The 71,060-nt window shown below is 39.1% G+C and overlaps 5 protein-coding genes, 1 long non-coding RNA gene and 1 pseudogene across 13 annotated transcripts; 4 read left to right on the top strand and 3 right to left on the bottom strand.

Annotated features, from left to right (window-relative positions):
* Window positions 1–13,668: 13,668 nt before the first annotated feature.
* LOC145653782 (shieldin complex subunit 3-like) lies at window positions 13,669–15,385 on the bottom strand. Its single transcript, XM_081707997.1, is given in 4 exon segments — window positions 13,669–14,671; window positions 14,673–14,895; window positions 14,997–15,115; window positions 15,375–15,385. Coding segments are annotated over 4 exon segments (576 nt in total). The 3' UTR covers window positions 13,669–14,448.
* Window positions 15,386–15,759: 374 nt separating this feature from the next.
* Window positions 15,760–19,575, top strand: LOC118240701 (uncharacterized). The gene is made up of 4 exons (XR_004775569.2): window positions 15,760–15,918; window positions 16,738–16,813; window positions 18,287–18,395; window positions 19,049–19,575. It is a non-coding gene; the product is annotated as an uncharacterized LOC118240701 (long non-coding RNA).
* A 4,580-nt stretch (window positions 19,576–24,155) lies between these two features.
* LOC118240689 (protein FAM240B) lies at window positions 24,156–30,979 on the bottom strand. 2 transcript variants are annotated; one of them, XM_081707590.1, is made up of 3 exons: window positions 30,213–30,979; window positions 25,126–25,250; window positions 24,156–24,688 (listed from the first exon to the last, which is right to left on the bottom strand). In XM_081707590.1, exons 2-3 carry the CDS (start codon window positions 25,245–25,247, stop codon window positions 24,583–24,585), a joined length of 228 nt encoding a protein of 75 aa, XP_081563716.1. In that variant the 5' UTR covers window positions 25,248–25,250; window positions 30,213–30,979; the 3' UTR covers window positions 24,156–24,582. The 2 variants fall into 2 exon arrangements, with proteins under 2 accessions (XP_081563716.1, XP_081563715.1); XM_081707589.1 differs by lacking the exon at window positions 30,213–30,979 and adding an exon at window positions 25,591–26,022.
* A 1,888-nt stretch (window positions 30,980–32,867) lies between these two features.
* LOC113571012 (small integral membrane protein 22) lies at window positions 32,868–36,858 on the top strand. Of its 3 annotated transcripts, none has more exons than XM_026999756.3 (10): window positions 32,868–32,994; window positions 33,247–33,391; window positions 33,679–33,806; window positions 34,184–34,239; window positions 34,332–34,488; window positions 34,652–34,788; window positions 34,881–35,026; window positions 35,149–35,301; window positions 35,471–35,595; window positions 36,218–36,858. In XM_026999756.3, exons 2-10 carry the CDS (start codon window positions 33,261–33,263, stop codon window positions 36,265–36,267), a joined length of 1,083 nt encoding a protein of 360 aa, XP_026855557.1. In that variant the 5' UTR covers window positions 32,868–32,994; window positions 33,247–33,260; the 3' UTR covers window positions 36,268–36,858. The 3 variants fall into 3 exon arrangements, with proteins under 3 accessions (XP_026855557.1, XP_026855558.1, XP_081563714.1); XM_026999757.3 differs by having other exon boundaries at window positions 32,890–32,994; window positions 33,253–33,391; XM_081707588.1 differs by lacking the exon at window positions 32,868–32,994 and having other exon boundaries at window positions 33,314–33,391; window positions 33,585–33,806.
* A 1-nt stretch (window position 36,859) lies between these two features.
* slc71a2b (solute carrier family 71 member 2b) lies at window positions 36,860–47,480 on the bottom strand. 3 transcript variants are annotated; one of them, XM_081707587.1, is made up of 12 exons: window positions 47,273–47,480; window positions 46,066–46,158; window positions 43,921–43,983; window positions 43,555–43,682; window positions 43,216–43,330; window positions 42,490–42,708; window positions 42,276–42,389; window positions 42,077–42,148; window positions 39,880–39,992; window positions 39,634–39,731; window positions 38,937–39,085; window positions 36,860–38,731 (listed from the first exon to the last, which is right to left on the bottom strand). In XM_081707587.1, exons 1-12 carry the CDS (start codon window positions 47,357–47,359, stop codon window positions 38,501–38,503), a joined length of 1,482 nt encoding a protein of 493 aa, XP_081563713.1. In that variant the 5' UTR covers window positions 47,360–47,480; the 3' UTR covers window positions 36,860–38,500. The 3 variants fall into 3 exon arrangements, with proteins under 3 accessions (XP_081563713.1, XP_026855554.1, XP_026855555.1); XM_026999753.3 differs by having other exon boundaries at window positions 36,860–38,716; XM_026999754.3 differs by having other exon boundaries at window positions 36,860–38,713.
* An 809-nt stretch (window positions 47,481–48,289) lies between these two features.
* On the top strand, window positions 48,290–56,066 carry LOC113571060 (chondroitin sulfate N-acetylgalactosaminyltransferase 1-like; annotated as a pseudogene). Its single transcript, XR_014119942.1, has 12 exons — window positions 48,290–48,568; window positions 49,010–49,105; window positions 49,309–49,363; window positions 49,509–49,768; window positions 50,402–50,635; window positions 53,135–53,788; window positions 53,899–54,115; window positions 54,277–54,378; window positions 54,504–54,682; window positions 54,911–55,002; window positions 55,138–55,219; window positions 55,558–56,066. The product of XR_014119942.1 is annotated as a chondroitin sulfate N-acetylgalactosaminyltransferase 1-like (transcript).
* Window positions 56,067–56,176: 110 nt separating this feature from the next.
* On the top strand, window positions 56,177–63,064 carry plpp1b (phospholipid phosphatase 1b). 2 transcript variants are annotated; one of them, XR_014119941.1, is made up of 7 exons: window positions 56,177–56,497; window positions 57,472–57,623; window positions 60,474–60,745; window positions 60,898–60,955; window positions 61,102–61,278; window positions 61,427–61,898; window positions 62,759–63,064. XR_014119941.1 is itself a non-coding variant. In XM_026999784.3 (6 exons), exons 1-6 carry the CDS (start codon window positions 56,434–56,436, stop codon window positions 61,541–61,543), a joined length of 840 nt encoding a protein of 279 aa, XP_026855585.2. In that variant the 5' UTR covers window positions 56,177–56,433; the 3' UTR covers window positions 61,544–62,727. The 2 variants fall into 2 exon arrangements, 1 of the variants encoding a protein (XP_026855585.2); XM_026999784.3 differs by lacking the exon at window positions 62,759–63,064 and having other exon boundaries at window positions 61,427–62,727.
* Window positions 63,065–71,060: the final 7,996 nt, after the last annotated feature.

The following is a 71,060-nucleotide window of genomic DNA, read 5'->3' as shown; positions in this document are numbered from 1 at the left end:
GTCACGCAATTTGAACCTTTAAGTAATAATACAACCATACTTCTAGGCCCAAGAGGTCACACAGTCATATCCAGCAAAGGTGCGCTGGGCCCTGGCACACTTCGAGCAGTTTGAATCTTTAAATAAAACAAGAAACACACTTCCTGGCCCAAGAGGTCACACGGCCATGTTCAACAAAGTAGCGCTGAGCCTTGGCACACTTCAAGCAGTTTGTTCCTTTAAATAATACTACAAACAGACTTCCAGGCCCAAGAGGTCACACAGCACTGACCAGCAAAGTAGCTCTGGGCCTGGGCACACTTCAGGCAATTTGACCCTTTAAATAATACTACAGCCAGACTTCCAGGCCCAAGAGATCACACAGTCACGCCCAGTAAAGTAGCGCTTTGCCTGGGCACACTTCACTCAATTTGACCCATTAAATTATACTACAACCAGACTTCTAGGCCCAAGAAGTCACACAGTCATGCCCAGTAAAGTAGCTCCGGGCCTTGGCACACTTCACGCAATTTGAATCCTTTAAATAATACTACAACCAGACTTCTAGGCCGAAGAAGTCACACAGTCCTGCACAGTAAAGTAGCGCTGGGACTGGGCACACTTGACGCAATTTCACCCTTTATTTAATAATACAACCAGACTTCTAGGCCCAAGAAGTCACACAGTCATGTCCAGCAAAGTAGCGCTGGGCCTTGGCACATTTCAAGCAGTTTGACTCTTTAAATAAAACAAGAAACAGACTTCCTGGCCCAAGAGGTCACACGGACATGTCCAGCAAAGTAGCGCTGGGCCTTGGCACACTTCAAGCAGTTTGTTCCTTTAAATAATACTACAAGCAGATTTCCAAGCCCAAAAGGTCACACAGTCATGCCCAGCAAAGTACCTCTGGGCCTGGGCACACATCATGCATTTGGTGCCTTTAAATAATACTACAACGAGATTCCCAAGCCCAAGAGGTCACACAGTCATGCCCAGTAAAGTAGCGCAGAGCCTGGGCACACTTCACTCAATTTGACCCTTTAATTAATAATACAACCAGACTTCTAAGCCCAAGAAGTCACACAGTCATGTCCAGCAAAGTAGCGCTGGGCCTTGGCACACTTCAAGCAGTTTGACTCTTTAAATAAAACAAGAAACAGACTTCCTGGCCCAAGAGGTCACACGGTCATGTCCAGCAAAGTAGCGCTGGGCCTTGGCACACTTCAAGCAGTTTGTTCCTTTAAATAATACTACAACCAGATTTCCAAGCCCAAGAGGTCACACAGTCATGCCCAGCAAAGTACCTCTATGCCTGGGCACACTTCACGCAATTTCACAATTTAAATAATACTACAACCAGATATACAGGCCCAAGAGGTCACACAGTCATGCCCAGTAAATTAGCGCTGGGCCTGGGCACAATTCATGCATTTGGTGCCTTTAAATAATACTATAACCACATTCCCAAGCCCAAGAGGTCACACAGTCATGTCCAGCAAAGTACCTCTGGGCCTGGGCACACTTCACACAATTTCACCATTTAAATAATACTACAACCAGACTTCCAGTCCCAAGAGGTCACACAGCACTGACCAGCAAAGTAGCTCTGGGCCTGGGCACACGTCACGCAATTTGAACCTTTAAGTAATAATACAACCATACTTCTAGGCCCAAGAGGTCACACAGTCATATCCAGCAAAGGTGCGCTGGGCCCTGGCACACTTCGAGCAGTTTGAATCTTTAAATAAAACAAGAAACACACTTCCTGGCCCAAGAGGTCACACGGCCATGTTCAGCAAAGTAGCGCTGAGCCTTGGCACACTTCAAGCAGTTTGTTCCTTTAAATAATACTACAAACAGACTTCCAGGCCCAAGAGGTCACACAGCACTGACCAGCAAAGTAGCTCTGGGCCTGGGCACACTTCAGGCAATTTGACCCTTTAAATAATACTACAGCCAGACTTCCAGGCCCAAGAGATCACACAGTCACGCCCAGTAAAGTACCTCTGGGCCTGGGCACACATCATGCATTTGGTGCCTTTAAATAATACTACAACGAGATTCCCAAGCCCAAGAGGTCACACAGTCATGCCCAGTAAAGTAGCGCAGAGCCTGGGCACACTTCACTCAATTTGACCCTTTAATTAATAATACAACCAGACTTCTAAGCCCAAGAAGTCACACAGTCATGTCCAGCAAAGTAGCGCTGGGCCTTGGCACACTTCAAGCAGTTTGTTCCTTTAAATAATACTACAAGCAGATTTCCAAGCCCAAGAGGTCACACAGTCATGCCCAGCAAAGTACCTCTGGGCCTGGGCACACTTCACGCAATTTCACCATTTAAATAATACTACAACCAGATATACAGGCCCAAGAGGTCACACAGTCATGCCCAGTAAATTAGCGCTGGGCCTGGGCACACTTCATGCATTTGGTGCCTTTAAATAATACTATAACCACATTCCCAAGCCCAAGAGGTCACACAGTCATGCCCAGTAAAGTAGCGCTGGGTTTGGGCACACTTCAAGCAGTTTGAATCTTTAAATAAAATAAGAAACAGACTTCCTGGCCCAAGAGGTCACACGGTCATGTTCAGCAAAGTAGCGCTGGGCCTTGGCACACTTCAAGCAGTTTGTTCCTTTAAATAATACTACAAGCAGATTTCCAAGCCCAAGAGGTCACACAGTCATGCCCAGCAAAGTACATCTGGGCCTGGGCACACTTCATGCAATTTCACCCTTTAAATAATACTACAGCGAGACTTCCAGGCCCAAGAGGTCACACAGTCATGCCCAGTAAAGTAGCTCCGGGCCTCGGCACACTTCACGCAATATGAATCCTTAAAATAATACTACAACCAGACTTCCAGGCCCAAGAGGTCACACAGTCATGCCAAGTAAAGTAGCTCTGGGCCTGGGCACACTTCACTCAATTTGACCCATTAAATAATACTACAACTAGATATACAGGCCCAAGAGGTCACACAGTCATGCCCAGTAAATTAGCGCTGGGCCTGGGCACACTTCATACATTTGGTGCCTTTAAATAATACTACAACCAGATTCCCAAGCCCAAGAGGTCACACAGTCATATCCAGCAAAGGTGCACTGGGCCCTGGCACACTTCGAGCAGTTTGAATCTTTAAATAAAACAAGAAACACACTTCCTGGCCCAAGAGGTCACACGGCCATGTTCAGCAAAGTAGCGCTGAGCTTTGGCACACTTCAAGCAGTTTGTTCCTTTAAATAATACTACAACTAGACTTCCAGGCCCAAGAGGTCACACAGCACTGACCAGCAAAGTAGCTCTGGGCCTGGGCACACTTCAGGCAATTTGACCCTTTAAATAATACTACAGCCAGACTTCCAGGCCCAAGAGGTCACACAGTCATGCCCAGTAAAGTAGCGCAGAGCCTGGGCACACTTCACTCAATTTGACCCTTTAATTAATAATACAACCAGACTTCTAAGCCCAAGAAGTCACACAGTCATGTCCAGCAAAGTAGCGCTGGGCCTTGGCACACTTCAAGCAGTTTGACTCTTTAAATAAAACAAGAAACAGACTTCCTGGCCCAAGAGGTCACACGGTCATGTCCAGCAAAGTAGCGCTGGGCCTTGGCACACTTCAAGCAGTTTGTTCCTTTAAATAATACTACAACCAGATTTCCAAGCCCAAGAAGTCACACAGTCATGCCCAGCAAAGTACCTCTATGCCTGGGCACACTTCACGCAATTTCACCATTTAAATAATACTACAACCAGATATACAGGCCCAAGAGGTCACACAGTCATGCCCAGTAAATTAGCGCTGGGCCTGGGCACAATTCATGCATTTGGTGCCTTTAAATAATACTATAACCACATTCCCAAGCCCAAGAGGTCACACAGTCATGTCCAGCAAAGTACCTCTGGGCCTGGGCACACTTCACACAATTTCACCATTTAAATAATACTACAACCAGACTTCCAGTCCCAAGAGGTCACACAGCACTGACCAGCAAAGTAGCTCTGGGCCTGGGCACACGTCACGCAATTTGAACCTTTAAGTAATAATACAACCATACTTCTAGGCCCAAGAGGTCACACAGTCATATCCAGCAAAGGTGCGCTGGGCCCTGGCACACTTCGAGCAGTTTGAATCTTTAAATAAAACAAGAAACACACTTCCTGGCCCAAGAGGTCACACGGCCATGTTCAGCAAAGTAGCGCTGAGCCTTGGCACACTTCAAGCAGTTTGTTCCTTTAAATAATACTACAAACAGACTTCCAGGCCCAAGAGGTCACACAGCACTGACCAGCAAAGTAGCTCTGGGCCTGGGCACACTTCAGGCAATTTGACCCTTTAAATAATACTACAGCCAGACTTCCAGGCCCAAGAGATCACACAGTCACGCCCAGTAAAGTACCTCTGGGCCTGGGCACACATCATGCATTTGGTGCCTTTAAATAATACTACAACGAGATTCCCAAGCCCAAGAGGTCACACAGTCATGCCCAGTAAAGTAGCGCAGAGCCTGGGCACACTTCACTCAATTTGACCCTTTAATTAATAATACAACCAGACTTCTAAGCCCAAGAAGTCACACAGTCATGTCCAGCAAAGTAGCGCTGGGCCTTGGCACACTTCAAGCAGTTTGACTCTTTAAATAAAACAAGAAACAGACTTCCTGGCCCAAGAGGTCACACGGTCATGTCCAGCAAAGTAGCGCTGGGCCTTGGCACACTTCACGCAATTTGACCCTTTAAGTAATAATACAACCAGACTTCTAGGCCCAAGAAGTCACACAGTCATGTCCAGCAAAGTAGCGCTGGGCCCTGGCACACTTCAAACAGTTTGAATCTTTAAATAAAACAAGAAACACACTTCCTGGCCCAAGAGGTCACACGGCCATGTTCAGCAAAGTAGCGCTGAGCCTTGGCACACTTCATGCAGTTTGTTCCTTTAAATAATACTACAACCAGACTTCCAGGCCCAAGAGGTCACACAGCACTGACCAGCAAAGTAGCTCTGGGCCTGGGCACACTTCAGGCAATTTGACCCTTTAATTAATAATACAACCAGACTTCTAGGCCCAAGAAGTCACACAGTCATGTCCAGCAAAGTAGCGCTGGGCCTTGGCACATTTCAAGCAGTTTGACTATTTAAATAAAACAAGAAACAGACTTCCTGGCCCAAGAGGTCACACGGTCATGTCCAGCAAAGTAGCGCTGGGCTTTGGCACACTTCAAGCAGTTTGTTCCTTTAAATAATACTACAACCAGATTCCCAAGCCCAAGAGGTCACACAGTCATGCCCAGCAAAGTACATCTGGGCCTGGGCACACTTCATGCAATTTCACCCTTTAAATAATACAACAACCAGACTTCCAGGCCCAAGACGTCACACAGTGATGCCCAGTAAAGTAGCGCTGGGCCTGGGCACACTTCAGGCAATTTGACCCTTTAAATAATACTACAACCAGACTTCTAAGCCGAAGAAGTCACACAGTCCTGCCCAGTAAAGTAGCGCTGGGACTGGGCACACTTCACGCAATTTGACCCTTTAATTAATAATACAACCAGACTTCTAGGCCCAAGAAGTCACACAGTCATGTCCAGCAAAGTAGCGCTGGGCCCTGGCACACTTCAAGCAGTTTGAATCTTTAAATAAAACAAGAAACACACTTCCTGGCCCAAGAGGTCACACGGCCATGTTCAGCAAAGTAGCGCTGAGCCTTGGCACACTTCATGCAGTTTGTTCCTTTAAATAATACTACAACCAGACTTCCAGGCCCAAGAGGTCACACAGCACTGACCAGCAAAGTAGCTCTGGGCCTGGGCACACTTCTGGCAATTTGACCCTTTAATTAATAATACAACCAGACTTCTAGGCCCAAGAAGTCACACAGTCATGTCCAGCAAAGTAGCGCTGGGCCTTGGCACATTTCAAGCAGTTTGACTCTTTAAATAAAACAAGAAACAGACTTCCTGGCCCAAGAGGTCACACGGTCATGTCCAGCAAAGTAGCGCTGGGCCTTGGCACACTTCAAGCAGTTTGTTCCTTTAAATAATACTACAAGCAGATTTCCAAGCCCAAGAGGTCACACAGTCATGCCCAGCAAAGTACCTCTGGGCCTGGGCACACATCATGCATTTGGTGCCTTTAAATAATACTACAACCAGATTCCCAAGCCCAAGAGGTCACACAGTCATGCCCAGCAAAGTACCTCTGGGCCTGGGCACACATCATGCATTTGGTGCCTTTAAATAATACTACAACCAGATTCCCAAGCCCAAGAGGTCACACAGTCATGCCCAGCAAAGTACATCTGGGCCTGGGCACACTTCATGCAATTTCAGCCTTTAAATAATACAACAACCAGACTTCCAGGCCCAAGACGTCACACAGTGATGCCCAGTAAAGTAGCGCTGGGCCTGGGCACACTTCAGGCAATTTGACCCTTTAAATAATACTACAGCCAGACTTCCAGGCCCAAGAGGTCACACAGTCATGCCCAGTAAAGTAGCTCTGGGCCTCGGCACACTTCACGCAATTTGAATCCTTTAAATAATACTAGAACCAGACTTCCAGGCCCAAGAGGTCACACAGTCATGCCCAGTAAATTAGCGCTGGGCCTGGGCACACTTCATGCATTTGGTGCCTTTAAATAATACTACAACCAGACTTCCATTCCCAAGAGGTCACACAGCACTGACCAGCAAAGTATCTCTGGGCCTGGGCACACTTCAGGCAATTTGACCCTTTAAAAAATACTACAGCCAGACTTCCAGGCCCTAGAGGTCACACAGTCATGCCCAGTAAAGTAGCGCTGGGCCTGGCCACACTTCAGGCAATTTGACCCTTTAAATAATACTACAGCCAGACTTCCAGGCCCAAGAGGTCACACAGTCATGCCCAGTAAAGTAGCTCTGTGCCTGGGCACACTTCACTCAATTTGACCCATTAAATAATACCACAACCAGATATACAGGCCCAAGAGGTCACACAGTCATGCCCAGTAAATTAGCGTTGGGCCTGGGCACACTTCACGCAATTTGACCCTTTAAGTAATAATACAACCAGACTTCTAGGCCCAAGAGGTCACACAGTCATGTCCAGCAAAGGTGCGCTGGGCCCTGGCACACTTCAAGCAGTTTGAATCTTTAAATAAAACAAGAAACACACTTCCTGGCCCAAGAGGTCACACGGCCATGTTCAGCAAAGTAGCGCTGAGCCTTGGCACACTTCATGCAGTTTGTTCCTTTAAATAATACTACAACCAGACTTCCAGGCCCAAGAGGTCACACAGCACTGACCAGCAAAGTAGCTCTGGGCCTGGGCACACTTCAGGCAATTTGACCCTTTAAATAATACTACAGCCAGACTTCCAGGCCCAAGAGGTCACACAGTCATGCCCAGTAAAGTAGCTCCGGGCCTTGGCACACTTCACGGAATTTGACCATTTAAATAATACTTCAACCAGATTTCCAAGCCCAAGAGGTCACACAGTCATGCCCAGCAAAGTTACTTTGGGCATGGGCAGACTTCATGCATTTGGTGCCTTTAACAAATACTACAACCAGATTCCCAAGCCCAAGAGGTCACACAGTCATGCCCAGCAAAGTACCTCTGGGCCTGGGCACACTTCACGCAATTTGGCCCTTTAAGTAATACTACAACCAGACTTCTAGGCCTAAGAAGTCACACAGTCCTGCCCAGTAAAGTAGCGCTGGGCCTGGGCACACTTCACGCAATTTGACCCTTTAAGTAATAATACAACCAGACTTCTAGGCCCAAGAAGTCACACAGTCATGCCCAGCAAAGTAGAGCTTGGCCTGGGCACACTTCACGCAATTTGACCCTTTAAGTAATAATACAACCAGACTTCTAGGCCCAAGAAGTCACACAGTCATGCCCAGCAAAGTAGAGCTTGGCCTGGGCACACTTCACGCAATTTTAGCCTTTAAATAATACTACAATCAGACTTCCAGGCCCAAGAGGTCACACAGTCATGCCCAGTAAAGTAGCTCCGGGCCGAAGCACACTTCACGCAATTTGATCCTTTAAATAATACTACAACTAGACTTCTAGGCCCAAGAGGTCACACAGTCATGCCCAGCAAAGTAGCTCAAGGCCTTGGCACACTTCAAGCAGTTTGTTCCTTTAAATAATACTATTTAAATAATACTTCAACCAGATTTCCAAACCCAAGAGGTCACACAGTCATGCCCAGCAAAGTTACTTTGGGCCTGGGCACACTTCATGCATTTGGTGCCTTTAAATAATACTACAACCAGATTCCCAAGCCGAAGAGGTCACACAGTCATGCCCAGCAAAGTACCTCTGGGACTGGGCACACTTCACGCAATTTGATCCTTTAAATAATACTACAACCAGACTTCCAGTCCCAAGAGGTCACACAGTCATGCCCAGTAAAGTAGCTCCTGCCCAGTGGTCACACAGTCATGCCCAGCAAAGTACCTCTGGGACTGGGCACACTTCACGCAATTTGACCCTTTAAATAATACTACAACCAGACTTCTAGGCCCAAAAAGTCACACAGTCCTGGCCAGTAAAGTAGAGCTGGGCCTGGACACACTTCACGCAATTTGACCCTTTAAGTAATAATACAACCACACTTCTAGGCCAAAGAAGTCACACAGTCATGCCCAGCAAAGTAGCTCTGGGCCTGGGCAGACCATGCAGTTTGACCCTTTAGATAATACTACAACCAGACTTCTAGGCCCAAGAGGTCACACAGTCATGCCCAGCAAAGTAGCTCCAGGCCTTGGCACACTTCAAGCAGTTTGTTCCTTTAAATAATACTACAAGCAGATTTCCAAGCCCAAGAGGTCACACAGTCATGCCCAGCAAAGTACCTCTGGGCCTGGGCACACTTCATGCATTTGGTGCCTTTAAATAATACTACAACCAGACACATACAGGTGTGCACATATACACAGATACACATTCTGTTTAATTTCTTTACATCTGCAGACTAGAGTAAGCTGAGGGTATAGTGTTAAACCAGGTACTACATAAACAGTATATAGTATATATACAGAGGATATAGTGTTAAACCAGGTACAACATACAGAGTATATAGTTTTACCAAAAGATCGTGCTGATCTTTGATCTCCTGGTTCTTCATCTCCAGTGCCACTTTCAGACTCATGTCCTCCTCTATGGGCTCGTATAACACACACACACACACACACACACACACAGAGAGAGAAAGAGAGACAAACAGAAAGACACACAGACATATGAAATTAGCAAGCCATATAGTGCAGAAATAGATTGATGTTATTCAGGGACCTCATTTATAAAACTTTGTGGATTCCAAAGTGAAAGTGTGTGTATTCTGCACAAATAACAGGAAATGGCATATACCCCCCCAAAAAATTAGATTTCTAAAGCCTCGAGTATGAATTATTGGGAGATAGAGGCGACAATGCAGCGCTAAAGACAAAAAAGGAATTTTAACCACAGGTATGAGTGGCAGCACCAGCAACCGCAGGTGTGAGTGGCATTATATTTACATTTACCCTCCACATCCTTTGTGTCTGTGTATTCGTCCTCGATGCGTCCAGCACACCAGCTCCAGAAACGCCTCATTTTTCCTCTGTCTTCTTCAGTGTCTTTCCACAGACTGATCTGTAAAGGTGTTCATGGGATTCCCCTCACGTGTGACATCGGGCCACAGGACATATGGGGTTCTAAAGTTCCAAGAGCGTAGATGAGTTGTTTTTCTTTGAATTTCCTAATTTCTTTGCTGCCATAGCAGCAACTGGCAATGCAAACAGACGTGTCATTAATGCAGTGACTCTACCTCAACCTGGATTGATCAACCATGTACGGCTCACCGGAGACTGTGATACGTATAACATCCCAAAGTGTACTTAATTCTGAGCAAAATCTAACTAGCCTCATTACTGCTGAACTATGAGGGGCCATTTAGGGAGAAATCAGGCAAACACTACTTGTACATACATATGAAACATTTTCACATAGCCTACTACTTACATTTGTGTATAATAATTTAAACTCGCATATACACGCACTTGCCCACTCAATCTCTGGTGCGTAAACAAAGAGTTGCACTATGCTTATGTTGGTATGGGGATGTCTGTGTGTATATAACAATTTTCAGTGCGCCCGGAAGTCATTTCATTGTAATTTCAAGGCAGATATTTAACATGTGTACAGTGCGTATAATAGACAGAGGAAGACTGTTGAACTATTAATATTAGGACGGTTATTGACATTTGTGTAATGAGTAGTGCTTCTCTTAATGACAAATGTAACTGTTTTCCCATATAGAATTGTGTGCTTTATATTGTTTGGAGGAACTTTTTCTTCTCATTTAGAAATATGTGGACTAAGTGCTCAGATTGTCTTATTACTTATTATGCTCAGTCTCACCATTTTTGGCAGATTTCACCACGTTATTACGAACGTGGATACGTTATCTTATAATTATAAGCAGTGTGAGATGTGAAGCTAAGCGAAGCACATGTGCAGAATTTCTAACAATAGCCTGTTTTGTATAGCCTGGCTAACTGACCAATCAGTGAAATTAAATGTGGTTGCTGAGCCTGTTGCAGCTGGGTCAATTTAATTTGATTTCATTGTGTTTAATTTTAAACTCACCTGCGTGCCATGAGACACAAGTTAATCTGAGCATTTTTTGTTCTAACGCCGACTTAACCTAGCCATGTTTTACAGTTATCTTGAAATAATTGAGGTTCATCGCTAGAGGGTGCTGTTCATCTTTTTTTCTTTCTTTTTTTTCTTCTTTTTTTTGTATTATTGATCAGGAAAAAACGATAAAATAGAGAATTTGTGGATAAAATTATTATGAGATTATTTATAATCAAACGACTACACTATACAACCACTTCTTCCTTTTATTTACATATTATACAGATATTTACAGATATTTATATTTTATTTACCCGCGTGCGTCTCTCTTCTCCAAGGTAGCGGAGAGATATGAAAGGATAAAAGGGGAAAAGAATAAAATGCGCGTCGGTTTTAAATTCGCAGGCTACCTGCGCTGAAGGCGTGGAAAACGAGCACGTGACGGAAAGGCTTCCGTACCCGATGGGTCCAGCTCTCGTGGCCAGTCGGTAGCTCGAAGGCCGTGCACATTCGATGCCGCGCGGCCCCTTGGGTTCACGTTTTCAAGGGTCAAAGTGCGCACGTGCTGATGACCGGCGGGCGACCTAGCTCCGTGCCTGGGCACAATTCGGGCACTTTGACCCCCTTCAAGTGAATGGAGAGAGATGGGGGGGGGACACAAAAAACATACTTCCAGGCCCACCGTGTCACATCGACCATGCAGGGCAAAGTGGCTTCGTCCCTGGGCACACTTTCTTGTGATTTGAGCCTTTAAATAATACAGGATCCAGACTTCCAACGCTCTCTAAATCACATGCCCAGCAAAGTAGCCTTAAACCTGGACACACAATGGAGACCATTTGACCCTTTAAATCATACTACAACCAGACTTCCAGGCCCACCAGGTCACACAGTCATGCCCAGCAAAATAGCTCTGGGCCTGGGCACACTTCACACAGTTTGACTGTTTAAATAAAACTAGAAACAGACTTCCTGGCCCAAAAGGTCACACAGTCATGCCCAGCAAGGTTGCTTTAAACATGGGCATACTTCAGACCGTTTCACTCTTTAAATCATTCAAAGCACCACATTTCCAGACCCAAGAGGTCACAGAATCATGCCCAGCAAAGTAGCTTTAAAGGGTCAAATGGTCTCAATTGTGTGTCGAGGTTTAAGGCCACTTTGCTGGGCATGTATTGTAGAGAGCATTGGAAGTCTGGATGCTGTATTATTTAAAGGCTCAAATCACAAGAAAGTGTGCCCCGGGATGAAGCCACTTTGCCCTGCATGGTTGATGTGACACGGTGGGCCTGGAAGTATGTTTTTTCCCATCTATCCATTCACTTGAAGGGGGTCAAAGTGCCCGAATTGTGCCCGGGCACGGAGCTAGGTTGCCGGTCATCAGCACGTGCACCCTACGACCCTTGAAAACATGAGCCCCAGGGGCCGTGCGGCATAGAATATGCATGGCCTTCGAGCTACCAACTGGGCACGAGAGCTGGACCCATCAGGTACGGAAGCCTTTCCGTCACGTGCTCGTTTTCCACGGCTTCAGCGCAGGTAGCTTGCGAATTTAAAACCGACGTGCATTTTATTCTTTTCCCCTTTTATCCTTTCCTATCTCTCCGCTACTTTGGATAAGAGAGACACACGTGGGCTCGTTGGAAAGCTCTGGATCTCAGCTTTCAGCCGGTGCTAGCGCCATCCGAATCGGACCCACCGTAATGGGAGAATCACACATTAAGTTTTGAATTTTTGTTGTGTACTTGTATATAGCTGAAATGACAATAAAACCTCTTGAACTTGAACTTGAATTGAGTAAAACAAAGGTTCCTCATCATTACATGATGTCATTTCTATAAATAATATGAGAATATATTTACCTTTATAGCTGTCACTTTTGAGTTGCTTTACATGCCATATTAGGGTAATCCCATCTGCTTAGTACACATGCATTTTAACTGAGTTCATGTTATTCATTTTTTGGGGAAAAAAAGGAAATATTTGTTGGATCAATTCTATTCTACTCACAATGACATAAGGAGACGACACAGGAAAGTAGGCAGAAAGTATGTCTGCTGTTCATGCTTATCTTGAAGTTAACCTTAAAAGAGAAGGCCTTAAAGTCAAAGCAATATTGTAAAGAATATGAGTGTTTTAAGGTTTAAAGAAATTCAGACTAGCAACAAATTTTATTAAAAACTAAAGGTTGCTAAGAGCTCAAACCATGGAAAGATTTATGTATTTGTAAGGTATATATGTTCATATCTGCATTCTTTATACACAGGGAAATAAACACCTTTACAGTTATAAAATCTAATAGAGAAAACAGTTTATTAACATACTATAAAAATGACATTACAGAATAATTCTCTATAAAATACAGAATAATTAAAATTACAGAATAATTCTCTATAAAATCTGTAATTTAGAACAATCTTTTTATGGCTTTGTTTTTTTCTTAATTTCTTTTTTTCTCAACTTAAATTAATTTGTTCATAACTTATTAACATGGTTAACTGCCCAAGCAGTAGAAAACAGTAGAATCTTAACTATATAGGCATGCAGCAGCATGGAGCAGTGAAATGTAAGACAGTATATATAATAATAAAAAATTAAACACATACTTGCCCTTGCTTGTGGTTGCTTTGGCACAGTCAGGAAAGCAAGAAGCATCTGTAATGAGCCCGTTGTTTCTCTGACTCTTACAAGACGTCTCTGTGGTTAGTACGGTTAAAATTACTCAATCACAATGAATCACATGTTGAAAGAAAGATATGAAAGATATGAATTTAAATTTCATTTGCACTTTTCTTACATTTCTGGCTATTAGTACAAAGACAAAAAATAAGGTGGGAAATCTTTTTAAGTTATAGTGCATGTTTGCAATCACTTGCAGTGGGGATAGGTTATAACACAATCTGTTCAGTCTGATATCAAGTAATACCAAGACTGGCATTTTTGTATACAATATATATATATATATATATATATATATATATATATATATATATATATATATATATATATATATAGATATAGATATATATAGATAGATATATATATAGATATATATAAATGATTGTATATAATAGTTTTACGTATATATTTTCTTGTCTTCCTGTTAAGTAAAAGCAACAAAAGCATGTTTTTTTGTTTTTTCAAAAAATGCCTATTTCAGTACTTATTTCTGGCACTTGGATGGGGTTTTTACTCTATCCAGGAAAGAAAAAAAAAATCATACCTACCAAAGAACATCTGATTTAAATGTATACACCTTAAGCTTTATGCCATCAAAACTTTAGAATTTAAATAAAGCCTCAATATGTAAAAACACTTGAACAACAATGGTGAGTTTGTTGAATTTAAAATAGCAGTTTGAATAAAATATCAATTTAACCTTTAAAAATTTTTTACTAATAACTGGTCCTCAAGATGAGTAAACTCAAAGGCACTGCAGCCATTTGCCTCATTGTTTTTCTACATTTTTCTATCTTAAAGTTGTGCATTTATATTCATTATTGGAATATTATGAATTACACTTTTTAATTGCCTTGCATCAACATATAAGCTATTTATATTATTTATTTAGCAATGCAGCAATACACTCACAATACATTTTAATTCTGTAATGTGAAGTCTCATGCAGTGCTCCCCACGAAGCTGTACCCATTTTCTGAAATATAAATAACAGCTTTCCTTCTGCTTCTCTATGCACTCTTTCAATTTGGATACACTCTGCACTGAGTGGACAGGTTTTCCATGAAACCTTTTAACATTATTTGTCTAAGTTAGAGACCGCAAGACAATTTACTATCAACAACATTTCAAATTTAATCAGGAACGTATCACAATAACTGGATGCACTTACAACTTAAATACATCACCTAGTTTATGAACTGCTAAAGTAATCTCCCCTGAGAGGTGGAATTTTTGTCTCAAAAAATGTCCAATGTATTCACAGTAAAATATGTCACAATACACCCATATCTGGACCAAGTTCCTTTGAAAATTTGCATTGCATGTTGGAAGCCTGGAGTGCTTAATAGCATGATCAAGCCTAGACCAAATCTCTTCAATACTCCGTGGTGCAGTTAACTTCAAAAATAATCCATTTCGCTCTCTGGTGCTAGTGAAGTCCATATCTCTGAATAATCTTGTGGAACTGCCTGGAGAGTGACTGAGTTCTCTCAGTTATTTTCATTTTATGTGAAAAGACACTCCATGACCTTTTACATTTCTTCGGCACATCCTTAAATTGTACCCGACCGACTCCATGAATATCTCTCAAGCTTCTTAGCAACGTCCTTTTATCTTTTTAAGTGTTTCTTGCTCATCTGCGCAATCTCTCTTAGAAAAATCTAATTCTGCTCCTTGCTGGAAATACCCTGTCTTTCAGCGGTGTTGATGAAATTACAGGACGAGCTTTTTTTTAGGTTTTAAAGGCAAATACAAGTGTGCACCTGAAGGATACCAAGGTGTAAATACTGGCAAGACGCGACACGGAAAGTCCTCCACTGTTCTGTCAGAAACACTCAGTCGTTCAATTTATCCTGGTCGCTTCTGCAAAAACACATCCATGCAGTCCGTGTGCAGTATTAACCTTGCGGTTTCTGCTTTAAGAATAATTACATTTTAAAAATGTGTATTAAACTCTTGTGTTGCGTGAAGTTAACCAAATAGTTTGGCTAGAGACTTGGCTAGCTAGCTCAGTTAGCGGTTAGCTCACCTAAAAACCTAACTCTTATGTGGCAGTTGCGAGGTTTTTCTTATTTTAAAAACGGTTGTTATACGTTTCACGCATGGCGAAGCCCATAATAATTTCGTGAATTATTTTGGGGGGTATTTTTGCATCTTCCAACATATGCGTTGCATGAACACAACCAGCTAACGTTAGCTTCCCATGCGTCTTGTTTTTCTTCTTCTACGGTGTTTGTTGCGTGAAAGTTGCGCTTCGTGCCTCCTACCTGAGACCGCGCAGGCAACGGTACACAACAAATACGACCAAGTGAAACGAATGGTTCAAAGCATGGTGTAACTACAATTACTAAACACAACACATTCATACAAATATCCTAAATTTGCAGACACTGATGTTTGCTGTAAGAGGGGGAAAAAAATAATAATTTACTGAACGGATCACCTCCTGTCCAGCAGGGGTGATGTGGTAAAACTGGGGGGGAAAAACTGTTTCCTGTTTCTTTTAGACGCTTCAGCGAAATGTGAGGTTTCATTTAACATATTTTCTGTTGTTAACGCCAACATTATATTATATTTCAGAGAACAGACATCTCAGAAGATGGCTTATTTGACAAGCAACTCTGTTGACAAAGAGAGGTAAGTGAGTTTCTGAGAGGTAAAACAGCTTGGTCCGCACTTAGCAAACGTATACAATCATTAACAGTCCAGCTAACGCTAGGTAGCTAACTTAATTCGATATAAAGTTTTCAATTAAATACAATCTGGATGAATACAAACAGAAAGAATAAGCGAGAAAGTTTGTATAGTGTGCAGTCTGATGGTTGGTATTGGCGTTACAGATGGCACAGAAATGACTCCTAGCCCATAGAGTCCCGCATTAGTTTTAGATTGCACATTTACAGTTAGTGATGCTTGCATTTGACATAGTATGATATGGGCAAAAAAAGAATTTGACAGAGTTGAATGGATTTACCTGTTTGCAGTATTATCTAGGTTGAAGTGTGGTAATAAACCTTTTTGATCTATGGACCAAAAGCTGTTTCTCACAAATAACGTAATTTCTAAGCCATTTGGGAGGCTAAGCCTATGTTTTGCAGCAGACACTAAGGCTGCCCATCAACTGCGTTATTGTTTGAACTATCCCAGAGCCTTTGGCAATAGCATATGCAGCCCATGCAAATTTTAAAAGGATTACTGGTTTTATAAAGGAACATTGGATAGTTTCGTACACAAATGGTATTCTTGTTGTTTTTTTTGCTTCGAAATGCTGTACCTGTGTGCAGTAATTGGATAAATATATTTGGGTAATTTTTAAATTCTAAGGTAAATGAGCATAAATTGAAATGGAGACTACATCTAAAATTTGAACTCCATGAATGAATGTCATGATTTAAACATACTGTTTCTTTTCAATTTGTTATCTTTGATCTAATAATAATTCTTCACAACTTGTAGGTTCTTGTGTATATACCCAGCCTACATCAACAGTAAAAAGACATTAGCAGAGGGCCGAAGAATACCAACTGAGAAGGTGAGTGCTTTCCACAAATACTAATAAACCCTACTACAATGAAATATGTGTCCTAAGCATTTCTGCCTGCCACAATGGTGCCTTAAAAAAAAAAAAAAGTTTGCCCTTTGACTCTTTCAGTAAGGTAATGACTTCACACTTTGAAACAGTTAAAACCTACATCTACTTAGAGTAGATAGAATGGAGAGAGCCCCACCTCCAACATAACAAAAACAGTGTGGGTTAAAAAATAAGTCATACGAAGAAGCTTAAAAAAAAATTGACTTCAGTGCACTCGGTGTTTTAAAGCAAAAATGAACAGTTGGCACCTTTTATGCACAATTGTTTAGGGTGTCAAAGATTTTTGCACCATTGTGCGTATTCTGAATCAACAGTAATTCATGTAGCCTTTCAGTTTTATTTTTGACTTCACGATTGTCACCACTCATTCTTATTCTTATTCTTATTAATTTTACTTCTTTGTTTAGAGTGTTGAAAACCCTTCCTGTGCTGAAATCAGAGATGTTCTAACTGCTGCTGGAATGAATGTCTATGTTGAGATACTGTTGTGTGTTGTAGGCTTCAAAACTTAATTAACATTCAGGTTCCTGAATTGGACTTAGTATTCTTTGAAATGTGTATACCACAGAGAGTCGTTTGAATTTCAAAAATTGAGCAGTCACAAAAGTCTTGAAAATTAAGCAAGTCTTGAAAATGAACAAATGAATTGCTCACTAACCTGTGTTCTCAAATATAAGAACCATGAAAGGTCTGAACGCTATCATCCACCAGAGGGCAGTGTAGAGTCCGCCTGTTATGAGCTGGTCAGAGATTCCGATCTGTTTGGTCCAATGAAGGAGAAACAGTAATACTGTGGTCAGATGTGCTCACATGTGTTTTTCTCCAACTGCCACTGCCCGTTTTAAGTGAAATCCTACAGGGACCGGATGCAAGCTGCACAGAAGGCAAACGCCTCTAAAAATCTCTGCATCTGTCTGCTTTTTTGGCAGAGTGGAGTGCTTTTGAGAAGATTACATTCCTTTGTAAGACAGTCGTAAGAACTATAATATGGTGTTTCGAATCACCAGTAGGCAGGTAGCTGACTGTTCGCCATGGATAAATGTGGCAGAAAAGAATTATCATAGCATCTAGCTGGTATATTTAGATACAAAGCAGAATGGAATGGTCCGTTGTCATTGTTAGTGTGTATGTTATGTGAGCCGTGTGTTGTTGTTTTTTGTTTGTTTGTTTGGTTGGTTTTTTTTGCACATTTACACAAAGAGAAATAACGTATTCTACTCAAGAAAAGTGCCACATGGGCAACTATGTCTGTTGTTTAATATTTTTTGGAATATTCCCTTTGAATCCAAACTCTTACAAGTTTTACCTGAATTTCCTATCCCTAGCATTCCAGCCAAGTGTGCTTCCCATAATCTAGTGGATCAATGTTAAACGGCGACCTAGGTCTGCTTTTAAATTTGCATTGCTGTCCAGAACAAGATGTATCCACGGGAATGGAACAGAGACGGACAGTTCAGAGGAAGCGTGTGAGTTCAAGTCAAAAAAGACGATGGAAGCTTGTGTCAAGACAAGTTTACCTCTAGTAAGTATTTTTGTATTTTTTGTATTGCTCCATCACATTAGATTACTGCCTCGTATTAGAATCAGAATATTTATTTGGCAAGTACCAGAGGTACGAGGAATTTATCTTGTACATGTGAATTGAATCTTGATCTAAGATCAGTTAGATAATGCCAATTTTTCCCAAATGTCACTCTGAAATATTGTCACTGCAAAGTCATCTTTAACCATTACAGGGTTTGTTAATTAAATCATCATTGGACTGCTGTACATGATTCTCATAGTTTGTTTTGGGATTATACAACCTATGTGATATTTTCTGCTTACTGCTTTTATCTTTATTGGTATGATTTTTCTTTTTTCCCTAAAAATGTTGCACAGACTATAACTATATACTCTTCCTCAGTTGCTGGTTTTTCAGTTTCAGTAGACAATATATTTTACCAGAGATGAAATCCTTTCACTGTTTGTTCAAGTAGACCACTACAGTAGTGGAGTGCTTTGATTATCAAAATCTGTATAGCAAAGTCTACAAACTGTCAAGTTATAAATTGCTGTGCCGTTATCCTGATTGTAAAAAAGAACAACAGTTTCCATTCTCCACATGATGCTTCATGCCCCAGTTCATGAAACGCTGACTCATGCTGTTCACGGCAATGTTTCTTGCTTTTATAGAAAAAGACATTGTTTTACGTGGCCGAGATTATTCCCAAATTGAAGACGAGAACACAGAAAAGTGGAGGTGGTGACTCAGGAGCACAGCCAGGAGAAGGACGAAAGAAAGGGAAGAAGAAGAAATGATTGCTTTTCCTCATTCCATTACATCTCTCACAAAGCTTTTGTATGTATATCGCTCATGTCTGGTCAATGCAAAAACAGGAGGTGAACGTTTTGCCAGAGTTTACTCTGTTTATATTAATATTGTGACTGTTTATCAAACATATAATAAAGTCAGAAACAAGAAGACACATTTTCAGGCCTTTCTGCTGTGACTTTCCTTTAGGACATTAATATTAACATTATTTTTCCAGAATATATGGGCTGAGAACTTGTTGAAAATCTGGGTTTTTGTTACCATAGAACATGCTTTGTTGTGAATATTTAAAAGAGAATTTTTACAATATGTTCAACAACACAGAATACTGAAATATTTAATCCATGTTTAATTATATATTTTTAATAAAGAATGAAATGCATAGAAATCATTGAGTAACTTTGAATTATTACTAAAAACAATTTAGTAATTTAAGTGAATCACCTTGGGAGAGTTGTTGAAGCTTATCTTAATAGCTGTGATTTCACACTGAGTTGTTTTAATTCATAGTAAATGTTTGTCTTTCAGAAGAAGAAGAATAATGAGTAATAATGGTGATAGTTTATGTAGCCTAAGGTCCTTTATGAACATGCAAATGATAGAACAGAACTCACAACTGCCAACAGAGTAAAAGTAAACAAGCATACTTGTAGTGCAGAAAACAGGTTTAACAAACCTTAAATTAACCTCCAAATCTGAGATTAACTAATTTGACAAATTTTGATTTTCTATTTTAATATAGATTTTGTAATCCAAGGGCAATTTACTTTACTGTTAACAGTAAAGATGTAAATGTTTTATGCATAATTTGAAATGATTTTTTTTTTTTTTAACTCATGACTACTTAATTTCTGCAGGAGTCAAAATGATGTTTCATAATAAAGTCAGGATCATATATGGTTTTTACAGACCTACTGGAAATTGGTAGGAAGATTAAATATTCACATTACAAAAGAAATTTGAAAACCTTTTCCTGTCCTGTTCAGTAAAACCTGCTGCATTTTTCAAACATGGGTTTGAGCATTTTTTGGGAAGTAATTTTATGTCTACCACGCATGTGAATCTTACTCTGGGTCATTGTCTTACCAATTAATTTGTAAAATGACCCAAGAATTAGCAAAAAAAAATGCTGCTACTACTATTATAACAGTAAATGCTATTACTGTTGTCACTCATTTGTATTATTATGAAAGACAAACATTTAGGGTGTCTGTAGTACCAAACGAGCCACAGTAAAGTCTCCTGCCTTCTCAAGGTGACCCTGAGTCCACTCTGACACTGGAACCCAGCCTGGCCTATGTGTCTGTCTCTATCCTGGCTCTAGTCCTTCAGTGGGTGAGACTGTAGCAGGGTCAAGATGGTGTCAAAAGAGACAGCAGCCACGGGTATCCTCTAACTCTAAAAAGGAAACCATCTGTCTTAATCACACGGGAGGGAACGTGATTCTATGACAATGACGTAATGACACATGCATGGCACGCAATTGCTGTAGCCTGCAATGCATTACCACATAGCCAATTATTTTTTAGTCTATTGATGTCTATTATTATTTAGAATACTAACTATTATTAACTAAAAGCAAGCATATTGTGAAATAAAGCCTTGAATGTTGATTGCCTGGACATTAATAATATGGAAAGTTTTCTGTTCACATATGTAGCAGTTATAGGAATGTGGGTCTATGCAGATTAAAAGAAATGTAAGATTCATGGTAAAATTCAAAGTGTTAAACTTGCCAAACCATATATAGCCTGTATTTTAAAAAAGTCTAGTTAAAATACTTGCAGTTCTATGGATATCTTGTTGGCTTTCACAGATTTATGCCTAGGAAAGCATTTGAACTAAGTAAGATTTTTTAATACAGAAAAATACGACGGCAAAAAGCACAGGCCCAGGCCTTCATTACAAGCTCAAAGTTAGGAAAAATTTTTAATCATCTAAGAACAGATTTAGGAATGTTTGCGTTGCAGATTTTATGTTCTGACTATTAACTCTGGTTTATGTCCAGTAATCCCGCTAGATAGCGTATGCTGTCGTAGCCACCAGCCCAATTTACGATTATTCTGAGCTCGGGTTATGGAACCGAAAACCCTCAGGTTCTAAAAACTCGAAGTTAACAGATCGGGCTTAGTTGCTAAACCCGCTTTCTGTAATCCCCCCACGACTAATAACAGACTAATAACAGTACAAACGCAGCTACATGTGGGGGAAATGTGGAGATGAGAGGTACTGTGGGAATGAATCTGAGTGTTTAGGTGCCACAACATTTGAACGACCCGTCACCCATGACGGGGAAACAAATCTCTGGAATGGCAGTTAAAGCGTAAACCTATGGGATCTGGTCACGGTGCACCAGGCACCCAGCCCGAGGGGGACACACACACTCCCCGCACCTGCTGTCTTGCACCTGTGCCTTGTTCGCTTCTTTTCTTTCTCCCTCTGGTTTAAGCGCACGGGAACGCGCGATCAGTGCTCGCTCCCGTGTTACTGAAACCCCATGCGTGTCTACTGCCAGCTACCGCTGTGCTTCCTAAACCGCGAGCTTTACTGCCAGCGCTTATTGCTTTTTTGTTGTTGTTGTTTGTTGCATCGCGCTGGGTCTTGGCTGAGCTGGGGGGGGGGTTTCCGTTCTTTGTGGAGAAGCAAGAATAAAGAAATTCTGTTTACGCACCTCCCTTGCTGCTGTCGCTGATCTAAGACAACGGGCTGAAGTGTCAGGGTGTAGCTCAGCCATATGTAGAGTTCACTATACTATGGTCATAAGTCATATGGGTTTTACAGTAACGAGTGAATTGTGTACATCGCTTTGACTTTGACTGTCAATTTTGTCAAAAGTATGTATCTCAAGGCTGATTGCACCTTACATACATTTGAAATTATTACATAGCTTTGAAATAATTTAATATATGTGAAATACTTTTAGTGTATGTAACATTTGTTCTAAAGTGATTAGATCACAAAAATCCTAAACAATTATTTTAGAATTTAAGGCTTTAATAAAGCTTGTTCAGCTGTTCAGCGATAGGCGCATGGATACAATCCTCATATTTATGTTCACGGATTGTTAATGGTAGCCGACGTCTCTTATAGTTCAGTATATGAATAGACTATTTACAGGGGAGATTTTTGTATGCTGTTAGGCTAGTTTAGCAGCTAAGTATAACAGACAAATGTATGACAGAAGTCCAGTTAAATCTGCAGCTGTCAGCTGTTCTGAGGTCAGATGAGAACCAGACGTGTTGTCGCTGCTACACTCCACCATTCGAATAGCGAATATCAAAATAATTATTTATTTATTTTTAAAAATATGCTAGATATCTTACACACACAATGAATGTATATTGGTGAGTGCAAATGTACCATACTGAACGGACTAGACACTAGACTATTTACAGATATACAGAGAGTACATAGACTAGGGAATTCACTAGACAAATAAAATAAGATAAAATAAAACAGACACATTTGACAACAAATGTGTAAAAGTGCAGAGGTATAAAAAGAATATGGAGTAGGTAAATGTGAGCAAAGTCTGGAGAGATACAGTGTTATATCTATTATATACAGTTATGCAGTGTTATATACTGTAAAAGCATATTACTATGTGAAATGAGCATTTATAATTAGATGTAGTTCAAATCTGTGACATTACGATACTGATACTTATATATTTGAGTAGTGCAAACTAATGGAGTTGTGTGCTAAATTAAGGGGGATACTGTGGTACCCAGGAACTCGAGTGATGCCTCAGTCAAAACCAGAGCTGTTGAGGTGAAGCGGGCAGCAGGCGGCCTGTCTAGAACCATCTCCACTTTCTTTAGAGTGTAGCACGATGTGATCCTGTACTAGGACCCCAGTGGTTTGATTTCCTCTCTGTTAGGCAGATTAGTCATATCTTTTTTAGATCCTAAATTTTAGGATCTTCACAGATGGTTCATTGGTGGGGCAGTTGTTAGCATAAAGACAAGATAAGGGGCAAGAGTGCAGAGATTTTAGGTACACCAGAGTACAGATTTATGGGTTTTCCCAACTGCACCTGCTGTCTCCTGTCTGTCAGGAAATCTGTGGTCATCTGACAGATGGGCTCTTGCACAGACAGCTGGGCAAATTTGACCTGCAAAGGGTCTGGGAAGCTGAGCTGAATTCTTCCATGGGTACCCATACTATTGTGATGCATTAGGATGAAATAAGCCAAGTTGTCTGCGTCATCTACAGACCTGCTGGCTCTGTACGCAAACTGCAGGAGATCTATAGCAAGGGGATAGCCATCAGGTAAGATAGTAAGAGGTGTTAAAGAGCTTCATAATTACCGAGGGTCAGGGTAGCTGAAGTAATTTAGACTTGTAATCATAATTGGAATGATAAGACAATTTGAAACATGTGGGAACAGAGCGGGGTCTAAAGATCTACTGAAGATGTCTGTGAAGACAGAAGTGCTTTAGGGTAGATCATGAGACTAGATCAGACGCTGGAACTTTACTCACCATCTGCCCTTTGGATAGCTTGTGGAGATCATGTTTGATAATAGGAAGATGGAGGACTGGCAAAAGGAAGGGATGCAGGAGGAAGGTGAGGATGTCAGAACTGTACTGTTTCCACATTCAGTTCATAATCTGAGATATGTGGAGGAAAACCGGAAACTACAGAGGTCCACACCTTGGTGTCCTTAAGCACGTTAAGACCCTGGCTGCCATATTTTGGACTCTCCTACATGCTAAACACACACACACACACACACACACACATTTAAGAAGATCCTATAGTTAATGTGACACTGCCAAGTAACCAACTTTAGCATTTAGTAGCATTTAAACAACTAGATTGCAGGTGACAGTGTAAATAAATAATTTTAAAAACTCAGCTGTACTAAATTATCTTAAACTTTATTCTATTGCTATTTTATACATCCTGACTGCACAGTGGTGTTGCCATATAAGGTACATTAAGACTACATAAGTCATTCTGGGATTCTTGACTTTTGGAACTTTATGTAATTATTGCAAATATTGAAAACATAACAAATGGTCTTATTGTCAATTTTCTCAGAAAAAAAAACCCTGACAGAAGTAACCTCAATGAGAAATCATTATGAAGTGAAATATTCTTTGAACTGTATAATGCAGACATACAGTATCTGTTTGGAGTGTTAAACATTGTGACATGTCTGACATGAATTGGGCATTTAGATCGTATCTGTCCTTCACATCACCTGTTTGTTGCAGTGGACTACTTACAAAAGGATGTGGGACAAGTTTTATTAAAGTTACTTTCCCTTGTTGGTTAAACAGAATGAAAAATTGCTGTATACATCTAAACAGACCAACCTAAACTACCTAAACAGACAGTTGCATGAACGACTGAAAAAGACCTATAAGATTAGAATCTTTGGCAAAGGTCATTCTTGATTAGTTTTTTCTGTTGATTTCATGGCTTTTCCATCATTGAAGTTCTTGAGATGTTTTGTTCGAAACTCAAGTCTCTCGAGCCATTCATCACGGAGCCTAGAAAAACACAAGTTTACCTCATGGTAAAGTGCTTTTCTATGGTAATGTTATCATAAGAAGTGGCATACATTTAGCCTATCAGTATAAATATGCAAAGCTAATAACATAATGCCATCAATAATCCATGCAATCCACAATGCCATCAATAACCAGTTGAACCAGTTATAAAAAATCTCTAGGAAATTACTGCATTGTCCACTAATAGTTGAAATAATCAAAGTGCACTGTCACTATCTTTCTTACTGAAGTTTTAATAATCTTCTGATATCTGTAGGGAACATGCTGGTATTAAAAGAAGCCAAAAGCGAATTACCAAACTATTTTTTGTACCAGCTATTACACACAGTAAAAAGTTACTGTAAACTAGCTTTTTTTTTTTTTTTTTTTAACCATTTCACATAACAAATAAAAGCAGAAAACAGTCTCTTTCTTACTTTGTCAGAGCACTATTCTTCATCCTTTGTTCTTCATTCTCTGCAGTCATGGTGTGATTTAAAATTCTTTTCTCCCAGAATGTTTTGATGAACAATTTGTCATGAATGAGTGCTGCATTCATTTCCTATGTGAGCAGAACAAAGTGTGAATTATATGCAATTCAGAATATACTTATCATCCAGTTTATGCATTTTAAAAGGGACTTTTCTGAAACACTGGGGATGAGCAGAAAAGAAGCCAAAAATGGAACCAAATAAAAATAAATCACTAATGAATTTTGAAGTATAAATATCCAAACATGCATTTATACATATTTGTGTACAGTTTGCTAGGTCCAACAACATAAAACAAAGCATCACACCATGATAATCTTACGCTCTAATGGAGCTCCACATATTAGTCACAAAATTATGTTGCTGGTTTAATACCTGCAAATTTTCAAAAAGAGTAATATTGAGACTAACCTAATGGAAAGTGGTAGTCTTTCTCTGGCATTCAGATCCCAGATGTCTCTAATGTACCTCTTAAATGGAAGATTGCCTTCTAAGTGCTCTCTCCCCAGAGTAGTTTATTTAAAAACCAGCTACGCAGGGGATCTCTGTAACGTTTGAGATGTGCTTGGAAGCAGCAGTGGAATCGTGCCACAATTCCCTCTGTGCACCATGCTGCATCCAGTGACATTAATATTAGTGGAAACCCATAACAATCTTGTAGTAGTCAACAGGTGCCACAAAGTCCTGGTAGGCGCCGTCTACCAAGTTCGCTCCCCAGCACGCAGCCTGTACTATATCAGGGTAATGGCTTTGCAAGCACCGCAGGGTGTTACAGAAGATCATCAGCATTGACTTTTAATGTCATTTAACAGGCATACATCATGTCCAAAGAAGCTGGCAAGACAAATGAGAGTATGGAAGTAGCAATGCAACGCTGGCTGCCCTGGATCTTATTACTGAGACAAAAAAGATATCAGTATTGAGTTCTTAACTGTGGCCTCAGGTTCATAATCTAGACACCCTTGGACCAATATATGCTACTCAGGTTATGCATTAGCTTTATATATATATATATATATATATATATATATATATATATATATATATATATATATATATATATATATATATATATATATATATATCAAGGTGCATAAAGTTGCATATCTTGGAAAAAGTAACACTAAAAATGTTAATGGAAAATGCCCTTTAAACCAATAAAAAAACGATATAAATGGAGTCAATAATCTCCACGTGTTCTCTTAATAAAAAAAAAAAATAATGACAACAAAATTGTGCTTTCATTAAAACCTAAGCAAAGTCAGTAACATTAGGCTACAGAAATACAATGATTAAGGCTATTTCTGTACAAGTACGTCAGCTGGGGCATTGTGTGGAAGCATGTTTGTCAGTGATCTAAATTATATTAGCACCAGCTCAACTCCATGTTGCACTGGAGACAGCCAGTAGGATTCTGGAAAATATGCAGAGATGCAAATCTGATGGCACATGCTTGGCATTTTGTTTCTTTAGAGCATGATAGATACTAAGCTCAGGGTCTTAACCATAGGTCAAGTGAGATTAACACAATCTATTTCTGCTCCTAGAGTTGTAGTTTAAAAGGATGCATTTATGTTATCAGGTGTACAAGTACTAATTAAAACATATGACACTACTGAGGAGGTCCGGGAGCCTTTTTTTAGGCCTTAGCTAGGTTTGTCAGTCTAGGACTTGCATGAGTTTTCCATGTAATTATACAAAGACATTACAGTGGACTGGTGATAATATATATGTACTTTACACATTAGTAATATATAATATATGTATAAGTAGTATACTGTGTGATGCAGTATGTCATTGAATGAAAACGTCATTCCTAAATTATGTGTAGTACTCTTGAAATATGTTCATTTTATTTATTGTAAACTCACTGAGCATGTAATAGCTTTAAATATAAGACTTCATTTTTCACAAATCCATAAATTGTTTTTGAGCAAAGGAGAAGATTATGCATAAAAGGGGAGGAGGTATTTTTGTTTGGGGGAAAGGGAGCTCTCAACTCATAATCTTCCATTAATTTTGTGAGGGTTAGACACTGTGGTAGGTGGATTAAATCTCTGCTCACGGAACAAGTCCTCCCAATACCACCTTACTGTAGATACTACCAATAAGATCAGACTATTTGCAGGTTTTACACACTTATGTTTGTGTGGAATCGAATGACACTTTCCTAGAGGTGAAGACTGCAGTAAGTACTCTGTACTTGTGTGTGTGTGTGTGTGTGTGTGTGTGTGTGTGTGTGTGTGTGTGTCACTTTCATAACTCAGGAAGCGTGCATGCTAGCTGCCCCTGCCTCTTAATTAATTTCTACAGATAAAGGCATGCATTAACCTTTACTTCTTTGAGACAGTCTGAGTGTGAATGCATTAGTGCAGGAAAGGGGTAAGATGGAGGCTGCTGGAGCAGTACCAGTGCACACTGAACCAAAGCTATTTATTGAATCTAAATTATTTCTAAATGTAAAAAGGCTAAACTTCAATGCAATGGATTCAAAGTACATTTTTGACCTTGTAAATGCCCTCAAGTAAGAGTACAAAGTACCCTCTTTTAAAACATGCAGCTCTTGTATGTTTGTGTCTGTCATCACAGTAAAGTACCAGTGACCCAGTACTGTCTCTTGCCTCTACATTTCAACACTAGCAAAACACAATGCAGAATTACATTGAGTACGCAGAGCAGTTGGGCTAAAATATCAATGTCTTGGATTTGTCAAAGTGATCAGAGTGAAGTCTGCTGGCCTCAGCTGGTAGCTCTGATGCTCACGTGACCCCTGTAGGCACTTTGAACAGTGGACAGGTCAGCATGGGCCCTCTGACCAGTCTGTAGCTACACAGCCCCATACGCAGCAAGCGGTGGTGCACTGTGTTCTGACACCTTTTTATCAAAGCCAGTGTGAGCCTTTTTCAGCAATCTGTGCTATAGTGGCTCTTCAGTGGGATTAAACCAGATGGGCCAGCCTTTGACACCCATCACTCCAGCCTGCACACCTTCCTTTGACCACTGTTGGCAGGCATTAACCACTACGTACAAAGAACACCCCACAAGACGTGGCATGTTGGAGATGCTCTGAGCCAGTCGTCTAGCTATCGCAGTTCGGACACGATTGTGTCAAAGTTGAACGGATCCTTACGCGTTCCTATGATGGATGTTTTTACCATTGACCGGTACTGAAAGCACTTAACGTTTTGCATCAGCATTGGGTAGACTGCTGTGTGTGCAAGACCATGGTGGTGTGCCTGAATCCTTCCCGACGCAGTGAGGAAAACTTCCTCTTCTATTCCCTTCTGCTTTTCACTTCTTTACTTTGTAAATTTTACAGACTGTAAGTTTGGAGATATTTGATTCAAAGATGTACCTTCATACTTGTGCATGCACGCTTTCTGTTGGATTATGGAATTTGGGCAAATTTTTCAGCAAAGCTACAAAAGCAAACATTTTTGACGGTGAAAGTAACAGTGAAAGGCAGCTCGTACATGTGCATGGCACAGGCGTCAACATTGGACTCTGAAGTTTACTGAGAAAGGTCCATCACTGTGTTATGCTATTTTCTTTGAGGACCAAAACAACAACTTGATCTCGGTAATCAAAACCTTCCAGGCACCCGAGACACAGCCTATTCTCTCGCATACCATGAGAAAGCTGCTCTCAGAGTTTGAGAGCAAACACAGGGCTTATGTGCTTTGTAATCGCTAAAAACTCGGCAAAACCCTTGTTTTGCTCGTCGTCCTTCTTAATGAAAACAGTAGGTAAAGCCAACGATGTCCACTGGGTGGCAATGTTGTAAAAGGTAATACGAAAGCTGAAAAAGGAAAAAAAAAAAAAAAAAAAAAGTGTATTGACATGACGTGGCTCCTCAGACATAGACTACAAGTGGCGCTGAAAGTCAAGTAAAAAAAGTATCGGATTTCTACAACCCCTTAACAACGATATTTTTGTTGAATGGCAGAAACGCGACATTAAAATGCATGTCTGTGTTACCCTCAAAAAATTCAAAGAAAGAAAGCACTGAAAGATAGCTACAGCTATCTAAATGCTTAGCTAGCTACAAACGTTACATTTTATTCTGACAAACATGTATAGTGAGCAGGAGCGGAGGAGCTGCGCAGAGAGCTGTCAAGCTGTTTTACCCGACACACCCTACGTGAGCTGGCGGCTCTACAAATGTGTGTGGATATTACACTCACAGTCGAAATGTAATTGCGTATTCTTCAAACACGTGTGTGTGTGGTGTGTGTGTGTGTGTGTGTGTGTGTGTGTGTGTGTGTGTCTTTGAAGAATAAACAATTGAATTTCAAATATGAGTATAATATTCACACACAAAACAAAATTAGCTTCAATGCTCCCCTACTTATAGAACTATTATATACCAGTCACAAGGCTGATTACCAAGCAACATGGAAAGAAAGGGAAAAATATTCAGGAAGTTCCAATTCAGGTACGGCTAGAGGATAAAAGTTTAATTAAAATTTTAATGGAAACAGGTAAAGTGGATTAATGTTTCTTTGAAAATATCGCTAAATATTATCACCAAGGGGCTTGAAGAGAGAACATTTCTGAGATTGTACACTCATGACTCTGACTTTACCCCAAATAAGATGGAAGGGAATTATAAGGGATGGACTAACCAGAGCCTCTTTGCATACTGTACTTTTTGAATCCCGGGACACCACGGGAGAGATTGAAAAAGATTATATGGTTTAAATAATAATGATTTTTACATTTTTCTACAAGTAAAACATCATATTAATAGTTCTATGAAAGAAAAATCAAGAGGCATTTGAGAACAGATTAAGTTATAAGTGCATATAGATTCTGGGCTTAAATTAATCTCTAGCATTTATAGGGGACTTCAAGAAATTAATGCAGAAAGTACCATCTGTTTAAAACAAACATGGGATAGGGAAACCAACAGTTATATCCCAGCAGAAGACTGGACAGAATATTCTGAATTTCAATGGGGGGGATTTCAAGTTCAGATTGTTGGAGAGTGTTCGGTTGGATTGTATCAGTAGATAATTGTTTAGAAATCTCACCCAATTGATGGACGAATTGTGGTTCTCAGGAAGTCAAACATTACCCTGACACAGTAGATGGTAATGGGAATAGGGATGGAGCCAGGGACAGGTGCATGAAGGACAGGACCATACAGAGAAGCAGGAAGTAGGGAAGGAAACCAGCCAGTCCTCCTTTTGCTGGTGAGTTAAAGTTGGGCAAGTCCAGTAGGAGGCGCTCACTGTCGACTTCGGTAGTGCCGGTGCTTCTGGCTTCTTGGCAGACAAGCTGGGGCACAGGGCAGATGATGCAACAGATGAAGGATTCTGTGGTCGTGCCACTAGGTGAGGAAGCGCTCTTCATCGACTTGGGCACTGATGCCGGAGCCATTTTGGTGGATACCTTGGGAAACACATAGGCTCTAGAGTGGCATGCATTGGATGTAGCCTTAGGCGCTCGGGACTCATTGCTGCTGGAGTCCCCCGACTGTCTCCGACCCGAAACGGACACGTGGATGGACGGAGGAACAGGCACGGGCACAGAAATGGGCACAGGGACAGACAACACAACAGGAACCAAAACCAAACCAGGAACAGGGGAAGACAAAAATAATAATAATAATAAGAGCAGGCAACACAGGAGTCACAGGAGACACACGGAGAACCGGAGACACAGACGGGGAACCGGAGACGCACGGAGAACCGGAGACACAGACGGGGAACCGGAGACGCACGGAGAACCGGAGACACAGACGGGGAACCGGAGACACAGACGGGCGGTGACCTCAGGTGGTGGCGGCAACAGGAAGTGCTGTTGACGTAAGCCAACATGTTAAATGCCCCATTAGCAAATGCAACTAACTGTAATTTACTTTGGGTATCATAACTATCAAATCAATCGCTGATGATAGCAGATTAATGGGTAGCGATGAGAACAATAGTTTAAGTCCCGTGAGCTACAGTTCCCAAATAATATTATTCACATTTTCGCACTAAATGACTGGAATCAATCTAATTACACAGACAGTAAAGATGGGAATTAAAGTTTTATCATTTTCTCTCAGGAAGCGTTACATCCAGCATTGGCATGCACTATTTCAGAGATCCCAGTGATGGCTGGCCGACATATTGGTGGACCACTAGTCGGAGGCAGCAGGTCCAGAGGCATGGCAATGGGAACAGTCCTGGCGCAAGGACTGGAAACAGTTACTCTGGCCACATCTTCCACACCAGGAACAGGAACAGGTGGGGTGGAATCATCCACGCCGGGAACAGGAACAGGCTGGATGGCGTCCACAACGCCATGGAGAGGAATAGACTGGCGGGACAGTCACTGGGACAGGTGACTCTGGAGAAACAGAAACAGAACCCTCTCGGCTGCTCCCAAGGCTACGGGAAGCTCACAGAGGCAGCTGAGAGCTAATCGAGTGCCATGAAATGGGTTTTTGGTCCTTTCTTTCCATCTATCCATGTTCTACGCTACAGGTGCAGATTGTCTGTAGAGATCATCACAATGAATTGGGTGAGTGATGGCCTATGGACCGTTACTGTTTGTTCAGCAACCTGATGGCCCGGGGGAAGAAGCTGTTACAGGACCGGTTGGTTCTGGACTTTATACTTCTGTATTTTATGATGCTTGGCATCTGCAAGAACAGACAATCCCTTGGGTAGGTTGAGTCCTTTATAGTCATCCTGGTCTTCCTCAGGCAGCATCTGATGTATAGTTCCAGGAGGTTTGGGAGCTAAACCCTGGTGATATGCTGGGTTGTCCACACAACCCTCTACAGAGCTTTCTTCTTGAGAGCAGTGTAATTACTGTACCAGGTGGTTACACAGCCAGTGAGAATGCTCTCCACAGTGCAGATGTCCTGACGATGTGTTATGTGAATTATCTCACTTTCAGTCATTAATTTATATTAACTAGGTGAAAAGTGGACTGAGAACAAAAGGGTACCCACCTAGCTTGCTAGCCAATCATACCAAATAGGTTAGTTAGGTAGCTAACTAGGTAGCTAAAAGCTAACTTATTAGCTTAAGTGTTTTATGGAAATTGCGGTTTACTTCACATTGTACATAGTTGTTATTATCAAGTGGCGACAAGCAAGTTTGTTTTTTTGTTTTTTTTCTGGTGAAATCCAGAACATTGTTCCTACCCCCGATTTGTTCATCAGACATCAGTTTTTTGCTTAAACCATTCACTGAGTAGTTATCCTTGTTCACCAAATATAGCATTTCAAGTTGAATGGTAAAATGTACAGTGACAAAACCTTTCTATTTAAGGGCAGTTATTTCCATATCTGATACATTTTCAGCATACCTTTATTTATTCCCACAGTATTTCTGAACATAAAGTTTTAACTTTTTGTTAGATTAGAATTTATACATGTTTATGTAAGTCAGTTGTCACAAGGGCTTGTGTGTCATGTAGCGTTCTAAACAGTCCCTTCAGTAAAGTATTACCAAAATACGTTACGCAAAACTGCTGTATTAGATACTGTAAAAAGAATATTTCTGTTCATATACAAATGATATCAGACACACAACTGATATTAGATTTTAATATTAACACAAATAACCATGCGTAACTGCTCATAAATATTGCTTGCTTGCATTGTTCACTCAAAATACTATATGTTAGAGTTACTCAGGAAGCTAGTATGTGTAAGGTTGCTGACATGTGACACATCTGAGTGGAATTGCATCCCCTGATGTAAAAATAACCCCCTGCTCAGACACACTAAATAGAGATGACTCATGGATTGTGACTAGCTCTTGTAAACAAGTATCTGAAGCTAGGAAGAACCACAAAATAATCATACCACAGGTAAGATAATGCAATCTTGAAACAGAATTGTAGGTTAAGTACATCTCTGGTAATTACAACAGCAAGGTATAATTATAATTTTCCTTTTATCTTCTCAGTTAGGCAATGCTGTTGTATTATTGCACATTGATAGGTTTACAAAGGAAATGCCGTATTGACTAAGTGACCAGGAACATGGTATCTTTAAATATTTTAAAGTCTATTGGAGACTTGCTTTGTTGGAATGTGGCTATAAGGCTTTTTTATTGTTAGAAACAGGCAGTGTCATGAGGCCTGGTACTGACATTCCCGTGTTTGACCTCTCACTGTTACGAGAGCTGTGGGAAGGTCGGGTGAGGAAGCACAAGCAGCGGCAGAAGAGAGAGCAGGAAAGAATCACCAAAAGTGCTTTAGCCAAGTAAGAAGGAAAGATTGACATTCATTAGTTTACTTTATTAGCATGTAAGACTGTATATAAATCTGTTACTCCTGACATCAGATCAGAATGGATTTGTGCAACACACTGCTTACTTTGTTCACGTACTCCCTTTAAAAGGTTTTTTTTTTTTCCTATAACTCTGTAATTCTAATGTGATGTTTTTTCCCACAAGTGTACAGCCTGAACTCATCAAATTTAGGCCTGGTTTAAGAACGTTAAGTCAGGCTTTTCTGACACAAACCCTGTAACATGCTGCCGGTTCTTAGGATAAATGAACAATGGCAGTATCGCATAAAATGCAGAAAACTGAAGAGCAAAGAAGTCACTGCACTCCAGTGCTATTTGGAGAGATCAGCCTTAGCAGAAATGGACATTCTTCCCATAGTTGACACAAGTATGTTTACTTTGGTAAACCTGTGCATGAAAATTGCTTGAAAACTTGATTGAAAATTGCAACAGGAGGTACTATTGCACTAATCATAAACATGATTTAGTTTAAACGCACAGAAATAAATTTTATTCCATGCAAACATTGGCTTTTATCAATGGCTACTGAACATTTCAGGAATAGTTCCGTCATTATATATAGAATAGTACTGGGCTCGGGGTGACCCCAAGTACTTTGTTCACACAATTTTTTGCCTTAAATAATGGGATGTGTCTTCTCTAGCCATCTACCAGCTATCCATATTTAATTAGGTTCTTTTCTTTACTTGCATTCTGTGAAAGGAGTGCCAAGAACCTTCATATAAGCTTTTCATTTTAATTCAGACCTTGACAGTGAAGACAAAAAATTCATTTTTGAGCTGTGTGGAGATAAATGGAGGGTAAGTTTGGCTTGCTTATTTTTACGATTTAAGTTAACAATATGTAAAATTATTCTGGTGAATACAAATATCTGATTTTACCTGAGTTTCAGAAACTACCAGAAGATCTTCAGGATATGACTTATCTTCGAGAATGGCATATTTATGGAACAAAAATCCAAAAACTTCCTACCTACATTGAAGAGTTTGTGGATTTGTGTGTCCTGGATATACCTAAAAATGGACTCACAGTGCTTCCAGCTGAGATAGGTCGGCAATATTATAGTATAGTTTATTACTTTACACAAATACTATGTTTAACCATTAATTTACCTGTTGAATTGATGTTTCATTTCAGTTAGGTTTAATTTAAATTGAATTTATTAATTTTAATTGATGAATTTATTTTAAAAAGATAATTTGTCATATTTAGGAAAACTAGCTAACCTGAAGAAACTGAATGTAAATTATAATAAGCTATCAAGAATTCCCCCTGAACTTGGGGAATGTGAAAATTTGGAGAAACTGGAAATGGCAGCAAATTTCGATCTCAGTGAACTGCCCTTTGAGGTAATAGATTTAACTTGAATATAGCATAAGTTTTTTGCATTATAAAGCATTGCATTTGTTATTAAATTTGATATAACTGCACTTTATTTCAGTTGAGCAACCTAAAAAAAATTACACATCTAGATGTAGCGGAAAACAAATTAGGCAGCATTCCAATCTGTGTACTTCGAATGATAAGCCTTCAGTGGTTGGACATCAGTAATAACAGACTGCTGGATTTGCCAGAGGATATTGACCGGTAATTTTTTTCAAAAGCCTCCCTCAATAAACGTCTTGGACTTGTTTTTCCTTCTAACCTGTTTATAAGGCCCTGCATGTTCACACTCTGTACAATGCTTCATTATTTAAATGTATTTTTAGATTGGAAAAGTTACAGACTCTGTTCCTACACAAGAACAAACTGAAGTACTTACCAATGTCGATGATGAATATCGTTACACTCAAGATGCTTGTTGTCAGTGGAGATGATCTAACCTGTATTCCTTCCAGAATCAGCGACGATCCTAAAATCAAGTAAGTATGAATGTGCTGCAGTTTCCTAATTCATCAGTGCACATGCACACACAAGAAGGTCCATGCTAAAACTGACTTCTGACATACCCACACTTGAAACTAATATTAGTGTTAAAATACAAACTTAACAACTTTCAAGAACAATACTTAATTATTACACCGTTTCCAGATTTATCAAATTATTTGATAATCCAGTAACCATGAATGACTCTGAGGACAAAGATGAAAGTATTCAGCAGGATGAACATGAGAAGGAGTTTATGCAAACCTATATCGAGACACTCAAAGACAGAGGTAAGTTCCAAAAAATTTCTAGAAATTATTAAGGCAATTATGCATGATGTAGGTCATTAAATTCTAATATATTTCTAAAAATATATATAACTTAAAGTTCATATTTCTAAAGAACAATTAAACAAATGAACTTCTGAAATATTGTTCTTTCAGAAGCTAAAATTAGAACTCATGGGCACTAGGGATGGAAATGCAGGAAATATTCCACAATGTTTCTATACTATTTTTGTGAATATACAGCGTGCTCTCTCCCTACATTGTGATAATACAGTTCTCTCTATACAACTCTAAAAACACTCGGCTTCATGCAAAACAATGTATGACTGATGACAAGTGATGACAAATAAACTACATAGCAGCATCACCTAAACATCTGCCATCAGCAAATGCTGAAATACTAATACCTTCCAATTAGGAAAAGTCAGTTTATGCCACAGGGCAATGCAAATATAAGTAAAAACATCTAAGCTTGATGCAAGGCATTAATCAATGAGTACCTCAAATTTTAGTCTTACATATTTCAAATAACTGTTTACCTGCATGTGCTTGCTATAAAATTAATCTGTTGCAGAAAATGTTGCACCACAAACTAACAATGTTAAATTTATTTATTTTTTTTTAGATACAGCACCAACATACACTACCAAAGTGTCCTTCAGTTGCCTTCTTTAATTACCTGAAGAGAGCCAACTCAGAATTCAGCCAGCAATAAGGATGAAACCATCAGTGAAAAACTTTAAATGCAAGTGTCATCTCAATCTTCTATCCAATTTCCTAGATGTGTAAAATATAGTGTCTGAATAGAAAGCTTCCTCCTGTCAGTCTATTTATCCTTTACAGAATAATACTAAAGAAAAAAAAAACATTGCACTCTTTTTTTTTTGTAAATTTGTACTAAAAAAGGTAGCAGATGCAATTTACACGTATGTGTGCGTGCATGTTTTATCGTTGGTTGATGGAACGGGTAGCATATTGCACAAGATGCAATGTAGAATATGACCACAGTTTCTAGGTTCAGTGTATTGACGTGACCAAATGCTTAACCGATTTGATTTCAGTGAATTACTGGGAACTTTGTAAGAGTGCATTTCTTCTTCATTGCTCTTAGAACATCTAAGAAGTTGAATAGGGTACTTTGCTGTTATCTTTTCGTTGTCTTTTTTAGCTCAAAAACATCATTTCCATACAAGCAGAGATCATGTATGTAAATGACTGACCCCACAAATAATAAAGCTTTATAATTCAACAAGAACAGATAACTGACTACAAGAACTTGGTGTTTTACTTACACGAGCAATTAATGGGTCAACAGGCACACTGAACAAATGTCATGTTGTGCAGAAAACATACTTTGGGAATATCATATGCACTGACAGCAATACCAGGAAGCACTGCAAACAATTTCTAGGAGTCATATAAGAATTCTGCATATAGGGTAAACATGGCACAATGCCTCAGTATTTATAAAAAAAAAAGAAAAAAGAAAAAAAGAGAATGTTTTGCCTAAAATATAAGTATATAAACATATAAATATACCTACTGGGATAGTTCTTGATTGCCTCAATAAAAATAGTTACAACTATATTTTGTACTGTGGTTTCTTGCAAATAGAATCTGAAATGTGCAGTAGTCAAGACATTCCAGCACACTGTATATTTATAATTACACATATAGAATAGTACTTCCATAAAATTGCTATAAATTCCATATTTTGTAAATGATGCCTATACACCTAACAAAGCTCACCTAACAAACCATAAGTGAAAATCATGAGAGAAAAAAGTAAACACTACTTAATTTGAGTCACTGACATCCTCCATAACAAGCAGTGCCCATGCAATCCTGTCTCTTATGAAAGGGATTTTTTGGACATTTTATTAAATCTAACCAGATATGGAATTCGACATTTAACCAATAGCGATTGTTGACACTTTTGTGTAAGGAGCAGCACGTGGCACAGTATTGCACAGATCAAAATGGAATATTTGATCAGGAATGTCTAGAGCGGGTTATTTTTTTAAGCAGATCAGGAAAAAGTTGTTGAATTTGGAAAGCACAATAAGGTAAAGTAAAATGACAATGGGCATTTTATCAAGCTAATAAATAACACTTTTTAAATTTAGGCAAGGTTAAGCCATGCTCAATGTTACAGCTTGAGGTAGCAGTCTTTGTGGAAGGTGTGATTACAAACAGGATTTACAAACTTAATGTCCCCTTACATATACATACATGATCTTGAAATTGACAATTTAAGCCATGATTGTGACTGTTATGCAATATATTTTGTACAGTTTGCATACGTTTGTCTCAAGACGATTATATTGCTGTCAAAGCTGACACCATTTTGTGCATGACCACAAGTTGCTCTGTTTGTATACCATATCTAAAAGGGTTATTAGAGATTTAGTTAGCTTCTTAGTTAATACAAAGCTGCTCACTATATTAAGAATGTTCAGCCCATTAAGGTTTTCAGCCCATATAGATTGTCTTTCAGTTCTTCTTTAATAGAGAACTGAGGTATTGATACCTGTTGACTGTAATTCTAAGTCCTTCAGTAGAGGACTGTGGTATGATGCCTGTTAACTGTAATTCATTGAACAAAATACATTCCACAGAGTGTACTAAAGAAAATACAAATACATTGACTTTGCAAAAGTATAGCAAAGGGACATTCTCCAAAAAGAACATAACATGTAACAACTTTGTTCATCTCAGCTGGCAAAAAAAAAACTTCCATGTTAAAACTCATGATTTAAAAAAAACAGTGCTGGGAGCAATATATTATATATAACAAAATAAAATGAGAGGTTTAGTCCAAATTTTTCCAAATTACAATATAGAGAGGAAACAAACTGCATTTCCTATGTGCTCCAAGGAAACTGAGGCTGCAGGCAGAACTTGTTGGCTACATGCTGCTGTCCTGCAGTAAGGGCTCATTGTCCTCATCGCTGCCAGGAGCGGAACTATTCAACTGGGTTCCATTGTCTGGTACCGTTATGGCCTGCGCACTGCAGGTTTTTGCAGCCAGGCTGTCGTGTTCTGGGATGAAGTAGGCTACCAACAGAGCCAAAAGAACGGTACAGGCTCCAAACAGAAAGGGAGGGCCCGGGATTACTGACTTCTGAAAGACAAGGGCCTGGAGATCATCCACAGCCTTTCACATAAATGGTCCGCAATACACAAACGAAGTGACAGCAACTCATTTTATTATCGCTTTGAAGACCAAGAATAACATCCTATTCTTATCTAACATCTATGCACATACACACATATTTCTACTATGTATATTTGAAGTATACCTGTGCAATTTATCACTAGTAAATTCCATGATTAGCACATACCTCATCCATGACAGCTGATGCTGCGCCATTTTCCACTGGGTTCAAGTCGATCAGTTCGACATTGAAGAGAAAGAATATAAATCCAAAAAGAGCTGGTCCAAGCCCATTGCACAGACCTCTAATGCCTGTTACCATTCCTTGCACTGCACCTGCATTAGTGACACCATTACAATTGTCAGAGATACCATATTATAGTCTTCAATGGTTGTCTAAAAGTCCAGACTTTCTAAAAATTCAGACTACAACTGAACAGTCGCACAGTATCCATGGTGACATAAGTTTTCATTCATGATCTATGCTATTCTCCAGAAAAATAATTCTATTAAACTAAAAAAATATATTTTTTACAGAAAATTAAAGCTGTTTCATTACTCACTCTAATGTCTAGCACAGTTTTTTGTCCTTCAGTTAGAATGTAAGAGCTGTGCCTTTTGGTATCACCAATTAATGTATTTTTTGTTTTCTTTCTTTTTTTTCAAATTAGCTTTACTTACAATGTTTTAATGCCTGAATGAGACAAACCCCCCACCCAAAAAAAGCCCAGCAGACAGACACAAGACACAAAACAAAGCCCTCATTATCTGCAAAAGGACTCTTTTGTGCATCGATACAGAAACTAATGACGACTGTAATGGTATGATGTGAGCTCTTGTGACCTTTTAATGCCCTAGTTGTTATAGCCCTGGCGTGGTCTTACCTTGCTGGTCATGATCTGTGCAGTGTGACACCAGGGCACTCACTGCTGGGAAGGTGATACTGGACATGGCAGCCACTGTGCCGGCTGCCCACATCATCCTGCAATCATATGTTACAGAAATGTTGTGGTTATTTTAAACCAACAGAGTCAAGCAAACAAGTCTTTTGGATAAATGAATGAAGTTTTACATCGCTTCTTAAAACATGCACTTTATGCAGAATTCCATCTCTCAAGAAACAAACATACCATGGCTCTGACCCGAAGCCATACCAGGCCAGCTGGAACAGCTGAAAGCCAAGTCCCAATAATACGGTATTCTTATTTCCAATCTTCCTCATTAGTACACTTAGGAGTAAGGTCTGAAAGTAAGACAGTGGTTGAACTGTTATAGCAAACTTCTGGATTACAATTGTATAATAAATAAGATGCACAAAACAAACAAACAGACAGACAGACTGACACACACACAGACAGACAGGATGCTCCACTCATTTGGCTGCAATCAGTCAAAATAAAAAATGTGCTATATGCAATGATTACATGATTGTTCAGCTGTGGCCTGAATCTTTAGACAGTGCTAAGTCTACATTCAGTCTAACATTACTGTACAGCCTAAAAATATGGACAGAAAAAAATATGGACATATGGACAGAAGGGGATTTTGCCAGGCAGTAAAAATTCATTCTGATGAAGGAAGTCACTTGTGAAGGATCATATAAGCGAGATTAAAGCTAGCATAAATAATTTTTTTTTTAACAAGCATCGATGCTGATTATATGGAGTCAGTGATCAGAGTGTCCTTAATTAACAGATACACAGACAGACAGATACAAAGTGCAGCATAATATAAATGAACAAGGAACAATGTTTTGTTCTGGTTTTGTACTACAGTGCTCTACATTTGAAATGAAACATTCCCTATGAAGTTAAAGATTGCTTAGTTGATAACTGAGTAGCACTTTAGACTGTTGTTTAATTTTTAAATCCAATACACTGGGTATGTCCAGATGAGAGGCTCATTTGATCAAGCACACCTACTCTAACATCACAAGTGTAAAGTTTATATTCCTTTGCATTCCACTGTCAAACTTTTAAGGGAATTAAAGCAATGATTCACAGTAAGCTCCACAGTATATATGAATCTTACTCTATAGACCCTTAACACTCAGTCTAGGACCTTGAATGCAAACCTGGTCCAGGTTTTTGTAATCACTAAGTAATTAATTCAGCTGATTGATCACTGTGTCATAACATTCAAGTCCTAGGTCTTCTAGGACAAAAAAGGCTATAGACAGCCTTTTGCTACTCGGCAGTATTCCAGGTTGATAGTTTTCCTATTCCATTTGCTTTGATCAACAGTTAAAATTTAACCAAAATATTTGTAGTAGTTGCTTTGCAGTTCAGGAAGACTTCTAGTACTCATCATGAACAGTTTAATTTGTTTCTGTACACGCACCAACTGACAAGCACAAAGTAATTTTTTTTTTTGTAATGAATGCCTAATACAGTCTATAAAAAACTGCAAAACAACATACACTGAAGCTCATGCAAAAACATTTTCATATTCTTATCTTAAACATTATCTTACAATAGTAAGATATGTATTGCATGACAAACAGGAGGAGCTCATGAGGAATAGGGACAAGAGAATATATGGTCATGATGGGTGATGTTGCACTGGACAACAGCTTTCATCAACATCATGAACAGTTAAATGATGTAATTCAATTTTAATTGAAGATTAATGTCCATGTATATAAAGACAGTGGACATCGGTATAGCACATCAGGCCTTTCCCAATCAGATTAACAGCTATTTTGCCAATACAAATTACAATAGGAAACAGTAAAGTAAAATGGTTAAAAACTAGTGTCAAACAGGATAATCTAAATATGCCAAGCTTATATTCAAAATCAAATTTTCTAGCTAATGAAACACATAGCTATAATAAATACAATCCAAACATGCATAGTATTTTCTTTAAATAAAGGCTGTGGATGTCTTCTATGACAGGTCTGGAGCACTCTTAGGTTTTGTTTGTGCCCAATATAAATTTCTAAACACAAGCTGTATGAGCAATTTAAAAATGGATTTGTTCATATGAGTAGCTTTTACATGAGGCCCAATGAGCTTACCCATCTAAGAAATAAACGCAGCAGCTTTGAGCTTCATAAATGCACTATACACATTAAAATCAGTTCACCTCAATTGTAATCCTGACTCCTAGACAACTTAAGAACTGTAATGCTTCAAGCAAATATTGATTCAATAACATGAAAAAGATAACACAAAGGGCAGAGCATTGGCTTGAAAATGATACATCTTTAAGATATGTCTGTTACCACAGCATGAGACAACAAGCTCCATCTCTAGGCTCTTAGATGTTGTTTTTCATTCTAATGCACTGCCAGTTTACTTTTCCCAGTTAGAATCAAAAAGGTACCTGTGCAACAATGGACAGTATTCCAACCATCGCTATAAATGCTGCAATTGCTTCTGATGAGAACTTAATAACCTGAAAATGCAAACAGTTTTAAAATTCATAAAACGTTTTAAGAGGATTCTAAAAAAAGTGATTTATCTAAAACACCTTGGCTGTACTTTTTGTGTAAATTCCTCTGAATTCTGTACATTCTACTTACCTGTCTTAGGTACAGGAAAAAGCTGGAGTATTGTCCAGCCTCTGGTAGGTATGACAGAAACACTGTGACACATATCAGAAGCACTGTGGTGTCTTTACCCACTTTCTTCAGAGACTGTTAAAAGAAAGAGGATAGGAGCAATGCATTTGGAGTCCTGTGGCTCTTAACATGTGACAGATAACATTTCTAGAGATATACAAAATATATAACTCACGGCAAAGGGGTCAGCTTGCTCCCAAGAAATGGGAAACCCCCATGACGACAGTCTCATTTTGTCTGGGAGAGACTCTGGCACAATCAGGAGTATAAAAAGAATATCAGCTACAGCGATGATGGTGGCTACCAATACCACCAGACTGTCTCCGTACGTGGCAGAGAGATAAGCTCCAATGGCAGGACTTGTAACCAAACTTGCAGCAAAAGTTGCTGATACCTGAGAATACACAGTTGTTAATTGTCAGAAAAACAAACCAAAAAAACAAACAAACCCCAGTCTGTATTGCCAGTGTACGAGCTGTGGCATATTTTCTTTAGTAACATCAGTATTATGGACTGTGACCACTCATAGCAAAACGCCTGTGCTGACGTTTGTGCTGTGCAAAAGCGATGGCAAGAATACAAATAATTTAGTGCAATGCTTAGCTGTTTGACTACTCTTAATTTTAATTTGTTAACATTTGTGAAGACATTTAATCCACTCCAAATCATGATTTATATTAATGTAGTTCTTTGCCTCTGTAGCAGTGTGCAAGTACAAAATAATGCACAGCCAATCTGTTATCACAAAACACCCCAATAGAATGATTAGGACTGATGTCACAGTATAAAACACACAGTTCATCGCATACGGAAACTTTACCTCTTCCATGCATGCCTGCACTCTGTTAGACCTTTAAGTAACTATTATTAAGGCATGTATAATTTCAGCTAATTTTCTTACCAATCCATAGGCTGTGCTTCTTTCACGCTCTTCTGTAATGTCCGCTACATATGCAAATATGACAGAGAATGTAACCGAGAAGAGTCCAGATACTGAAATAAGGGCAAAATACCACCTAGAGTGGAATACAGGAATAAAGAAAACATGACTTTAGAACACATCCTAGAACTTTCCTCGCTATGATTTAGAACTACTATGCTAAATATCAAGTAAGCCTGTATAAACACTTCATTGATTTTCTCTCTGACCGTTTACAACAGTCAAGTTTACTCTTGTAGCAAGCAGCAGACACTGTTAAAGGATGACAAAGAGCACAGGGTAGGCCTAGCTAGACACTACCATGGACTTATCCTCATCAGGGGGATGGGCGCACAGGTGAAGAACACCGTCAGCAGTAGGAAGGACTTTCTGCCCCAAACATCTGACAAAGCACCAATAAGAGGGGCACTCAGAAATGACAGCAAACCCTGCAATGGAAAAATATATTAGATGTTGCCGGTAAAAAAAACAAACAACAACAACGCTGAAAATGCTAGAATGTTGATTCATCATTAAAACACAAACATGAAAACTATTAATGCGCAAACACACTTGACTGAACAGCCTGTAACAGCACCCCTAGCTCAACCATTAATATGCAAAAAGCAAATAAATAAATAAAAGGTCAAATATTAATGGGAAAGAAAACACTAACAGGTTATTCACCTTAACTCCTTGAATAAGCCCATTCACAAGAAATGTATGGTGTGGAAATGTTTCATGTAGCACCTGAGGACAAAGCAGAGTTAAGCCTTCTACAAGAAATTCAAACAGGCACATTACATTGTGATCACACTACAACATACTGTCGCTGTGGTCAAACTAGTAAAGAGGCAGAAAATAGAAAATGAGACTGCATATGTCAGAAAAAATAGGATAAATGCTGTAAGTCAGACTATGTAAGGAACTATGTAAGTGAAAATTGAAGCTATCGTCACTGCAGCTATTACTCATTGGTGCTATTATAGCTAGAGATACTTCACTTTGCACAGGCTACATGTGGAACACACTACAGTAACATTCAGAATTATTGAGTATCTTGATCAAAGAAATGCTATGTAAAGCAAACACTCAAGCACAGTTTAAGTGCAGCAGTTTATAGTGTACATAAAAGGCTACCATACAGTTAGGTAGGTCTAATCCACATCTTTGTGACATTACTGTAGTAGTTTGAAATCAAAAAAATAATAATAATTTAAAAAAAAAATTGGTGCAGTGCATAAGTAATTGGACAGAGGCCTCAGTTGTGTTACTTTGGCTTTATACTTGAAATGAAACAGTGACACTTAGAGACTATTTTCAGCTTTAACGTGAGGTTCTTTAAATCATTTGGTGATCCATACAGGAATCAGAGCCCTTTTTTTTAATAAACATTCCTGTCTATTTAAGGGCCATAAGAAACTGCACAGTTAGTTTCTTAGTTGATTCTTGGCCAGCTGGATTAGTGCATCCAATTGGTCATGCACAACAAGGTCATCAAAAAGGTCTAGGGAGTGTAGGTGTGACATTTACATATGGAGCTTGTAAAACTGTTTCAACATAAGAAGCAAAGAAATAGCGATGCCATCATGAGCTGGAAAAGTCAAAATAAACCAGAATCACAACCAAAATATGTTTGGTACATTTATAAGACACACAAAAGCACTTCTGATCTTAACGAACGCAAGAAAACAGACAAGATTACATAAGATCAAAAAGGTGATAACTTTTAGTCCCTCAGAAAAAAAACCTAGTTTATCATAAATAGAACAGAATACATAAGGGTGAAACCTGAGGTTATGATTCAAGAACAGGAAGTCAGGTTACAGTTGGCTAAAAATTCCATAAAAATCCTGCTGTATTTGGAAACAAAAAACTGAAGTCAAAAAACAAACTGAATATGACTGCATTACTGGCCCGGTATAGCATTACCAGCAAAAAAACACCTAGTGTATCTAATAGCCAGTTAGCCTGTGGTGTTGCAGACTTCATCAACTGCAGATAAGATGGAACTAAGCACTAAACATGACAATTTAATTAAAGATTATATGAATCTGTTCAATTACTTGTGGCCCCCAGGAATAGGGATGAGGTGAGGGCTATGCATAAAAAGTACTGTTATTCTCAAACGGTTCACAGAATATGTACAAGCAGTCTTACACTTATATGTTAACACAGCAGGTACATACCCTCAAATAAAATCTTAAAATCTCGACTTTAACTTCATTGTAACTGCTCCATTTCAAATATAGTGTACTCAAGTACAGCACCAATACAGCAAAGGATGTGTTCACTGTCCAGTTACTTAAATAATGGTGTCTTTGTATTGCTCAGAAAAATAATCCATACGCACAAGCCTAGCCACATAGAAAGCATGGCCTTTGAGGAAAATATGGGCAGTGCATCTAAATGTGGACTTGCTCAGCTAATAATTTTGCTGCATTTGCAAATGTCTGAATTAACAGTATTTACACATGCACTGAAGGTACTATTAAAGACTGGCATCTTCCTTTTGTTGTCATCCAATTTACTCACAAAATAACAGTCAAACTGTCCTCTGCTTTAGTTTCTAGCCACCTACTCTATAGTTGTACCTAATAGGTTGCCACAGCTGGCAATTATGAAATGTAATCTTAATCAGTGTTGCACTTAGAAGTCAATTCATTGATTGTACTGGAGTCAGTTGTGCAAGTCATGTCAGCATCTTTCATTACTATATCACGGTACATATACATACATATATACACACACCCACAAATAACTTCAAACACAACCTATTACATTAAATACAAACACAAAGTAATACATAGCCCTATCTGGAGCATTACATACAGTAAGCATTGGTGCTGTAAGAAGGCCCCAGGCAAAGAATTCCAAGAAAATGACCACGACTGCATGGGTCACTTTTGCACGACCATTACTGCACTGCAGAAACAAAAACAAAAAACATCATATTTTAAATCATGAACAATAGGTCTGCATTGCCCCAGTTCATAATTCACAATATTTATAGTACTTTACAACAACAACAAAAATCCTAATCTATATTCACTAACTTTTGAAGCTCTTCCAAAACAAGTTTAGGCTTAAGAATCTAACAAGAGAAATGTTCTGTATTTATCAGCTTGTTTGTTCAAGTTGCTAGGGTCCTTGCGCACTTTGGATGAAGGCCTTCCTGAACCCGCCTAGCTCACATCCTAACCGATAATCTTAAATAAAATGTAGGAAATATTTTGCCACTAATCAGCTTTATCATGTGGCAACTCACATGACAGCTAAGGCAGCTGAATAGCTAGCTACTAGATTTAAGGTCACATGGATTGTACTCCAGTCCTGTAAGACAAAGCTCCGCATAGTCGCATTAACGCATTTAACAGTTAAATAGACAGAAATGTGTGCAGTAGTTCTTCCCCAAGTTAACCTAGCTATGCTAGCTAATGCAGTTGCTCATCTCTGACCACTATAACTAAAAAACAGACTAGTTCTTCCCCAAGTTAGCCTAGCTATGCTAGCTAATGCAGTTGCTCATCTCTGACCACTATAACTAGAAAACAGACTTACATTTGCCGCTGGTTAATTAACGTCAGATAGACAATCAGACACTTGCTTAGGTTGACCTAACGGCTGTGATAACTACAACTTGCTTATTAAAAAAGCTGTACTCGACTGTTTAATAGCTAGCTGGCCAATATAACCACAACCTAGCCAGATGGATGGACATCTAGACGGATAAATGGCCATACTTAGCTCGTACTTAGATTGCTAGAAACCCGCCGTCGACTAAATGAGCTTGATTTATGCTAATAAGCTAATAGCTAATAAGTTAAACTTGCTGCCTACTTAACAAGGGTGAAGGTCATCTTAAAATCACAATCTTGTCATAACCATTCAATACATGCAGATGGCTGCCTATTATTGTTACGTGTACAGTTTAATTGTGGCGGCAAAGTGTTTACATGCAGGGCTGTAGTGCAGGTTAGCTCGCAAGTGCAGCTACGGTGGCGATTAGTTTAGCAAATAGGCTAACCGACTAACTTACTGTTTTGATCAGCATGTTGCCGTTGGTCCCTTGGTTCATCTCACATTGTGCTACATGAACCTTATGCAGAAATCCATCTTGTAACATTTACCGAATGATTCGTCAGACTTTGATTTAAAACAAATTGGTGGACAGACCCCAACTTTACACGGATCGTCAACTTTGGAAAGCAGCAAAGTTTTCATCCCAAGGCTATGCACTTCCGTTCCGTGGTTGATGGCAGTTTTTCAAAATAAAAGTGGCTGGATTTTCTTTCACCTTAAACTTCGTATTCTGCACGTTTGTGGATATGTATTCAGAGTGTGGTATCGAGGGATATAACATCGTCCTTCAGTATTTCAGATTGCTTAAAGTCAGTTAACGACAATGTCCAATAAACCTAGTTGGCTTTTGTTTTTTTCTTTATTGTAGGCTAGATTGATGAGGATTAATTCTACCAACATTTGGTCATATTCCCTGAGTACACTGTAAAAGAGTATAAGCCTTTTACTATGTTTCAAGTTTAAGCCAATTTAGGGTTTTTGCTAGCTATAATCAAAAGTGAAAATCTCTGTCTAAGATTATTGCTCTTGCATTGGCTTCCCTCATAAATCCAAGACAACAATTGATACAGATCCTCATGTATCAAATCCTCATTTGTGTAAATGAGGATTTGGTACATGAGGATCTGTATCAAGTGCAGATGTTGTTTTGAGGGATAATGGAAGGTTCCACTTATTTTAAGAAAGAAAAAATCCATTAAGAGAAAATATTCTGTGTCTTAAGAAACCCATAAAACCTTAAACTTACTTTCTTACTTGAAAATCAGTGATTTGGCTGTAAATTCTGCAGTTTAACTCGAAAAGTCAGGAAGGAAGTGGTCATACATGAAACTGATCCCATAATACTAATGTCATCCCTTATTGGTAAAAGTGATGCTGTTATACCCTTCCCTTCGTTACAACCATACCCAGGCTTCCCTACTCTCTGCGCAGTTTGGAAGTCTCTATGTTTCCATTCCCTTTGCTTTTGGGAGCCCTCTTAAAATGGCCGAATGTCTTGTGTAGTCCGCTTTGCACGTAACTAGTGTGACTGCAGTGCACCCATTGTTTAAACATTACAATAGTATTGGATTTTTAAAAGTTCATAGATATGTGACTTGAAGCAACAATATGCAGAAATCGTTTGACGTATGTCTGGAAATGAGCAAAACGGAGATGTGTATTCCCAGCTCGTTCAGACGCGCAGGCGCATTAACTGCCCACTGGTGCAGCGTGTTTGTGTTTTCACGCCGAAGACGATCCTGTGAGTTGGCAGGTAGAATGTTAACTTTTCCCTTTACCCCTTTAAAGTGTTGATTTATATCTGGTTGCAGTCAAGAGTGTGAAAGTAAACTTGCAGCCTTTTATTTAATTATGGGAAGGGAATCAAAAATGACAGAGGGGTGTATTTTAGACGACTTTTCCCGGCTGATCTTTTGTAAGCACACCTTTATTTGCGACAGTGGATTTGAGCATTGGACACGGAAAACGTAGCTGTACAATTCCGTATGCAAAGTTTGCCCTTCTAATGACAAAATTCAGACAAAAAGTGACAAAAGTCTTAGCTTGACCACGCCGTCTCGCTCGCTGGCGGCTGTATACCAGCTTTGTGGGACGGTGGCAGTCCAAGCATTGCGTTACATTACATTGCGTTCATTCAGAGTTCTGAAATAATGTAATAATAAAGTAAAGATAATGTATTAATGATTTCCTAAAGGCGCCAGGCTGACAGACACGATAAACAAGTTCGAATCCTGACTTGCCATCTCTGAATAAATGAATTAATTTTGGAAGACCTACCGCTCCAGAGGAAGTGAGTAACCTCATTAATTCTGGCCAATTTGGCCAAAAGCTTCGTAATGATGAAAACCTTATTCATCAGTTTATATATTCGTCCATCATTTTGCTTGCAAACGCAGTTCGCCTCCAAAATCCACCACGGGTGTTTAAGTGAAATGTATGGACTATGCTGAACATATTTTAACAATGTTTCAGTAAAACTTTGTACTATTACAGCAAATACCAGTATGTCTGCAAGCAAGCCTACTACGAAGAAAAAAGGCTCACCTAAGTGAGTAGCCATTGAGAATTTGTGATTAACCTATGTAAGATGGTGGGCAATAGACTAAAAAAAAATGTCACTGTAAATTTAAAAAGAAATGCCATAAGTTAAAATGGATGTGAGTTTGTCTTTTCTTTTTTCTTTTTTTTATTAGGGATAAGCAGAAGTGTTATGTTGGACTCAGCAGGCCAATTAGTCTACCTAGACAAAATATTGTTGGCTGCAGGATAAAGCACAAATGGAAAGAAGATTGTTACAGTCCTATGTCACATTGGACAGGGATAGTCCTTGACCAAGTTGCAGTAAACCCTTCTCTCTACCTTATCAAGTATGATGGATTTGACTGTGTATATGGCCTGGAGATTCTCCAAGATGAGAGAGTACATGGCCTCAAAATTTTACCTAGCAAAATTGGTAAGAATTTTGGAAAAACTTGCACACCAAAACATGAGAACATAAGCTTATCACCCATTTTATTATAAACACTGATTAATTAGCAACAGTTTGTAGGAGCACTGTAGCTCTGTAGGGGACTGTGGCACAACTATTGCCATTATAGTTTGTTTGAGAAATCCCTCATTTTCTCAGTCCTTAGTTTCTGACCACAGCAGTTCTGCTGATCAGATATTATTTGAGTAGTGGACCATTATCACAAATGATATGGTAGTGGATGTTGTGCTAGCATGAATGTATCAGAAAGAACTGTGTTGCTGGAGTTTTTACAAATGTCAGCATGATTGCTGGGCTGAGTATGGTGTTCCATCCAAAGACTCTCCCATCAACAGCAGTCTTGGGCTCACAAACTCACCAGTGATGAACAGGGTAGAGGCAGCCTGACTAATTTTTAATTGCAGCACATGTGCTGCTGTACTTAATAAAGTAGTCAGTAACTCTAGGTGGTGGGTATAAACATGATTTAATGTGATGGGGTGGCAGAAGCAGTGATTATAAGTACAAAGCATTTTACTTTGTCATTTGTATTATTAGAGAGACCTTACCACCATGATTGCAGTGGAGTATTAACGGCAATGTTATCTCTTGTTCAAGCTTCATGTCAAATGAGGGATTCCTATCTAGCAGAGAGGATATTGGGTCGTGCAGTGGAGCACCAGTTTGAGATGGATGATGGGTCAAAGAATGGCTGGAGGGGGTTGGTGCTTGCCAGAGCTCCCATCATGCCAACATGGTTTTTCATTACCTATGAGAAGGACCCTGTTCTGTACATGTACCAGCTTCTTGAAGATTATAAAGATGGTGACCTTCGAATACTCCCAGACTCTGGTGAGTGAATGGCCATTGATTGCACTACAGTTGTAGCAGGCCAAATCACTTCACACTCAGCTCAAACTCTAATTACCTTTCTTGTTGCTAAAGGTTTTGATGTCATTATGCAAACTTTAATTAATGTGTGCTTTGTGCATGCATGTTTTATGTACTAGCGTCACTTCTTCCCAAAGACCCAATATATTTATAGACAGTGACACGGTGGCATTGGGCAAGGAAAGATATGTATGTCTGGTATTATTGTGATTTTTGCTTAGAGATGGGTGCACGCACAATATCACGTTTCCATGTTAGTAAAATAGCAAAATTAGGCTCAAGTTATAAAGTTACAGTGACCTTTTTTAAAAATGAATTTTGCACAATGTGACTTTTCTGTCTGTCTTTCAGATGACTCTGCTGAAGCTAGAGAACCGGGTGAGGTTGTTGAGAGCCTTGTTGGAAACCAAGTGGAATATGTGATAGAGGATGGCAAGCAGAGGAAAGGCACAGTTATTCATCAGGTTCAGGCCAAGCCATCTGTGTATTTTATTAAATTTGATGATGACTATCACATCTATGTTTATGACATGGTTTGATGTGAGGTGTTTGGTAATTCAACCACAGATAGTGATCAGTATTATATTGCCACTGTTTTTTTTTTTAATTTTCACTATACAGTGATTGAACGGAACATTAAAGTAGTCTAGAGTTTGTTTGTTTCTTTCATGCTCATAAAGGGTATGTTTACGGTTGTTTGTGATATTACGTCTGCAGACACACACACTGTCATGCTGACCTGTGTCTGTATTCTGCTGCTATACCATGTTGTTGTTTCAACAAATGTTGTTTAGTTAAAGAAGACACCACATGCCCCCTTATGGATAGAACGTTAACTGCAATTTGACTGGGTTTTCCCCTCCCCTCCTGTTTTACTAACTAAAGGGTGTATGTTTATTTTTGTTTAAAATATGCCCTTAAACTGTAAATATTATTTCTATTAAAATCATTTGCAAGTAAGACATCCTTGTTCATGTAATTTCACTGACTGGAGATTTTGTACAAATGTATAATCATTAAGTTTTATTTAGTTTTTGAGCTGTTTTTTGGACACAAAGTAGACTAGAATGTAAAAAATGTCACCACTAAGTCATTGCACAAACAGGTTAATTCTTTTTTTTTAGGGATACTACATGTTAGTCTGTCTACAACATCATTGAAATACTATTGTCATCTTTTCTTAAAAATGCAGCTCACAAAGTTCCAACCTTCTACAATTTGATCTTTGTGTTACTTTGTATGTGTTGCCTAATTGTATCTTCTTTAACATAGTCATGGCTATGACTGTCATGTTGGTGTTCATGTACAAAACAGTTCTGCTTTCATGGTTTAAGAGGGAGGAGTTTGGTTGTAGAAGTCAGAACAGAGCATGCACTGAATTCTGAGGTCCCAAGGATACCTCACAGTAAATTAACTCAAATCCGCGTTTGCAGAAAGGTACACGTGAAAACTTTACGTGGCTCTACTGCAAGCAATATGCCTGTCAGATTAGTGGTAAAGATGGAATGAGCGCTGTCTACCAGTGCAGACTGGTCGTTAAAAAACTGAAAGAGCATGGTGAGTACATGGTAAAAAGTTATGCCTGGATTGCTGATGCATTTATGTGTGTGTGTGTGTTTGTGTGAGAAACTTTTCCCAAGAGTCTAAACTTAGTTATGTGTGCTTGGCTCCCCCAAAGTTTTAATTTTCCTGATACAGATTTATGGTTATGAAGATCATACTCTATATTTAACACCACATTCTCCAATTATATTGGAGTTTAGGCATTCCTAATACGTCAAACATTTACATAGGACTGAATAATCAAACATGGGGGAAAAAATGTGTTTCATGTTAGCATGTAATGGATAAGGAAACTGGGCAATACTTATAACCACTGAAACATAATAAAGTATTATGTCTTTAACCATAATGACAAATATGTTTATAGCAAGAATGTGCATACATGCGTCTGAGTTGCACATACTAGTACAATTGCTCCATTATTGTCAGCCTACAGGGCAAAGTTGTGTGAATAGTCTGGTTGTTGTTGGCACTGAATACTGAATTATGTTCAGAATCAACAAACTATTGCCCTGAAAATGGTTCATGGTTCAAATTGATCTAACTGCTGTATTTATTGTTCAGCTTTAAATACAAATTTAACTAACATTAAATGGGTATTAGTGGATGCATTACTAGAAATATCTATGTAGTCTGATGGTTTATCACGGTAATAAGCTTATTTATGTAATCAAGGTGTGTATATATACATAAAATAAATGCCACTACATATTATCTAATTTATACTTTTTAATTTTTGGACTTTAAAAGCATTTTATAAGGACTGAAGACAACCTTAAATAAGGCATCCTGAAGATACATCAGAATATACTCGCAAGTATAAACATTAATTAATAAATGTGTTGAATGAGTAGTAATTAAATGTGAGCCAATGAACAAAGGTCTTCTACTGCAGAGATCCAGGGTTTTGCAGTTCTTAAAGTAGTCTGCTAAAACTCTACACAGCCATGCTGAAGAGATGGTTTCTAGCCATGGTGGCCCGTAAGCGTCTTATGCTTCTAGTGACATTCTGTTTCGTGTCACTCCTGTACTTCCTCACCTGTACACAACATAGAAACCAAAACCACCAAACGTTGTTCAATGGGCCAGAGGATGGCATGAAGTATCAGGCCTTGCTGGAAGAGCATGATGAACTATACCATCACTACACCACCAGCCTTGCAAAACAGATCTTCCAGTTGAAAAAGGCTCTCCGTGAAAGGAGAAGACAACTGCAGCAGTCTCTCGAGCAAACAACTCCACTGGAAATGGAGGAACTGGGGCGGAAGAGCAACTTGGAGCTTGAGATGTTCCTCCAAAGGCAGCTATATCGTGCTGAAATCCATCTAGGCACAAATCTACCAAATGAATATGCTGTTGTGCCATTTGAGAGCTTTACTCTTCAAAGGGTCTATCAGCTAGAAACCGGGCTCACTCAGCACCCTGTGCAAAGAGCTCTTCGCCAAGACCTGGGTGGGGTGTTAGAAACAGCCCTGCACATCCTTAACGGTCCTCGAGATAGGGACGATCCTCAGTATCGTAGGATATACTCTCCACAAGATTTCTTAGAGGGTGAGATCACCTTCGAGTTTAACTTACTTTTTAATTTTTTACATTTTGAAAGAGGTTTTTTGGCCAAACTGAAAATGAACTAGATTTCTTTTTCTTTTGCATTGTACTAGGACTTTTTCGAACAGAAAGGGACAAAGGAACCTTATATAATCTTGCATTCAGAGATAATACTTCCCTGGACTTCAGGAGGCTGGTGTTCTTTCGTCCATTTGCACCTTTGATGAAGGTGAAGGAAGAAGTCATTGATACATCGAAAATACTAATAAACATAATTGTACCATTGGCCAAAGAGGTGGACATATTTAGACAATTCATGCACAATTTCAGGTGGGCTTTCACTGAAAATTTGATTCCAAATTTGTATGCTATAACTTAATGTGCTAAGACAGATAATATACCATTCAGAACTGTAATCCAAAAACATAAATAATTAGTGTGATTGATTCACTACCCCAATGTGTCATGCTTAACATCTGCTTTTGTTGCAGGGAAATTTACAATGAACAAGAAGAAAACCTTCATCTCACAGTGGTATTTTTTGGAACTGAAAAGCTGGGTGAAGTGAGGCGAATTATAGACTCCACTGCGAGGTAGCAGAAACACTGAGCAAAGCTGATTTACTCACATACACAATATGGTATAATATAAATGTTTTATTTAAACAAACAAAATGTACACGAGATTACTGCGATCTTTAATCTTGTCTGTCAAACAGAACAATGAGGCACAAGAACTTCACTCTAATCCATCTAAATGAGCAGTTTTCCAGAGGAAGAGGGTTAAATGTAGGCGCTCGAGCCTGGAAGAAGTGCAATGTCCTTCTTTTTTTCTGTGATGTAGATGTCCACTTTACTACAGAGTTTCTATACTCCTGCCGTATGAATGCAAAACCTGGTAAGGACCTGAAAAGGCAATGTATTATAAACTGCATAAAATATATACTTGTGATATTGGACATTGATGTATTTTTATGTCTGTTGTTATAGTGATAGTGTGGTGTTGTCTGAGCAGGGTTCCACATTAAACCCTGTCTGAATCATATCTTAAAGAAGAGAAATGTGTCTCGTTAAAATAAATTTGACACGGTGGTGGTGATACAGTCAGTTATTGTTGAATCTACAGGTAAACGAGTCTTCTACCCCATACCGTTTAACCAGTCCATCCCAGATGTAATCCATGGTGGACGTATTAAACCTCCTATTGAAAATCAACTGGTGAGAACAAATTTTCTCTTTAAAAATAAATAAATTAAAAATTTCACAAATAAGCCACGGGGCTGGCAGGTTCTGTGCATTTCTATGCTGGCTTATTTTTATTTTATTTATTTTATTTGTATTTGGTCTTAACAGGTAATCAATAAAAGCACAGGATTCTGGCAAGATTCTGGATTTGGAATGACGTGTCAGTATAGGTCAGATTTCATAAACATAGGTAATAATTTGAAAAATGTATCTGATTTGATGTTTAACTGCTAAGGACCTATAGATAATATTTAACATCAATTAAATAACAGGATGGTTGGTTTCAACCACTGAGAGTCATCAACCAGCTACTAAAGTTGTCAACCAGTTACCATGATGCTGTAGTTCATGCCATTGTTTCTATTTTTGTTTGTTCACAGTTATTTTCACTGTTACTTGATTGATATGTAGATATTTTTTAGTATTATACCAAACTGTATAATACATTTTAGTATTGTTCACGTCTGTGTGTACCATCTAATTGATTCACATGTTTTTTCTCCCCATCCCCCACCCCACTTTCAAAAGGAGGTTTTGACTTGAGCATAAAAACCCAGGGAAGAGAAGATTTGCACCTCTACAGAAAATACTTGCACAGCAATCTCATGGTCGTCCGTGCACCTTCAAGAGCTCTCCTCTATAAGTGGCATAAGAAACTGTACAGATGATTTATCAGCAGAGTCACTTAAAATGTGCATGCAGTCTAAAGTTATAAATGAGGCCTCCCACAACCAATTGGGTGAGCTGTTTTTTCACCAAGAAATAGACAATCATCTGAACAAATACAAACAACACAATAATGCCACTGATGTTACAGACAAATGAATAAAATGCAAATCAAGATGTTCAGTTTTGTTGTGCCACAAACGTCTGAGATTGTTGGTGATGTTATATACTGCTATTCATATTGATCCTATTTATAAGTACCGACTTGACAAATTAATATACCTTTAGAGAACTGGGACATTGTTTTGAATGTCTGAATTTATTATAGCTTATGTTGGTCATGGCGACTAATAAAGCATTTATAGACTGCATTTGCAATCCGTGTAAATCTTTTTTCATAGTTCAGTCATTCACACACACTGAAGATTGATGACGATATTAACAAGCAAATGACTTTTCCTCTTTCAGTGTCTGAAGGGAAGTGTACAGGCTTCGCTCAGTGGGGGGATTTCCCTTACTGTCGTGCGATGTTAGGTAACCGGATAACTGTAGCGTCGGACGATTCCGTGTATATCGGAAATTTTACAATACTCGGCAATTCATTGGTTGACGGCATGCAACTCAAGGAAACGGTCTATAACATAATTGTGCATGTTTTCAAATAAGCATCCTAGTTTAGCTAGCGCCTTTAAATAAAAAAACAGGTTATAGCGACAAATTAGCAAAAGTGGCGAGGACATGAAAATGTTTGAAACAGAAGGGATATTCTTCATTCTTCTGGACGTCACCTGCGTTGTGCTGGGTGAGTATCTTAGCCTGCTCAACTTCATCCTAACATTTAACAACCATGTCGATTTTCTGCAATGTTAAATTGCTCAGTGAAAAAGCTAAAGTTATCATACAAGTCCACTACACAACTACTGTTTAAATCCCGTTTTCTGAAGCCTACATTGGTACACAAAATAGCCAGAACATATACTCTAATTTGCGAATGCAAATTAATTTAGACCATTTCCCCAAAGGCATAAGGAAGGACCTACAAAACGCAAAAAACTTTGACAATGTAAGAAAGTGTCAACCCTATTCAGAGTACAGAAGGAATGCGTTATGTATTATCTGAAACAGAATGTGTAGCCTAATCTTTCATTAAGTGTGGGCATTTGGTTCAAATGAAATAATTACACATGTACTAGCAACTATGTGTTGAAAGTGGGAAGTGGGACAACGTCCCTCAAAAAGTACAATCATAATTTACGCTCTGTTCATGTTATAATTCTATTTTCGTTTTTTAATATGGCGTTTATGCGTTTGTTATGGCTACATATGTCCCTTCATTATCAAATGGGGCATGTACCATGGAAGCATATGTAATCTTATTCAAAGATTTCTCACAAGTGAAGTGGGTTTGAAAATGAAATTTGACTCCCTGCCATTGTAAACTGTATGTGAATGCATAATTTTATTTAAATGCCAGCTAATTAATATGATGTAAAATAGTTTACTTGGAAGAAATATTATGGTTTAAACAAGATATTTCTCATGAAAACAAAGTATTGTGAATCATGGTTTATTTCAGTCACACTTTGATAAAATGCTGGTCTGTTGTTTCAACAGTCACATGTAAAAGTTGCACTTGGTGGCACATAGTTACAATGCTTATTCATTCAGACAAAGAATGAGGCCTCATGTGATAGTCTGTTTCTTTACTCAATTGTTATCTATTCTGTTAAAACACTGTCCCAGTTGTGGTAATCCATGCTGTGATTTTTTTTCCAGCTGGGCTTCCATTTGCTGTTCTAAATCTCCAACATAATCCATTCAAAACAGGATTTTTCTGCAGTGATGACACCATCAAGTACCCCTTCAAAAAAGATACTATATCTTATCAGTTGTTAATGGGAATAATGATCCCATTTGCATTATTTGTTGTAAGTATTCTTTTTTTTTTTTTTTTTTTTTTTTTTTTTTTTTTTTTTTTAGAAGTAGTATTTGTAGCAAGCACAGATCAGACTTTAAGTACTTGTTCAGGTGTTTGAAATATTGGGTCAGTACCAGTACTGATAATGTTATGGCTCCCACGTGACCCTTTGATCTTCCAGCACAGCATGAGTTTTAATAAAGGTATCAGGACAATAAGGCACAATGGAAAGGTAAAACCAGCATAGACAGGCTAGGATCAAAACCAGGTGACAGAGAGCAGAAGCACAAAGCAATCCAAAAAATCAAAGGAAAATAAAGTAAAATGTAAGGAACAGGAGGCTACAGGAATTGCCTTGTGCCTCGGTATGCAGGCACAAGGAAAACAATGCTTTGCAGTGAGGGAGAGTTTATATAGGGGGTAGTTAAGGAAAGATAGTTGCATGGAGCTAGTATTCCAGTGAGGCTGATCAGCGTGGGTGCGGTGGGTCACGTAATGACAGCTGACTGTCAGATCTGGGGATCCAGTTGCTCAGTGGCATTACAGAACCCTCTGTCAAAGGGACGTCACCAGACGCAGTCGTCGGTGCAGTTTTAGGGTAAATGGGCTGTAGTTGACAGGCTTTAGGAGGGAGACATGGAACACCAGTAGGATCTGGAGGAGGAAGGTAACAAGATTAATATGCCTTAGTACTTTGTATGGGTCGATGTACCTGGGAGCTTTCTGCACGGCAGGCAGACACGAAGATCGCGTGTCAACAACCAGACCCACTGATCTGGATGAAACACAAGAGCTGTTCTGCACTGTCAATCAGTGTATTCCTACTGTGCATATATGGCTCATTGTAGCTGCATGTGGGACTCCTCAAAGAACTACTGTGGCGATGCCAATCTTTCACTGATGGGACCTCAGTAGGCCATGGTTCCTACAGGAACATCAGAGGCTGATAGCCCATAACACACTGAAATATGGTTAATCGCAGTGATGGGTTAAAGAATTCTGGGCATATTCTGTCCAGGGCAGGAAGCAGTGTCAGTCATGCTGGTTATGTGCACAATACTGACATAAGAAATGACCCAACTCTTGGGCCTTTCTATCTGCCCATTGATCTGAGGGTGAAGGCTGAGGAGAGGCTAATTAGGGGGCCCTATCAGATACTTTGTCTTCTGGTAGCCCATAATATTAGGAGACAGGTTCAAGTTGAGAAGCAATCTTATCCTTCTCATGAATGCGGGAGAGCACACCCGCTTTTGCGTTCAATGTGCTAGGTCTGTCATTAATGAAAAAGTGGAAGCATGTAAAAAATAGAGACCATCTAGCTTGTCTCAGATTTAATGGTCTTGAGATATTCCAAGTCCTTTTGATCAGATAAAATCAAGAAGGGATGATGAGCCAATGAGCCAATGTCATGTTCTAGTGCCAGTTTGATAGCCAGAATCTCTCTGTTCCCTATCATTCTGCAGGGCTGTATCTTACCCAATGAAAAATAGGGAAATATCTTTGCTGGTTGGCCATGATGTGATCGAACAGATCCATCTCCTTTGCAGTAGAAGAATAAACAGGAACAGGAGGATACAGGAAGGCAGAGGAATAACCTCTTGTTATGCAGACACAAGACAAACAATACATCACAATGAAGGAGAGGACAACCAGAGTTTATATGGGGGGGGGGGGGGGGGGGGGGGGTAATTAAGGGAAGACAGGTGCATGGAGTTAGTATTCCAGCGAGGCTGATTGGTGTGGGTGTGTTTGGTCATATAGATTGTCTGTCAGTTCTGGATATGGAATTGCTTGGAGATGTGACACATAGCAAGATAGAAACTGTATTGATTCCCCCCCCCCCCCCCCCCCCCAAAAAAAAATACATGTAAAGGGGAAGGAATTAAGTTAATTACTTTTTGTACTTTTTGCATACAGTTATAATAAAATCTTACTCGTTCCTTTATTATAATTCATTTTTAAGTGAACAAAATCTTACCTTACCTGAGGGGACACACGTGACCCTGCTTTTCGAATTTATTATTTATTGGCATTTTTACAAAATAATAGAAACTAAAATAATTGGTCCTTCCTCCATTTATAATTTTTAAGGAATAGATTATTGTAAAGCCCAGAATTATAGAATTCATAGAAATTAAATAAAAAACATATTTGAACCAAAAATATATATGATACTTATGATATATATGGAATTACTTCAGAATGTAAACATCTTTGCCAGGAAAACAAATGCAATAGTGCAAAATACTGCTGAAAAAATCCTACAAAACATTAACTTAAAAATAAATGTAATATTATCTTATAATAATAATTATTATTATCTTGTAATATTATAAATGTAATTATATTATCTTTGGAAAATTTGTAAGAACTGAAGAAAAGACTTATATTTGTTAACTGCAGTATTCATACAAAACAGAACAATAGTATAAAAACAGGTTTCTTATGCAATACATGAAGCATCCATTTTAAGGAGTGTCTGTGAATTACCACAGCAATGGAACCTATAACACTTGTTTTGTAGACTACAACATTGAACTTTATGGTGGAAGGTGCAGAGCCAATGTATTACATGCTTGTCTAGGGAGACAACAGACCATTTGAATAATAAACAGATATGTTTGTTCCAAAATGCCTTCATTATAGCTTCTTTATGTTATGAGTTCATTATATGGCAGAAAAGCAGCAGTTCCTTATGTTAGTACTTAGAATATTTCTTAATTGACTAATTATTGGATAGTGTGTTCATTTAATATAATGCAAAATATGATGCATATATAATACCTGCATGTAAAGTTTAATATATTTTGCATCTAATGGACAAAATTAAACGTAATATCTATGAATGTCTCTTTTACAGATTGTTGCTGGGGAGAGTCTTTCAGTATATCTCAGATCCAGACCTTCTATCGTTAGTGACTATATTGCATGCATCTATAAAGCAGTTGGTTCCTTTGTGTTTGGAGCAGCAGTAAGCCAGTCTCTGACTGACATTGCCAAGCACACCATAGGTCGGTTGAGGCCACACTTCCTGACCATATGCAAACCCAACTGGAGTCTTGTGGACTGTACGGCCGGTTACATTGAGAACTTCTCATGTACAGGAGACAAAAGTTTGGTTAGCGAAGGCAGGTGAGTACTGCAAAACCAATTTCTTCACGTTGATTTTAACACTATAGGCCATTTAATTTATTTATTTTACTGACACTGCCCATGTTAGCTAGTTATGATTCATGGTAGTGTTGTCACAAACTGAGAAATAACTGCCTCAATAATTTTTATAGGCTTTCATTTTATTCTGGACATGCATCCTTTTCTATGTACTGTATGCTGTTCCTTGCTGTAAGTACATCTTAGGATAACTATAGAGAAAACAATTTTGTTATTTAATTGACTGTTACATTTAGATGCCATCTCTATATCTATGCTATTGCCATTCTGAGACTGCTGTGAGATGCAATATTAATGCAGTGTTTTCCTGTTTGAAGCTGTATGTGCAATCAAAAATGAAGGCAGAATGGGCTCGATTGCTTCGTCCAACTCTCCAGTTCTTCCTTATTGCCGCATCTCTATATGTGGGCCTGTCACGAATTTCAGACTACAAACATCATTGGAGCGATGTTCTCACTGGATTCATACAGGGAGCCATTGTGGCAGTATTTACTGTGAGTAATTTGCAATTCCAGGAACCCTGTGCATTCTGGACTCCAACTTAATAATAACACATAAAAGCAGAATACCTGTCATACACATTTTTATAACATCCTTATAATTTGAGTTTTCAATGAAACTGACATTTCCATCCCGATACAGGTGTTCTGTGTGTCAGATTTCTTCAAAGCCCATTCTAGGAGAAATAAAGTGGAAATCTCACACATAACCTTACAGGAGACCACAAGCAATGTTAACAACTATGGGAGTACCGAGTGACTAACAGACACTAAAAATCTGCAAAAATATTCCTTAATTTACACTGGAGGAAAACCTTCAGCAAACCAGCTGCTTCTGTACCCTGTTGAGTTCTGTACAGTAAACAGCACCCACAACACAACACAATTGTATCTGGGTCTTTCTGGTTCCACTTCCTCATAAACTATAATGAACTATGATAGCCATGAAAACGTATTTCTGTTTGTGTTCTACTGTTTGCTGTTGAGAATTTATATTTATGTGTACACTTTGTTTTATTTTTAACATTTGTTTTATATGAAATATGGGCAGCAAAGGAGCGTCAGCGACATAATAAGCAAAAATAATTCATGGTCATGACTCCTAGGAGGAAACAGTGAGTATAGATATTTCCTGCATACTCTTCAGTTTGTGCATTACATGGTACATGCCAGTAAGGGAATACCAAATATGGAACATGTGCAAAAATATAATGGACTTTACATTGCTTTGCAATTTTATGTTCTTGTAGTTAATGTAGGTTTTCTTTGTTCCATTGGATATTGTAAAATACTTTCATAATAAGAATAATTCATAATTCATAAACAGTTTTTTTCTGTAACTTTTGGAATTATCAGTTCATCGGTTTTCATATATTTTGTATCATATTCCTATTATTAAAATATTATTAAAATATCTGTCCCATTAAATGTCATTTCTACTAAAGTATAGTCTGTTATCATCTGCATTTTTGCTAATCAGAAGTATACTGTTGGCATCTGTAATAAGCCGTAGGCATGTCAAATAGATGCACTATCAGAGAGCTTAAGTGGAAAATGCCCTCAATTAATCTAAATTCATAAAAGTGCTTGATCGAAAAGTAAGCTTTGTGTAGAATGGTGGTATAAAGTACACACCCCTGCAAAAATGGCAACTTTTATGTAAAAAAAAAACAAGATTAATCATGTTAGACCTTTTTAACTTTATTGCAGCAGTTAGTCTTGGGTAAGAATCTATCTTAGATTCTTGGCGAATCTTGACTTGGCAACATTTTCCCACTCGTCCCTGCAAACATGTTCTAGATCCGTCATGTTGCAAGGTTTCTCCTTTGCAGGGCCCACTTCAGGTCACACCCCAGCTTTTCAATTAGATTCAGGTCTGGGCTCTGGCTGGAAGACTCCAAAACATGAATCTTCTTTTGGATGTATGCTTTGGGACATTGTCAAACTGAAAGATGAAATTCTTCTTAATTTTCAGCTTTCTAGCCAATGCCTGGAGGTTATGCACCAAAACTGACTGGTATTTTGAACTATTCATGATTTTCTTCACCTTGATTAAAGCCCCAGTTCCAGCCGCAGAAAAACAGCCCCAAGGCATGATGCTGCCAACGCCGAGCTTCACTGTGGATATGATGTTCTTTTGGTGATGTGCTGTGTTTTGTATGGTTTTTTTTGTTTGTTTGGGGGCTTTTTGCACCAAACATGCCTTTTTCAATTATAGCCAAAACAAAAACTTCAAACTCAGACCAAATCACATTTTTCCACATGGTTTTGAGAAACTGAATGTAAAATGTAGCTTTTTGGGGGGGGGGGGGGGGGGGCATTTGTTTAGTCAGAAAAGTTTTCTAAAGTTGTGAGATGAACTTTATTATGGGTAATCAGAGTCACATAAATTGATGGGAGGTGTTTTACATGACTTTGAATGTGGTCGACTGATTCTAAACCATGTCCTCTATTATAAATGGGTGTGTACACTTAAGCAACCAGGTTACTGTAAGTTGTTTTTAAACATTTTTACCCTGAAATGTTTCTGATGGTTTTCACTTTGTTTAGTAGGTTGCAATTTCATACGAACTAATCAAAGGAAAAGTTCAAAGACTCTATGAGCCATTTAGATTTCCTATACTGCTGAAAAATAGGTGAACTCCATAATAAACGATTTACAATAAATTGTTCTTTATAATGTAACAAGCCAAATCTGCAACACAATAGAACACATAACATACACAATACAACAAATCTGCTGTATATTTTTCAAATGCAAATATTCAGCTCTAGTTCAGGGCAGTAAACGCAGAAAAAAAAGTAGTTAATATCTAAATTGACCAACTTCTCTTTTTCAGAAGAAAAATGACTCTTTTACAGTCATTCTTGATCTATTACAACAAAATTAAATGTGTAACTAAGAAAAAAAAAACAAAACCTTTCAGCCATTGCATAATAAGATGCTTTGCATTATTATTCGTTCAGCATCCTCTTGTACTTGAACCGAAATGGAACTTGGTGTATTACAGCAGACAAAAAGTCTTTAACGAGCAGTATCTGTGGCTCTCAAGTCACTCCCCACTTTTTTATCGATGTACTTTTCTCTCTTTGTATTCTGTGTAAAAGTTTCTTTGTTCTATGTAGCAAAATCTAAGTGCACAAAATCATTACCCTTTATAATGAGTAACCTATACAACTCACATGCACAGTGCTGTAGGAAACCTTGTACTAATTATGTATATTTGTTGTTGGCTAACTTGCGTCTCTAAAATGAAAGGGTAATAAAACTAATGACTTGTTGCCCTTTTAACTTAAGTTAAAACCAACAGGATAAAAAAAAAGAATTTAATCAAACATCTGAGAGTAAAAGTACAAGCACTCCCTTCCCTGTATATGTGCGTATTTACAAGGATATCAAACCAAAAATGAAACCTGGTTCAGCATTCTTACTTTTTAAAACTTTGGTAAATCAATATGGTCTTAGTATTTGTCAAAAGGTGGACCTTACAAACGTGAGCAGTATATGATATTTTAGTACAGCCTATTCATACATAAGACAAAGTAATGTCTGAATCAGAAGAGGGCGCCCTCTTCACAGTTACTGTTTGAAGGTCACAGATTCTTTGTAGCAGCACAGCAAGAAAATAACTAAAATATAATCCAAAATACATGAAGAAGGTTTATGAAGAGGGTTTATGAGGATATTCTGAAGTCTGGAACTAACAACATTTTAACATTTCTCTGTAAAAAAAAAAAAAAAGATATTCAGAATAGACATTTCAAACTTTAAAAACACTTGAGTTATTTAAATGAAGATCAGAATTAATATTTAACACTCCAAACTTTTTTTGTAAGTTGCACACATAAGTGTACCTAAAATTAATCATTTTGATTCTCTTTATTTATTTTTTAAATCTTCTTTCATATATATAATTAAATACAATTTTGTTACTTTAAAATAAAATATCCTGATTATATTGAACTTTTTTCCCCAGAAAATGGTTAGTTATTTATTGTAATTCACATTTTCACCAAATACCTTTACCAAAGACCACTTGAAAGATTTTGGTAAATTTTCACATTAGGTGAAAGAATACTACATCACACTACATGACACTGATTATTTATACAATTCTGCATTAGCCTCTGTTAGCATTTTTGAAAGCGCACGTGTATATATACTCATGGCAATTTTTCATTAGAGGTAATAATTATTACTTTGTTTTGTCCAAGAAAGATTTAATTTATACCAAATTACTGGGGTCAACTTTGGTTATTTTTTGACCTGCACTCACCCATGGAGAAATGAATGTGCATTTGGCCAAATCAAATTTAAATAATAAAACTAAATCCAAATCAAAATCACACAGTGGGACTTCATAAAACACAAGCATTTTATATCCCATTATCGTCAATTATTTATTAAGCCATCCAACCTCTCAAGAATTTATTCCCAGTTTTCCAGTCCACACATAAACTTGAATTTACTCCTCAGTACAAGGCAAACCATGTATTGTCCTGTGAGAGCCATTTTTCTGTGATCTGCTTTTGGGTTTGCAGTATGAAGAGCTGCGCAGTGTACTCTGCCAGATGGTGCCTAGACATAGGGCACAGACGGTCAAGGGTGGCTTCTGAGGAGGTGGAAGGTGCAGAAGACCTAATAACTTGACAGAAAAGAAAAGGTGGAGAGTGCCTCAATTCCTCTTTCTCAGGCCTCTACAGCTCTCAGGGTTGACATCCACCCACACACACATATGCACACACGCTTTAGGCAATAGGGGTGCAGAGTTGTGTTTGCTGGTAATTGAATATTTGATGACATTTATACAGATGGAAACTGTAAAAGATTACATTTAGTTAATCTCGTTGGTGGTGTGCTTTCTGTGGGAAACTGCCTGCATTAAGAGGCTAAAAGTGTTTGAGCCTTGTTTAAATTAAATGATGACAAATAAAAACATCCTAACTTTTGTTTAAGTCACCCATGGAAGAATTGAAGAATAGAAAATGATAAGAAAGTGATAAGAAAATCGTAATGCACTGAGGAAGTGAGAGGTATTGTTAATTGTGGTGTACTGACCTACAGAAACAGGTGCAATGAGTAGGAACAGTCATCCCAGAAATGTGTCATCAGACCATCAGTAATCTAAGACACAGTAATGTCAGACCAGGAGCCAGAAACAGCAAAACTCGATGGTTCCTCTGGCCATGATACTAAATATGCAGTCTTGTGTGACCACACAGGGCAAGATGAAGCCAAGGGATATTTTGTACTGTGGAGGTAAAGAAAGCCATGCTTATAAAGTTAACAGTGACCATATCACCGTGTGTGTATGTGTGTGTGTGAGTGAGAGAGAGAATATTGACTGTGCTAGATATATACTGTATATGGTACTGCAACTGGAAGATGAATTAGCACTAGCAGACCACTGCTTATTGCATTAATGAACAGAAATAGAAAAATGTGGCCAAAAGGTCTTTAAAAATACATGGAAAAAATACCCAACCAAACACACATTCACCCACCTTCCCTTTATAAGCGCAATGAAATAATCACAGTAACTAAAAAGCTCACAGCACTATATATATTAATAAGGGCATATGCAAGCCAATGAGCGAGATTTTTTTTCCCGATCTGTAATTTTATCATAATTATGATTTCAAGATGTGATAAGGCAGGGAAAGAACCTGACAAATGTATTCCATGTTTTATCACCTAAAAACCATCCATCCAATTACAAGCTATTCTGTAACATACCACAGGACTGTGCAACCAAAAGAAGTGCAGAATTACATGCTAAAAACATTATGTAAGGAAGATTTTACCCAAAGTTCTGTTCATTTATCAGGCACATCTGTTGTGTTTGTATGTGTATGTGTGTGTGTGTGTGTGTGTGTGTGTGTGTGTGTGCGCGTGTGTGTGTGTGTGTGTGAATGTGTGTGTGTGTGTGTGTGTGTGTGAATGTGTGTGTGTGTGTGTGTGTGTGTGTGTGTGTGTGTGTGTGTGTGTGTGTGTGTGTGTGTGTGTGTGTGTGTGTGTGAGAGAGAGTTATCTCTCTGGGCCTCTTAGCTCTCTTTTTAACAACAGGAAGCAGGATACGAGGGATTCCTCTGTAGGTGAAAGACTCCCTGTCTGGAGAACAGCTGGAATAAATGCCGTGTGTGTGTGTGTGTGTGTCTTACTAATTGCACATTTATGCCTTTGCAAGTGGTGATGTTGCATGGAAAGTGATTGCAACATTCAATAGAAATATCACATTAGCATGTTTTAATTGTTAAATTCATATAGTGCCTTTGTAAAGCAACCCAATGTTGCTTTACAGTACAAATTACACAGCTGTATACATCAACATGCAAAAAAAGTTAATATCAGAATCTAATTTTAACAATACATGTACAACTTGTTCTGCTGGTCGTGGATTTGATACACTTAAAGTGAATCCCACAGAACATCTGAGATCTTCAGTGTTGGACCTTCAGGAAGGTTGCAGCAGATGACTTACTCATCAGTCTTACTCATCATTACCCTCATCCCTTGGATGGGACAGTTGCAGATACAAACCAGACAGGATGGAGGATTTTATGGTTCTCTGATTAATGATTTTACAGAAATTAACTTGTATGAAGTGGCATATGTTGATTTCTTTTTTCATGTTGGCATATGAAACACATGCTGTGTTTTCTTTCTAATGAAGATGATTGTGTTCCACTCGAGAGTGTTAGAAAATTGCTGTCCCTGGGGATTTGAAAAATTCAACAAAGTTGGTATTTATTTTTGGAAAGTAATTGTAGATGTCACAAATCCAGCATCACTGTTTAATGATCCTAAATTTCAATCATTATCATCCCAGTAAGTGATACCAGCCCTTGCATACTGTTCCCATACTGTGACTCCCCACCATATGCATTAAAGCCTGCAATAGAGATACTATAAAATTAACAATGCAGAAAGATATCAAGGAAACACTCTGTCATTTTTTGTTCTTAATACAACTGCAACCTGGATCACACTTCCTCCATAATATTTCACTGCTTATGAAAGTAGGACAACTCAGAGCATTCATCATTTTGATGCCATAACCCACCAGGTCGCCTCTGTGATTAAAATGAATAAGCGGAGAGTGATGAGGAATGATAAGTAGTCCATCATTGTCAAAGGAAGCAATATGTACACTTATAACACAAAAGGGCAGGATGCAACAGAACAACAGTTTGACCAAAATGTCATTATGGCCAGTAATTGAAAACAAGTAGACCCTGGCTAACATCTTCTAATTTGCATAACACTACCTGGGAACTTTCAGCTTTTTAAAAATTATTACCCCCAAACCGTCAGGACGTGGTTAAAGCATTACCTTAACTACAGAGTTAGGCTAACACATTTATGGTAAAGCTACAAAATAGGACCTTAGCCCAAGAGAATCTAATCCATGTCCAAATGAAATGACTGCAGATCAGGGCAGTCTGAAAGATGCATGTAATTTTTGCATAACTTCAAATAATCCATTTTACATTCAACATGGCTGTTCTATATTCAAATGATTTTTTATTAAACACATCAGCTGATGTTTTTAAAAAACCTTTGATAAGGGTAATAATTTGATATATAGCTTGCGAGTGTAGACCATGCCTTCCATAGGGTCTGTTATAGAGATGATGGTGAGACTGTGTGGAGAGGAGAAGGTCTTGGCTGGTCGGGAGGTCTGGGCTGCCTCCATAGCTGGAAGAATCCAACCCCAGACGAGAAGTATGGGAACCGGGTAGGAGCTGGAGGGGAGGAGGGGTGCGAGATTTGAAATTGTGAAAATAGGGACGTTTGGGAGTAGGGAGAAATAAGGGCATGGTCTTTCTCTAAAACTATTCCATTTTGTGAATTTAGACCATGAAATCATTTTGTCAGTGCCTTCCATAGGGCAGGAATAGTGGTGACTAGGTGGTGGTGGTGGTGGGGGCTGTAGAGAGAGAATGTGGGAAAACTTTGGACTTCAGTTGTGGGCAGCCTCCATAGATGGGAGAAGCCAGCCACAAAAGTTGCAGCTTATGTTTATGACATATGCTGGTAGGCTTTCCTGAGGTCTTGTAGGAAAGCTCACCTGATGGGTCCTAAAGCAGAAGCAATATGCTTGAGAGAATCAGCATCTGAGGTGTTGGATGATGTGATCGGAGATGCCCTGTCTGCACGCAAGTCTGAAAGATTTGCTGGAGAGCTGATCAGGTGTGGAAGTGCTCAGGGAGATGGCTTAACAAAGGTGATGGTAAAACCAGTCATGGGTGATGATGAAGCTATTTTCAGATATGAAGAGAAGGTGATTGGCTAGCTGTTTTGAACAGTTTGGATCTGGAAATGGCAGCAGGGATCCATATGGACTGAAAGGGATTCAATCTGTAACAGGTATAGAGGAGTGGTCTTACCTATTTGATCGGTTTTTCTGAACTTGGTGAAAATCAATGTGTCATGTTTGAAGATGGTAATGTATGAAAGACATGGGTGGTGTGACATGTATTTGAGTTGGAAATGAATCCTGTGCAACAAAAGAAGCCAAAGAATGTGAATGTGGAAGCAGTGTAAAAGAATATCTGCTGTCATAGAAAGACAGCGAGGTGGTAACCATGGCTCATTTCACTGGTTCCCTTTGAGGAGTAAACATATTTTTGGGTACTGGCAGATAACAACGCAGTTCTGGTGATGAGTGTAGTGAAGAAGTTAATGCCAGCTCAGTAGACCTTAAGGGTACAAGAACAAATAAAAAGGAGAGAGTTGGCATATGTGAGGAAGGCAGAGGTGAGATGCATAGATTTGCTGAAAGTATTTCCTGTTTGACTTGTAGGTGGAAATGAGGCAGCTGGATAAGGCATGTGAACTGTGGGTTCAGAGGAAGGTTTTGTCTGAAAATGTCAAAATGACTTACCAGACTATTCATGCCTCCAAAGAAGATTGGCAACAACAATGTGGTAAAACTCCAAGGCAGATGAGTCAACAGAACCGACCGCCAGCTAATGAATTTGACAGGCCAAAGGGAGAGAAGCCAGTGGCCATGGTAGAAGCCGCTGAATCCACAAGATGGGGCAGCATTGCTAAATAGATGCAAGCCTGCAGGGAAGGAGATGGCATCCAGGTAGGAGAAAGATACTATTATTTTTCCTCTAAAGGAGGAAGGAGGAGGAGGAGCAAAACTGCACCTCCATGAAAAAGGTGACATCCGGAGACATGGAATTGTGCAGGGAGGAGGCCAGGATGAGGAGGTGGGAGATGAAGTTCCGAGGCTACAGGGTGACTGGAATGGCTGAGGAGACCTCAGGGATAGAAGGGGCAGGAGCGGAGGTGACTCTGAGACTATAGGAAAGGTGAGATAAGAAAGGCAGCCACACAAGCCACACATGAGAGTCGTGTGAGCTGCTCCATGTAGCAGTACAACTCCGGGTCCAGCTGGCCCCAGTAGGGGGAGACGTTCCACTGCTGAAGGTGGGCGGTGGCATGAGCGGAGAACAGGCACTGGTAGTCATAGAAATTAGCTCCACTGAACCAGAGGGTGAGGCCTAAGATGGCCAAGTAGACAGTGAGCTTATGCCACCTGGATGGATAAGCAGAGCAGAGAACAGAGCAGTGAAAGGTGGCGAAAGACACCGCAAAGCTGTGAGAACCTTAGAGGAATGGGAAGAGGAATGAGGGAGAGCGAGAGGGATCACCAGCATCAACAGTTCAAAGAACAGAAGTGGTGGTGGAGAGATGGAGAAGAGCTGAGAGTCATCACCTTGCAGACTTTGGAGACACTGGCTGGAGGGGATCAGCCAAAGGTTGGAGAGGCAGGTGTTGGCAAGCAAAGCAACAGAGGAGCATTAGCCAGACATAAGGCAGACACGGAGACAGCTGGGGTTGGGCAGGCAGACCTGTAGGGAGAGAACATGAGGAGAGGAGGACAGAGGGAAGGAGGGAGCAGAGAGAGCAGAGAGATAGAGGAAAGGGGGAGGGGTTGGGATGAAGGGGGAGGAGCTGGGATGAAGGGGGAAAGGGGTGGGATAAAAGAGGGAAAGACTAGGATGAAAGGGAAAGGGAGAGTGACCAGGGTGAAAAGAGACACCGATGAGGTGGGACTTGCCTGGTGGTGGCTTTGGGCTTAGAGATGACGGCCATGGAAATGCTTCGTTTACCCTTGAGGGAGCCGTAATAGAGAGCAAACAGCTCAGCCTTGGGCACAGTGAACAGCACAACCCTTTCCTCTTCCACTCTCCGCAGCTTTGAAACAGACCACTCAACGACACAAGGCGGGTGAGATATTGAAGAGGACAGAACTGGAGCC

This window comes from Electrophorus electricus, chromosome 25 (assembly GCF_041902795.1).
Source record: "Electrophorus electricus isolate QZ-2024a chromosome 25, ASM4190279v1, whole genome shotgun sequence".
NCBI lineage: Eukaryota > Metazoa > Chordata > Actinopteri > Gymnotiformes > Gymnotidae > Electrophorus > Electrophorus electricus.
This window is presented reverse-complemented; position numbering and strand designations above follow the sequence as displayed.

Excerpts from the sequence above, each read along its gene's own strand:
- LOC118240689 (XM_081707590.1), bottom strand. The coding sequence starts at position 25,247 with ATGAATGCAGCACTCATTCATGACAAATTGTTCATCAAAACATTCTGG. Across the intron at positions 24,689-25,125 it reads AAGAATAGTGCTCTGACAAA|GCTCCGTGATGAATGGCTCG; the intron begins GTAAGAAAGAGA and ends GTGTTTTTCTAG.
- LOC113571012 (XM_026999756.3), top strand. The coding sequence starts at position 33,261 with ATGAGGCCTGGTACTGACATTCCCGTGTTTGACCTCTCACTGTTACGA. Across the intron at positions 34,240-34,331 it reads TGTGTGGAGATAAATGGAGG|AAACTACCAGAAGATCTTCA; the intron begins GTAAGTTTGGCT and ends CCTGAGTTTCAG. Across the intron at positions 34,489-34,651 it reads AGTGCTTCCAGCTGAGATAG|GAAAACTAGCTAACCTGAAG; the intron begins GTCGGCAATATT and ends TGTCATATTTAG.
- slc71a2b (XM_081707587.1), bottom strand. The coding sequence starts at position 47,359 with ATGTTACAAGATGGATTTCTGCATAAGGTTCATGTAGCACAATGTGAG. Across the intron at positions 43,331-43,554 it reads CTGATGAGGATAAGTCCATG|GTGGTATTTTGCCCTTATTT; the intron begins GTAGTGTCTAGC and ends ATTCCACTCTAG. Across the intron at positions 42,149-42,275 it reads TTTTCCTGTACCTAAGACAG|GTTATTAAGTTCTCATCAGA; the intron begins GTAAGTAGAATG and ends TTGCATTTTCAG.
- plpp1b (XM_026999784.3), top strand. The coding sequence starts at position 56,434 with ATGAAAATGTTTGAAACAGAAGGGATATTCTTCATTCTTCTGGACGTC. Across the intron at positions 57,624-60,473 it reads TCCCATTTGCATTATTTGTT|ATTGTTGCTGGGGAGAGTCT; the intron begins GTAAGTATTCTT and ends TCTCTTTTACAG. Across the intron at positions 61,279-61,426 it reads CCATTGTGGCAGTATTTACT|GTGTTCTGTGTGTCAGATTT; the intron begins GTGAGTAATTTG and ends ATCCCGATACAG.